Source organism: Pseudophryne corroboree, chromosome 6 (genome assembly GCF_028390025.1).
Source record: "Pseudophryne corroboree isolate aPseCor3 chromosome 6, aPseCor3.hap2, whole genome shotgun sequence".
In the NCBI taxonomy this organism is placed as follows: Eukaryota; Metazoa; Chordata; class Amphibia; order Anura; family Myobatrachidae; genus Pseudophryne; species Pseudophryne corroboree.
In genome coordinates, this window is record NC_086449.1 from 285360438 (window position 1) to 285432526 (window position 72089).

At 47.1% G+C, this 72089-nt stretch overlaps 1 protein-coding gene across 1 annotated transcript; it reads right to left on the reverse strand.

The window, feature by feature from the left end:
• Positions 1-3753: 3753 nt before the first annotated feature.
• ARPP19 (cAMP regulated phosphoprotein 19) lies at positions 3754-41406 on the reverse strand. Its single transcript, XM_063926105.1, has 3 exons — positions 41218-41406; positions 10808-10930; positions 3754-5627 (listed from the first exon to the last, which is right to left on the reverse strand). Exons 1-3 carry the CDS (start codon positions 41275-41277, stop codon positions 5457-5459), a joined length of 354 nt encoding a protein of 117 aa, XP_063782175.1. The 5' UTR covers positions 41278-41406; the 3' UTR covers positions 3754-5456.
• Positions 41407-72089: the final 30683 nt, after the last annotated feature.

The following is a 72089-nucleotide window of genomic DNA, read 5'->3' on the forward strand; positions in this document are numbered from 1 at the left end:
ATGATGTGTCCCAAAACCTGCGCAGAGATACGGGTCCCAAACTTCAGCTCCTCAAACGACTGTCCAGTAGCAAGGAACCGCAGGGTAGCCTCAGCAGGGATAGGCACCCACCATTTGGTATACCGCTTCTGTATGAGGGGGATAACCAGATGCAGCAACTCCTGGAAGGTGTCCTTATCCATGCTCAAGAAGTTGCGGTAGTCATCCGGGTTGTTGTCCCTGATCTCATCCAGGAGGGGCATGTAGGAACGAGTAGGCCGCTTAAGCAGCCACTCCTTGGTCCAGCAAGATCTCTCTCTCCACCTTTGCTGGGCCCTCTCCCCGTCTCCCCTCATCTTCAGCAGAGTAGCACATGAGAGCCTGATAGCGAGCAGAATCCATCTCTACACATACACAGCAGTATAGAAACACTTTGCTAGCTACCGTGCACTGCTTTGTTCTGCTTGCATTACAACGTGGAACGAGCAGCAGGTACAAACCACACTTCTCTAGTCACAAAGCAAACAGAAGTGCACAGAGTTAAAATGGCTGCCTGTTTATATATCCCACAGATAGCCCAGCCCTCTATTTAAATTTTTAAAGACATTACAGATAAATCTGGTGTGCTTTGGTCAGCATGCAATATGCTCGCATTCGATCATCCGATGCCACCCGATTTCTGGTCGTAAGGGGCATGCGATAAATCATGACTGTATGCGCATAAAATGCACACAAAAAAGCACTTTCGATGCGATTTATCTCAAGGTGAGCTTCAAGGGAAATCAGGCCCGATATCACATCGAATGCAATCGCACAAGTGCATGAACACCATAACACCTTAAGATCTGCACTAACTTTCCTTAAGTTTTTGACTATATAGTCAAAATCTTACAGATTTATCTCACCATGTGTACACACCTTTAGAACTTGAGTATTCGGCCCAGTTGGGATTTTGAGTTTGGCATGCCTGCTCTACGCCAATCTCCTTTGTCAATCCAACTTGATATGGTAGTCTTCTGCCACCCAGTCTTATATTCCAATCATATTTATTAGATGCTGACATACCTATTACACTTGGTGTTCTGAGACCCCCACTCAAAACCACATAACACCCAGTCTCAGACCAGGTCTGCCTGTGTACCACTTATCAACCCATTGCGATGACAGCCTTCCCATGCACCATCTCCAAACCTCAACCAGTACTGCTGCAAGACACTTGAGGATATCTTGCTCCAGTGTTGGTTTCCTTCTATATAAATGCATGATTTTATCCTACAATATGCTCTTTTCCAAGCAAACTTCTTAAATACCCAATTTTCTGTACCCCCACTCAATTTTTAACCCTTACCCCCTTCCTAGTGGATACCACTTTCTGTACTCGCATTGCCTCCTTGCCCTTGTATAACCTGTATTCCACATCAAACTTATTTCAGAGAGTAACCTTGTAAAGGTGAGCAATGATTTACTCACATGGTCTAAAGGATCAATTGTGTATTAATCTTCCTAACTTTCCACTCAACTTTGTGTCACCCGATTTGACTTACTACTTATCTACCTACTCTGTACTTTTTTCCATATTCCTTTCTGTTGACCCACTAGCCATTGGGGTTTCCAGAAATCTATGTTCTTAGCTCCCTACTCTCCATTCAATAATCCACTAATTTGACCTACAGTATCAATTCTACACCACTCACCTCCCTTGAAATCTATCCTTACCTTTTTTTCTCTCAAGTGTCTATAACACCCATATATGACTGTACCACGGCTACTTAAAACCTAACACCACAATTCACTCAATTTCCCAAGGCAGGCAACAGAGTGACTTGTCTCTAAAAATCCTGCATTCTCTACCCTTCACACACTGCAACCATGTTTGCCATTGCCTCCATCGATCCGTCACCACTTCAATCCATACTAAATGCTGCTGTTAGAGTCCTCTTCTCTTGCCGCTCCACTTTGAAGATAAATGCACAGGTTCCCAAATTCTCCAGAGAACCAATTTACAATGCCCTTAACTACCATAAATACCCTTACACCCATTGTATCACTCTTGTCTACCACATAGTACCCACAATGCCTTTTATTTCCTATCCACCAGTTTCCTGAAAGCTCATCTAGTTTATAAAGCCTACTCCGCTACCCGATTCGCTCCACTTCCCTTACCGGGCACAGAAACCCTGGTATCCCAAAATCCACCATTAGGCAGTCACTCGCTCAAAAGCAGGGCCCTCTCCATACTCATTACATTTTTTCTTGCCTTGAGTGCTTCTCTTTCTTGAATATTGGTTCCACCCATAAACCAGCTGATTCTATTCTAGACGTTTCAACCAAAATGTAACATTAAGGGATCAAACTACTTATCTTCAGTAGTTGCAAATATTAGGACATTAGTTATACTTTTGTTGTAAAAACTTCCCTGGAAAAAGGATCTGCTTGCAGTTTAGTTTTATCAGTAGCATTCTGTATTAATGCTCTCATCGCCTCAGTACATCCCTACCTCACCCATTAATCGTATGCCTGCAATTGCTCAACATTTAACAACTTCGTGGCATTCTACTGGATCAGTGTAAATATGAAAAGCAACAGGTCTCATACACTTAGATGTGTTATAGCTGTATACATGCGTTGAACAAACTATGTGTAGTGTGCATATTCCCCTGAACCAAACACAAATTGAGCTACATTTGTTTGTTTTTAATGTCCCCTCAGAATTAGTGACATGTATACCACACAGAAATACTGCTTAAGGTTTCATTTATTTAAAGTTGGCTATGGGCCAGAAAAACACCTCCTAGAAATGGCCCTGCCATTTTTTGGCAGCCACATTCGGTATGTATTGTTGCCAAGTATGAGAACTCTTTGGAACAAAAGAGAAGCCAGATATAATTAAAAATTTACGACAGCTTTGTCAAATACACAAAGCAGCAGGTACAAATTACAGGTGGTGGAAAGAGCGTTTTGTCACCTAAGAGTGTTGTATCCACAACAGAGCAAATAAACATTTTTTTACAGCCAAGACTTCTAAATGCAGTTTGCAAAAAGTAGTTTAAAAATAAAGTACACACTGTTGAGCGAGCTCCATAATATGAAGCCATAACCAGTGCGTTTTGTACACAATTTTCCCTGCACAAGTTTTCTGGTAAATTCATCCCCATAGCATAATGAACTAGAACAAATAAAAGTATATAAATCTACAGATCATGGAATTCACATTAATATACCAACTTACTGCAAAAAGTTCCTCTATGGCTTTCTTCAGGATACTGTTGAAGTAGAGCAGTTTAGCTGTAAATATCACAGAGGTGGGGTTGGATGAATTAGCAAAGGAGGTAAACGTGGGCTTTTAGCTTCTGGGAAAGGTCCAGAACTACTCCATTATATCCCACGGTAAGCCCAGTGGATACTCGGGAGCCCTTGATAAGCCACACAATTAATTGAATTCCCCCCATAGTTCATTTTTAACATATGTGAAGGGGTTGTCCACTTAACGCAGACAATGACTGCCTTGTATCATCCAAATAGACATGACAACACTAGGCATATTTCTTGGTTTCAAAATTTTGCCTACTGCTGTCATGGCCGCTGCCAATCAAGGCTACATTAGCCTATTTGAGGTGTGAGAACAAATGTGCACTAAGTCAGCACTTTGGGCATCTGAATGTAATAAGATGTAACATAACGAAATGTGGTAAAAGTGAAGCGCTGTATATACAAACAGAAAATATATTATACCCTAAACAAATCAGTTTTAGCAAACAATTCACAATTTAGACGTTAGAAGTGCAGTTGCAATCTTTATTAACAATAGTCATAAATGTTCAGTATATCCAGCATTATTGGAGGTCTTATGCAACATTAATCTACTTTTAAATGTCGATACCAGTTAACGACTGCAGGACACCAATAAGCACAGTAATATTATACACCTGAAAGGTTTAGCAGAGTTACAAACCATAGATTTTTGCTTTATAAATTACTGTTTTTGTTTTACTTAAATATCATCTGTGTCTCAAATGTGAATTCACATCGAGGATTTTTATGCCAGTCACAACCCTGTAAAACTGTTTACGTGAGGCAGTCTGTATATCATTGGGGCACCTATGCCTAGCATGGGATTGGCAACACTGGGTATTCAAACCGTTACTAAGCAACACCTCCAAAAGAAGCCTGACCATCGGAAAGATGTAGTCTAGCAATACCTGCAATTATAAACGTTGCCCCCAATGACCCAACAAGTGCTGTAGTCTTCCAAAATACCCTTTTTCTGCCACAGATGGATGCATGCTGATCACAACAGTGGCATGCAGGTCCACAGTGAATGGAGTCATGGACAAACGCATGCAAGTCTTGCTATGCTGGCATGCAGACCAACAATCTGTGGCATCTCTACGTCAGCCAGATGTGGGGAGAGGATATCTGCTTCACCATCTTTAAAAATGAACCTACAGCAGCATGGACAGGCATTAGTGCAGTTCTGACTTGCTTAATAAGCATTTCATGGAAGGTTTTCATCTTTACTAAAAGTGAAAAAAAAAGAAAAAACCACGTCACGCATAAATTCACTTTGAAGACATGAATTTAGGATGATTAAAAGAATCTGGGGGGTAAACAAACGCTGCTGGGAATTGAAAGGAGCTAAATGTGCTACAGATTTACATATAGATGTTGTAAACTGTAAAAATTAGTACACGTTTGCAAAAAGGTTGTGCAAAACCATTGTATTTACAAAATGGCACAAAAGTGAATTCAACAGTCTATGCACATGCGCACTTCATCCAAGTCTTCAACAGAAGGTTCTATAATACGGACTAGAAAAAAAAAATATATAATACCAGTTTCACCTGGGGTCACTTCCATTGTGTACTAGGTTCATGAAAGGTCACAGCAGTGTGGGCAAATATTGCCCAAGTCAAATCCTATTGTTAAAGCTGAGAAACATTTAAGGCTATTCAAGTTAAAAAGGGCAGAGTGGAGAAAAACCTTTTAGAACCCAGTTTGATTTGACAGATTTGCTTTACTTCCTCTCAAAACATAATCCGTGGTCTTAACCTTCAAATGAAAAGATCAAAAGAAACAAACAAAAAAAATCTTAAATACAAAACTTACTACAGTATGAAGAGAAATCAGGTGAAGAAAGGAAAAGCAGACATTAAAATGGTAAAACCCACCGAAGTGTCCATTGTTTTGTCCTGTCCTACCAATAGGAAATAGGCATTATGTACATTTGTCTTTTTTGTTTTTCAAGTAAATGACTTTACATTGCCATACCAAAACATGTCTGTTTATCAGTGCATTGGTTTTAACGACTAATCTGATACTACAGAATTTCAATCTACACTCAAGACAGCAGCTTGGCATTACTATTGCCTGCGGAGCCATCAGACTGACTATTAGTGTACAGGGAGGAGCAGAGAAGAACAGAAGGTTAAAAAAGGAAGAGATGGGAATGAGGTGGTTTCATGCAGACAGCCAGCTCATCAACCAGCTAGCTTGCTGGCCACAAGGGAGGGTTTCCTCTGCGGAAGGTCCTGTGGAGTGGGAATATGATCTCCTGTGACTTCCGTCTTGTCTGGAGTAGCAGTTGGAAGTTGCTTGTTCTTGATCTTTGCTTTAGCCATGTTGTAATCCCCAGAGTCAAAATATTTTTGCTACAAAAACACAAAAAGTAGTGTTACTTAGTCATTTCATATTGAACAACTTCAAAATAGTAAATGTAAATAATTTATTGTAATGCTAGCGCCCAACGCCACCTAGAGACGACTCCAGAACTTACTCAATCAGAATCTACTTCATAACTCAATAGGTCTGTCCTGACCAGAGGATGCTCCCTTCAGCTGTCTGTAAGAAGCTCTGCTGTGTATAAGCTGGGAACCCGTTTCCTGGCATTTGCAGCTCACATACACCGCATTATAATCTGCTGTGTTGCTACAATCCAGATAAATGCTTCAGAAACCTAATAAGCAGGGCTTCTCCTTAGCGCTGCTCTGGACATTGTACCAGCACAGCCAGTCACAGTATATGTGAGCTGTAATCACTGGGAACAGACAATGCACTGGGAGAGGTGGCAACATGGAAAATGTAATTATTACCTGTGCCCACATTTAATGATGTATTATACCTGTGGTAATTACAGATCTGTCTATATGGATAGTGTTATCTTAATTTACATCATGCATTACCGTACTCCATATAATCTTTCACTTTGCTCACAAATTATTCTAAATTGCTGGGTCATAACTTCTGGCCTTATATACCAGAGAAAATTCTAGAGGCCTGGTACAATATATAGGACACAGTCATTATTTATAACAAAACAGCGCCTTGTTTTTCCAGAAAGTTATGCTGCTGACTGCACACTGCCATATTTCTATGCAAATACAACTCACACCTCAAAACAAGAATATGGATAAACACTGCAGATGCTTTGTGGACTGATGACATCAGAAGTAACATGCACAAACTCACATCATGACAGCCCCATATCTGCAGAAGCGGGTTTGAGAATTTGCAAAAACCTTTCATAGTGTGTACAGCAACCTTTAGGACATCACTTTGTTTTATAATTTTTTTTTCTTCTGATATGGATTCTAAATATTGATCCCATTTTATAGAACGGTCCTAGTCACTGCCCCCCACACTGCAGCATGACTGAGCGATCACACAGGACTCATTCCGCACAGTCCCCCAATATCGGGTTTACATACAAATCCGAATTAGGCCCTTGGTTAATGAAAGGAGGTCTCAAGATACAGTGCATGGCGCTTCAAGTACAGAATTCATTTATAACCGTGAGAAAACATGTCAAACTGTTGGGAATATTCTTTCCCAAGACTGGTGTACCGCCCCGAGCAAGTCGCAGCTTGAACTGTTATTGATATGCAGTATCTCTGTTACAGTAACATAAGCGCAGCCATCAGGCCCGTAGAGCAGTATAGTGGTGGGCAGTATGTAAAAAAGGTTGTGTGGAACACCTGTTAAATTGATCCTGGGGAGACCACTGTATATGGGAGCAGAAACTGACCTTTTTGGATCACGTCGTCAGGTTATCGAGAAACACCATTGGGGGGAATCAACTGCTTTTCATCGGGTGCCTTCTTGTGGCAGACATGGGAAGCACACTGGCACAAACAGGAGTGGGAATAGGAACCATCCGAGTGCTGGAGCACCATCAATATAGGCCAGGATTAGATAAAAACAGACCCCATACGGACACCGGGCCGAACCAGCTACCTTGGCCACTGTGCAGCGCTCTGCGCATCTTCCTGCACAGTTTGCCGTGCGTCAGCTGTTACATACACAAAAACGGACATAAAGAGGTCCAAAGCGGCAAAAGTTGCTGTAGGGAGCAGTTCAGGAATTCCAAAGTCTCAGCTGCTTTGGCCGTGCTGCTCTCATTCTCTCTGCCCAAGTGCAGCAGCTGTGGGTCAGTAGCGGGCTATATAGCTCCCTGCACCATCTGTGGTGCATCATACACAAGGACACGCACAGAGTGCTCCACAACAGCGCAAGTCGCTGCAGGGAGCCGATCCGGTGTTCCAGAGTCTGGACCGCTCTGGCTTTCACCCAGTCCCATTATCCTGCTGCTGCCACAATCCATCTATGCATGGCATTTCCACTGGTAGCCTCCATTATTTGTAGAATTTGACCCTCATGAGAGTGGGTACAAGGACATTGGCGCCAGTAGGCTTACAGAGACTAAAAAAAAAAAAAAGCTAGTGGTGATAATGGATGCCATCTAGGTGGCTGCCAGGATGTGTGCTCTAGCATTGGTGGGTGACTCCTGGGAGTTGGCCAGCAGGTGACACCTGCAAGCTGTGATGGTGGGTGACATCCGGGAGCTGGCCGGCAGGTGCAACTGTGCGGGTGATTGTAGGTGAAATCAAGGAGCCGGCAAGTAAGACTGTGCGGGTGATGGTGCTCCTCTTCCAGGTGTTAAGTGACTGTGCGAGTGACATCTGGGAGCAGGAAGGCGGATGTGACTATGCTGGTCATGATGCCCCTCTCCCTGCCACAGTGTGACCATGTAGGTGATAGCAGATGACATCCGGGGACCGGCTGGTTGGTGTGACTGTGCTGGTGATGGACAGGAGGATATATATATTTTTTAAGCTCTTTATTTATACCAGGAGAGACAAAGAAAGTATACAAAACAGATTCAATTGTACAATAAAAAGGTGAAAACCAGTCTACATGGAGTAAAAAAAAAAAAAAAAAAAAAAAGTTTACAGATAAACAAAAGTCCCGCAAGAGGGGACCCATTGCGAGGGATAAAGAAACAAGGAAGAGCAAGGGGAAGAGAGAAAGGGGGGGAGCAGGGGGAAGGTAGAAAAGGACAAGCACCGAAGCAAAAAAAAAAAAAAAAAAAAAAAAAAAAAAAAAAAAGACAGGGCCGATCTAGGCCATAAGGAGAAAAGTATACCAAAGATAACAATATATAATGCATAAACATACCAATATAGATATAGGTATACGAGTCAGGCATTGGTCAATAACTATCGAGTATTGAGAAGAGCCGGATGGTGTCCGGAGGGAGGATCCAGGATCAGTATGGCTAGGTATATACAGGTGGCATGAACAAAGGAACATGTCGCACATCAATGTGGGGGAGACATTGTGAGCAACCAGGGGCTCCAGACGAGTTCAAATTTATGGGGACAGTCATGCAGATAATAAGTGATCTTCTCCATATTAGCCACGAACCAAATATAAATTATTCAGGGCAGGGATAGTAGGAGCAGCGGAGGCCTTCCAATTTTTAGCGATTAAAGATTTAGCAGCCACAAAAATATGGGAAAACAGGTTATTTAGGAGAGGGTCAAGATCTGGGAACGGTCGAGCCAATAAAAATAGTGCAAGCCCTAAGCCAGAGAGGGATTTCAGCATATCGAGTACTTTATTCCAGAACCGGGCTATATGTGGACAAGTCCACCAGATATGGAAAAGAATTCCCCGCTGACCACATCCCCGCCAACAAACAGGAGTAGCAGAAGGGAACATCCTAGACAATTTGTCCGGGGTGCAGTACCACCGATAATATAATTTATAGGCTGTCTCCTTGAGTCAGGTAGAGATAGAACTTTTAGCTATGCCCTCCCATACCTCCTCCCAACAGGCATCGTCTGGTGGGGGACCCAGGTCCCTTTCCCACTCCCGCTCATGGTGAGTCTGCGATCCCGAGGAAACTCCAACCAACATAGTATAGATCAGCGAAATTAGCCCTCCACCTATGGGTTTTTTAATACATAGGGATTCAAATGAGGTAAGCTTCGTAATACATCAGCTTGAGGAAGGAGAGAAGAAAAAGTCGGATCTGAAAGTATTCAAAAAAAAAAAAAAAGGAGGGGATAGGGAGGAAAACTTAATTTTGATATCATCTATCGACATCCAGTGGTCTTGGAGAGAGAGATCATATACCAACATGAACCCCAGCGCTAAACCAAGATGTGAAATGAGAGGATGAAACCCCATCGGGGAAGGCAGGGTTGTCCCAGAGGGGGGTGAGGGGGGAGTGGGAGGAGGACAAATTGTATTTCCTGAGATTTATGCCAGATAGAAAGATGAAATTTTAGAGAGGAAAAAGGGGTTTGTTAGAGCGAGCTGATACGGTTTGCCCAGACCCCACAGCGAAGCCAGTGAGCGAAGCCCCAATGAAAGGGCTGCTAGGTCGACCCAGGCAATAGAGCCTCGGGGCACAAAAGAAGCCACCATTTGACTCAGATGGCTAGCCAGATAATAAAGTTTAACATCTGGGAATCCCCGACCCCCCTCAGAACGAGGGAGCCGAAGTACAGGAAAAGCGATCAGTGGGGGTTTATCGTTCCAAACAAACTTCACAAATGAGGACTGGGCGTCCCTAAGAACCCTCTCCGGAACCCTCACAGGTAAAGTTTGAAAAAGGTAGAGAAGTTGTGGCATTACTGTCATTTTAAGGGACAGGAGGATAGTGAGTAAAGTAGGCAGACACTGCCAGATTGTGTCTGCCTACTTATCATTCCTTTTCCCCTACATTAGAACGATTAGTTGGGGAAGGGGTGGGGGTGTTTTGGAGGGAATCAAACTGGTCTGATTTTCCAACTAGTTGGACAGTTATCTGCCATTTTTTCAGTGTGTGGGAGCAAAGGAGTGATTGTTTGCTCCCACACGCTGTCCTATTATCATTCCTACCAGCCAACTAGTTGTCTGGTTGAAATCATATCGTTCTTGTGTATGGCCAGCTTTAGACTAGTTACCCTTCGTTCCAGTGACACAATAATGTAATCCTACAGCAGCCAACATCTTAAAGAAGTATATGCGTCCAACTTGTTGCAACAGTTTGTGAAAGGCCCTTTCCCTCTTCAGCACAATACTTATGTACAAGAAAGGTCTATTAGAAAAAAAAAAAAAAAGTTTGCAAAGTTTGGTGTGTAAGGACACACCTGGCCAGCAGAGTGCACAGAGCACAAAAAGAATCCAACACCTTGGAATGAATTGGAACGCTGATTATAGCCAAGCCTCATCACTCAACTTTAGTAATGCAATTGTTGCTGGATGTGAATGTGAATCCTCACAGCCATGAACTAAAGTGTAGTGGAAATCCTTCCAGAAAGGGAGCAACCAATTTCATTGAAATGCCCATGGTTTTGGAATAAAATGTTGAAATACATAGGGTGACATTCAGGTGTACACAAGCTTTACAGCATGAGTGTACAGTATGTCAAACATTATGCGAAAGTGTTCTTTACACACAAAAAAACGAATAAACCCCCAGCAGGAAAAATAAACCAAAAAAAGTGTAATGCATAGTGTATTCAAGATAGCAACATAAACATATGCAAATTATATTTCTTACTCCTTTCTGAAGTCGTTTCCTCAAGAAGTCTGATCCTCCTGGTTTAGGACCTAGATGGGGATACCTTGCTTTTAACTTGGCCTCTTCTGCCTTTTCTGGGCTGATCACCTTATCGTCCATTTCCTAGAAAAGAAACGCCTGTTATCGTAACTACAGGGTGCAACAATCTCATATGGAGATTTATCCTCTAGAGCCAGCAACAGGTCACTGCTAGCTGAAGCTATACTAGTGCTTATGCTCTGCTACTAATCACTAATTACTGAATACTATGTATGAGCAGCAGCCTATATTGCAAAAGCTTTATAATAATTTTTGCATGCTTACATTTCATATAACTCCGATTTCATCTTCTAAAGCCCCAATTACAAATATGCCATTTTAACAAAATTTACTTACATTTTTGCACTATTCAAATGCCTAAATATATCATCTAGGTGGATAAAATCCCCCAGCTGCGCTGACGCGTTTCAGGCCTTTCTAGGCCCTTTTTCAAGGCTAATTCAAGGCCTGAAATGCGTCGGCGCAGCTGGGGGTGTCTCTTTGCTGGTTGTGGAAGGAGATTTGCCGGAGAATCCAGGACGCTTTTCCCCGGGAGGCTACCTGGTATTAAGACCATGTTCGTTTGAGGATTTTATCATCCTCTAAACATCCGGTAATTTTGCACTTTTACACACAGCTTGGGGATCATCTTTATGCTGCATGTGCTCCATGTAGTTTTATGGAAAATTGATTTTTATCTGGAATCTGTTTTACTTATTTTATTAAGTTTATTGTGAAGGAATTAAACTGTGTTACACGAGATGTTCCATATTTTTCTTTTCATATGATATCGATGATTGAGGTCCTGCTGCGAAAATCCGTTTGCACACGAGGATTTTAAAGAACTTCATATACGCTTGAATTCAAGAATAACTAAGGGACGTATACACCCTATACATATTATATGTTCATTTAACTATCGTTATTCATTGTTATTTTGGTGCCACTCCTAGATGGGCCGACACAAACACCTGGCCCATCTAGGAGTGGCACTGCAGTGTCAGACAGGATGGCACTTCAAAAAAATAGTCCCCAAACAGCACATGATGCAGAGAAAAATGAAAGAAAAAAATAAGATTTTACTCACCGGTAAATCTATTTCTCGTAGTCCGTAGTGGATGCTGGGTACTCCGTAAGGACCATGGGGAATAGACGGGCTCCGCAGGAGACTGGGCACTCTATAAGAAAGATTTAGTACTATCTGGTGTGCACTGGCTCCTCCCTCTATGCCCCTCCTCCAGACCTCAGTTAGGATACTGTGCCCGGAAGAGCTGACACAATAAGGAAGGATTTTGAATCCCGGGTAAGACTCATACCAGCCACACCAATCACACCGTATAACTCGTGATACTATACCCAGTTAACAGTATGAAATATAACTGAGCCTCTCAACAGATGGCTCAACAATAACCCTTTAGTTAGGCAATAACTATATACAAGTATTGCAGACACTCCGCACTTGGGATGGGCGCCCATCATCCACTACGGACTACGAGAAATAGATTTACCGGTGAGTAAAATCTTATTTTCTCTAACGTCCTAGTGGATGCTGGGGACTCCGTAAGGACCATGGGGATTATACCAAAGCTCCCAAACGGGCGGGAGAGTGCGGATGACTCTGCAGCACCGAATGAGAGAACTCCAGGTCCTCCTCAGCCAGGGTATCAAATTTGTAGAATTTTGCAAACGTGTTTGCCCCTGACCAAGTAGCAGCTCGGCAAAGTTGTAAAGCCGAGACCCCTCGGGCAGCCGCCCAAGATGAGCCCACCTTCCGTGTGGAATGGGCTTTTACAGATTTAGGCTGCGGTAAGCCTACCGCAGAATGCGCCAGCTGAATAGTGCTACAAATCCAGCGCGCAATAGACTGCTTAGAAGCAGGAGCACCTATCTTGTTGGGTGCGTACAGGACAAAAAGCGAGTCAGTCTTTCTGACTCCAGCCGTCCTGGAAACAAAGTTTCAGGGCCCTGACTACATCCAGTAACTTGGAATCCTCCAAGTCCCCAGTAGCCGCAGGCACCACAATAGGTTGGTTCAAGTGAAAAGCAGATACCACCTTAGGGAGAAACTGGGGACGAGTCCTCAATTCTGCCCTATCCATATGAAAAATCAGATAAGGGCTTTTACAAGACAAAGCCGCCAATTCTGACACACGCCTGGCCGAAGCAAAGGCCAATAACATGACCACTTTCCACGTGAGATATTTCAGATCCACAGTTTTTAGTGGTTCAAACCAATGTGATTTTAGGAAACTCAACACCACATTGAGATCCCAAGGTGCCACGGGAGGCACAAAAGGGGGCTGAATATGAAGCACTCCCTTTACAAAAGTCTGAACTTCAGGCAGTGAAGCCAGTTCTTTCTGGAAGAAAATCGACAGGGCCGAAATCTGGACTTTAATGGAACCCAATTTCAGGCCCATAGTCACTCCCGACTGTAGGAAGTGTAGAAAGCGACCCAGCTGAAATTCCTCTGTTGGGGCCTTCTGAGCCTCACACCACGCAACATATCTTCGCCAAATACGGTGATAACGGTTCGCGGTTACTTCTTTCCTGGCTTTTATTAGCGTAGGAATGACCCTCCGGAATGCCCTTTTCCTTTAGGATCCGGAATTCAACCGCCATGCCGTCAAACGCAGCCGCGGTAAGTCTTGGAACAGACAGGGCCCCTGCTGCAGCAGATCCTGTCTGAGCGGTAGAGGCCATGGGTCCTCCGATATCATTTCCTGAAGTTCCGGGTACCAAGCCTTTCTTGGCCAATCCGGAACCACAAGTATCGTTCTTACTCCTCGCCTTCTTATTATTCTCAGTACCTTTGGTATGAGAGGCAGAGGAGGGAACACATAAACCGACTGGTACACCCACGGTGTCACTAGAGCGTCCACAGCTATCGCCTGAGGGTCCCTTGACCTGGCGCAATATCTCTTTAGCTTTTTGTTGAGGCGGGACGCCATCATGTCCACCTGTGGCCTTTCCCAACGGTTTACCAACAGTAGGAAGACTTCTGGATGAAGTCCCCACTCTCCCGGGTGTAGGTCGTGTCTGCTGAGGAAGTCTGCTTCCCAGTTGTCCACTCCCGGAATGAACACTGCCGACAGTGCTAGTACGTGATTTTCCGCCCATCGGAGAATCCTTGTGGCTTCTGCCATTGCCATCCTGCTTCTTGTGCCGCCCTGTCGGTTCACATGGGCGACTGCCGTGATGTTGTCTGACTGGATCAGTACCGGCTGGTTTTGAAGCAGGGGTCTTGCCTGACTTAGGGCATTGTAAATGGCCCTTAGTTCCAGAATATTTATATGTAGGGAAGTCTCCTGACTTGACCATAGTCCTTGGAAGTTTCTTCCCTGTGTGACTGCTCCCCAGCCTCGAAGGCTGGCATCCGTGGTCACCAGGACCCAGTCCTGTATGCCGAATCTGCGGCTCTCTAGAAGATGAGCACTCTGCAGCCACCACAGTAGAGACACCCTGGTCCTTGGAGACAGGGTTATCATTTGATGCATCCGAAGATGCGATCCCGACCACTTGTCCAAGAGGTCCCACTGGAAGGTCCTCGCATGGAACCTGCCGAATGGAATTGCTTCGTATGAAGCCACCATTTTTCCCAGGACTCGTGTGCAACGATGCACCGATACCCGTTTTGGTTTCAGGAGGTCTCTGACTAGAGATGACAACTCCTTGGCTTTCTCCTGCGGGAGAAACACTTTTTTCAGTTCTGTGTCCAAAATCATCCCCAGGAACAGTAAGCGAGTGGAAGGAACCAGCTGTGACTTTGGAATGTTCAGAATCCAGCCATGCTGTTGTAGCACCTCCTGAGATAGTGCTACTCCGACCAGTAACTGCTCCCTGGACCTCGCCTTTATAAGGAGATCGTCCAAGTATGGGATAATTAAAACTCCCTTTTTTCGAAGGAGTATCATCATTTCTGCCATTACCTTGGTAAACACCCTCGGTGCCGTGGACAGTCCAAACGGTAGTGTCTGGAATTGGTAATGGCAATCCTGTACCACAAATCTGAGGTACTCCTGGTGAGGAAGGTAAATAGGGACATGCAGGTAAGCATCCTTGATGTCCAGGGATACCATGTAATCCCCCTCGTCCAGGCTTGCAATAACCGCCCTGAGCGATTCCATCTTGAACTTGAATTTCTTTATGTAAGTGTTCAAGGATTTCAAATTTAAAATGGGTCTCACCGAACCGTCTGGTTTCGGCACCACAAAGAGTGGAATAGTAGCCCCGGCCTTGTTGAAGTAGGGGTACCTTGACTATAACCTGCTGGGAATACAGCTTGTGAATGGCCTCTAGCACAGCCTCCCTGCCCGATGGAGTCGTCGGTAAGGCTGATTTGAGGAAACGGCGGGGGGGCGGCGCCTCGAATTCCAGCTTGTACCCCTGAGATACTACTTGAAGTATCCAGGGATCCACCCGTGAGCGAGCCCACTGATCGCTGAAATTTTTGAGGCGGCCCCCCACCGTACCTGGCTCCGCCTGTGGAGCCCCACCGTCATGCGGCTGATTTGGAAGAAGCGGGGGAGGACTTTTGGTCCTGGGAACCGGCTGTGTGTTGCAGCTTTTTCCCCCTTCCTCTGCCTCTAGACAGAAAGGACCCGCCTTTTCCGCGCCTGTTTTTCTGGGGTCGAAAGGACTGTACCTGGTAATACGGTGCTTTCTTAGGCTGTGAGGGGACATGGGGCAAAAATGCAGACTTCCCAGCCGTTGCTGTGGAAACAAGGTCTGAGAGACCGTCCCCGAATAACTCCTCACCCTTATAAGGCAAAACTTCCATGTGCCTTTTAGAATCTGCATCTCCTGTCCACTGCCGAGTCCATAAGCCTCTCCTAGCAGAGATGGACAAAGCACTTATTCTAGATGCCAGCCGGCAGATCTCCCTCTGTGCATCTCTCATGTATAAGACCGAGTCTTTTATATGCTCTATGGTTAGCAATATAGTGTCTGTCTAGGGTGTCAATATTTTCCGACAGGGAATCTGACCAAGCAGCAGCAGCACTGCACATCCAGGCTGAGGCAATAGCTGGTCTCAGTATAACACTAGTGTGTGTGTAAATAGATTTTAGGATAGCCTCCTGCTTTCTATCAGCAGGTTCCTTTAGGGCAGCCGTATCCGGAGACGGTAGTGCCACCTTTTTAGACAAACGTGTGAGCGCTTTATCCACCCTAGGGGGAGTTTCCCAACGTGACCTATCCTCTGGCGAGAAAGGGAACGCTATTAGTAATTTTTTTGAAATCACCAATTTTTTATCGGGGAAAGCCCACGCTTCTTCACACACCTCATTCAATTCCTCAGATGGGGGAAAAACTATAGGTAGTTTTTTCTCTCCAAACATAATACCCTTCTTTGAGGTACCCGGGTTTATATCAGTAAGGTGTAATACCTCTTTCATTGCCTCAATCATGCCACAAATGGCCCTAGTGGACATTAAATTTGACTCATCGTCGTCGACACTTGCATCAGTATCCGTGTCGACATCTGTGTCTGCCATCTGAGGTAGTGGTCGTTTCAGGGCCCCTGACGGCCTTTGAATCGTCTGGGCAGGCACGAGCTGAGAAGCCGGCTGTCCCGCATTTGGCATGTCGTCAAATTTTTTATGTAAGGAGTCGACACTTGCACGTAATTCCTTCCATAAATCCATCCACTCAGGTGTCTGCCCCGCAGGGGGTGACATCACATTAATAGGCATCTGCTCCGCCTCCACATAAGTCTCCTCATCAAACATGTCGACACAGCCGTACCGACACACCGCACACACACAGGGAATGCTCTTACAAGGAGACAGGACCCCACAAAAGCCCTTTGGGGAGACAGAGAGAAAGTATGCCAGCACACACCAGAGCGCTATAATAATACAGGGACTAACTGAATTATGACCCTTTATAGCTGCTTATTATATTAAACTGCGCCCAAATTTAGTGCCCCCCTCTCTTTTTTACCCTTTCCGTAGTGTAGACTGCAGGGGAGAGTCAGGGAGCTTCCTTCCAGCGGAACTGTGAGGGAATAATGGCGCCAGTGTGCTGAGGGAGAAGGCTCCGCCCCTTTTTCGGCGGCCTTTCTCCCACTTTTTTCTGTAATTCTGGCAGGGGTAATTACCACATATATAGCCTCTGGGACTATATATTGTGGTTATTTTTGCCAGCCAAGGTGATATTATTGCTGCTCAAGGCGCCCCCCCCCAGCGCCCTGCACCCTCAGTGACCGGAGTGTGAAGTGTGTATGAGGAGCAATGGCGCACAGCTGCAGTGCTGTGCGCTACCTTGGTGAAGACTGATGTCTTCTGCCGCCGATTTTCCGGACCATCTTCATGCTTCTGGCTCTGTAAGGGGGACGGCGGCGCGGCTCCGGGAACGAACACCAAGGACGAGTCCTGCGGTCGATCCCTCTGGAGCTAATGGTGTCCAGTAGCCTAAGAAGCCCAAGCTAGCTGCAAGCAGGTAGGTTCGCTTCTTCTCCCCTTAGTCCCACGATGCAGTGAGCCTGTTGCCAGCAGGTCTCACTGTAAAATAAAAAACCTAATTTTAAACTTTCTTTCTAGCAGCTCAGGAGAGCTCCTAGTGTGCAACCAGCTCGGGCCGGGCACAGAAATCTAACTGAGGTCTGGAGGAGGGGCATAGAGGGAGGAGCCAGTGCACACCAGATAGTACCAAATCTTTCTTATAGAGTGCCCAGTCTCCTGCGGAGCCCGTCTATTCCCCATGGTCCTTACGGAGTCCCCAGCATCCACTAGGACGTTAGAGAAAAGAGGTGCAAGATGGAATTGTCCTTGGGCCCTCCCACCCTTATGTTGTATAAACAGGACATGCACACTTTAACAAACCCATTTCAGCGACAGGATCTGCCACACAACTGTGACTGAAATGACTAGTTGGTTTGGGACCCACCAAAAAAGCAATCAATCTCTCCTTGCACAAACTGGCTCTACAGAGGCGAGATGTCCACCTCCTCCTCATCGTCCGATTCCTCACCCCTTTCACGGTGTACATCCTCCTCCTCACAGATTATTAATTCGTCCCCACTGGAATCCACCATCTCAGGTCCCTGTGTACTTTCTGGAGGCAATTGCTGGTGAATGTCTCCACGGAGGAATTGATTAGAATTCATTTTGATGAACATCATCTTCTCCACATTTTCTGGAAGTAACCTCGTACGCCGATTGCTGACAACGTGAGCGGCTGCACTAAACACTCTTTCGGAGTACACACTGGAGGGTAGGCAACTTAGGTAAAATAAAGCCAGTTTCTGCAAAAACCTCCAAATTGCCTCTTTTTCCTGCCAGTATACGTACGGACTGTCTGACGTGCCTACTTGGATGCGGTCACTCATATAATCCTCCACCATTCTTTTAATGGTGAGAGAATCATGTGCAGTGACAGTAGACGACATGTCAGTAATCGTTGGCAGGTCCTTCAGTCCGGACCAGATGTCAGCACTCGCTCCAGACTGCCCTGCATCACCGCCAGCGGGTGGGCTCGGAATTCTAACCTTTTCCTCGCACCCCCAGTTGCGGGAGAATGTGAAGGAGGAGATGTTGACGGGTCACGTTCCGCTTGACTTGACAATTTTCTCACCAGCAGGTCACCAGCAGACTTGTGTCTGCCGGAAAGAGAGATACAACGTAGGTTTTAAATCTAGGATCGAGCACGGTGGCCAAAATGTAGTGCCCTGATTTCAACAGATTGACCACCCGTGAATCCTGGGCTCCATCCACAAGTCCCACATGCCTAGCGGAATCGCTCTGTTTTAGCTCCTCCTTCAATGTCTCCAGCTTCTTCTGCAAAAGCCTGATGAGGGGAATAACCTGACTCAGGCTGGCAGTGTCTGAACTGACTTCACGTGTCGCAAGTTCAAAGGGTTGCAGAACCTTGCACAACGTTGAAATCATTCTCCACTGCGCTTGAGTCAGGTGCATTCCCCCCTCCTTTGCCTATATCGTAGGCAGATGTATAGGCTTGAATGGCCTTTTGCTGCTCCTCCATCCTCTGAAGCATATAGAGGGTTGAATTCCACCTCGTTACCACCTCTTGCTTCAGATGATGGCAGGGCAGGTTCAGGACTGTTTGCTGGTGCTCCAGTCTTCGGTACGCGGTGGCTGAATGCCAAAAGTGGCCCGCAATTCTTCGGGCCACCGATAGCATCTCTTGCATGCCCCTGTCGTTTTTTAAATAATTCTGCACCACCAAATTCAATGTATGTGCAAAACATGGGACGTGCTGGAATTTGCCCACATGTAATGCACGCACAATATTGCTGGCGTTGTCCGATGTCACATATCCCCAGGAGAGTCCATTTGGGGTAAAGCCATTCTGCGATGTTCCTCAGTTTCCGTAAAAGGTCGTCAGCTGTGTGCCTCTTTTGGAAAGCGGTGATACAAAGCGTAGCCTGCCTAGGAACGAGCTGGCGTTTGCGAGATGCTGCTACTGGTGCCGCTGCTGCTGTTCTTGCTGCGGGAGGCAATACATCTACCCAGTGGGCTGTCACAGTCAAAGTCCTGAGTCTGCCCTTCTCCACTTGTCCATGGTTAAGTGGACATTGGGTACAACTGCATTTTTTAGGACACTGGTGACTCTTTTTCTGAGGTCTGTGTACATTTTCGGTATCGCCTGCCTAGAGAAATGGAACCTACATGGTATTTGGTACCGGGGACACAGTACCTCAATCAAGTCTGTAGTTGCCTGTGAATTAACGGTGGAGAACGGAAACACGTTTCTCACCGCCCAGGCTGCCAAGGCCTGAGTTATCCGCTTTGCAGCAGGATGACTGCTGTGATATTTCATCTTCTTCGCAAAGGACTGTTGGACAGTCAATTGCTTACTGGAAGTAGTACAAGTGGTCTTCCGACTTCCCCTCTGGGATGCCGATCGACTCCCAGCAGCAACAGCAGCAGCGCCAGCAGCAGTAGGCGTTACACTCAAGGATGCATCGGAGGAATCCCAGGCAGGAGAGGACTCGTCAGACTTGACAGTGACATGGCCTGCAGGACTATTGGCTTTCCTGTGCAAGGAGGAAATTGACACTGAGTGAGTTGGTGGTGTGGTTTGCAGGAGCTTGGTTACAAGAGGAAGGGATTTAGTGGTCAGTGGACTGCTTCCGCTGTCATCCAAAGTTTTTGAACTTGTCACTGACTTATGATGAATGCGCTGCAGGTGACGTATAAGGGAGGATGTTCCGAGGTGGTTAACGTCCTTACCCCTGTGTTAAAATAATTCCACACCGAAGAGGTGATTTTTTTTTGTAATGTGACCAGGCATGTCAATTGCCATATTCGTCCCACGGACAACAGGTGTCTCCCTGTGTGCCTGACTTAAACAAACCACCTCACCATCAGAATCCTCCTCGTCAATTTCCTCCTCAGCGCCAGCAACACCCATATCCTCATCCTGGTGTACTTCAACAGTGACATCTTCAATTTGACTATCAGGAACTGGACTGCGGGTGCTCCTTCCAGCACTTGCAGGGGGCGTGCAAATGGTGGAAGGCGCCACCTCTTCCCGTCCAGTGTTGGGAAGGTCAGGCATCGCAACCGACACAATTGGACTCTCCTTGGGGATTTGTGATTTAGAAGAACGCACAGTTCTTTGCTGTGCTTTTGCTAGCTTGAGTCTTTTCATTTTTCTAGCGAGAGGATGAGTGCTTCCATCCTCATGTGAAGCTGAACCACTAGCCATGAACATAGGCCAGGGCCTCAGCCGTTCCTTGCCACTCCGTGTCGTAAATGGCATATTGGCAAGTTTACGCTTCTCCTCAGACGCTTTTAATTTTGATTTTTGGGTCATTTTACATGCTCTCTACTATGACATTGGGCATCGGCCTTGGCAGACGACGTTGATGGCATTTCATCGTCTCGGCCATGACTAGTGGCAGCAGCTTCAGCACGAGGTGGAAGTGGATCTTGATCTTTCCCTATTTTACCCTCCACATTTTTGTTCTCCATTTTTTAACGTGTGGAATTATATGCCAGTATCAATAGCAATGGCCTACTACTATATATACTGTGCAAAACTGAAATGCACCACAGGTAGGGATGGATAGTATACTTGACGACACAGAGGTAGGTAGAGCAGTGGCCTACTGTACCGTACTGCTATATATTATATACTGGTGGTCAGCAAACTGTGCAAAACTGAAATGCACCACAGGTAGGGATGGATAGTATACTTGACGACACAGAGGTAGGTAGAGCAGTGGCCTTCTGTACCGTACTCCTATATATTATATACTGGTGTTCAGCAAAATTATGCACTGTACTCCTACTATATACTACAATGCAGCACAGATATGGAGCGTTTTTCAGGCAGAGAACGTATAATACTCGTGGTCACTGGTCAGCAAACCTCTGCACTGTACTCCTCCTATATAATACTGCTGGTCCCCAGTCGCCACAATAAAGCAGTGTGAGCACAGATATATGCAGCACACTGAGCACAGATATGGAACGTTTTTCAGGCAGAGAACGTATAATACTGGTGGTCACTGGTCAGCAAAACACTGCACTGTACTCCTCCTATAATACTGCTGGTCCCCAGAATAAAGATATTTGCAGCCCCCTGAAAGTTCTGAAACAAAGTGAGAGGACGCCAGCCACGTCCTCACAATCATTTCCAATGCACGAGTGAAAAATGGCGGTGACGCGCGGCTCCTTATATAGAATCTGAAACTCGCGAGAATCCGACAGCGGGATGACGACGTTCGGGCGCGCCCGGGTTAACCGAGCAATACTGGTGTATCCGAGTATGCCTCGGACCAGTGTAAAATGGGTGAAGTTCGGGGGGGGGGGGGGGGGGGGGGGGGTTCGGATTCCGAGGAACCGAACCCGCTCATCACTAACTTTAATAGAGCCCAACTTTAGGCCCGCCATCCACACCTGCTTGCAAAAAATGGAGCAAACGCCCCAGCTGAAACTCTTCCGTAGGAGCCTTCTTGGATTCACACCAAGACACTTATTTCCTCCAAATACGGTGGTAATGCTTTGCCGTTACTTCTTTTCTAGCCTGAATAAGTGTGGGAATGACTTCACTGGGAATACCCTTTCGGGCTAGGATTTGGCGTTCAACTGCCATGCCGTCAAATACAGCCGCGGTAAGTCTTGATACACGCACAGTCCTTGCTGTAACGGGTCCTCCCGTAGAGGAAGAGGCCAGGGATCTTCTATGAGCAATTCTTTAAGATCTGGATACCAGGCCCTCCTTGGCCAATCTGGAACAATGAGTATCGCCTGAATCCTTGTTCTTCTTATCCTCTATCACTTTTGGAATGAGAGAAGTGGAGGGAACACAAACCAACGGAAACACACACGGTGTCACTAGGGCGTCCACCGCTACCGCTTGAGGGTCTCTCGACCTGGAATAATATCTCTGAAGTTTCTTGTTGCAGCGGGACACCATCATGTCTATTTGGAGAATTCCCCAACGACTTGTCACTTCTGCAAAGACCTCTCGATGAAGACCCCACTCTCCTGGATGGAGATTGTGTCTGCTGAGGAAGTCTGGCGGTTTATGCATGCCACTACTGTTATGTTGTCTGACTGAATCAAGACGGGCAGACCGCGAAGATGTTCTGCTTGCAGAATGCCGTTGTAAATGGCCCTTAATTCCAGAATGTTTATGTGCAGACAAGCTTCCTGGCTTGACCCTTTTCCCTGAAAATTTCTCCCCTGTGTGACTGCTCCCCAGTCTCAGAGACTTGCATCTGTGGTCACCAGGATCCAATCCTGAATCCCGAACCTGCGTCCCTCCAGGTGGTGAGAACTGTGCAGCCACCACAGAAGGGAGATCCGGGTCCTGGAAGATAGGACGGAGAAGAAGAAGTTTCTTCACTCCCCCCGTCACGCGGCTTCAATGAAGTGCAGGCAAATATGGACGAGATCGTCCATATTGGCCTGCATGTACAGCAGACAGGGGGCCAGCGATGAACGAGCGCGGGGCCGTGCATCGTTCATCGCTGGAGCCTCCACACTGAAAGATATGAATGAGTTCTCGTTCATTTATTAACGAGATCGTTCATATCTTTCAAACAAATCGGCCAGTGTGTAGGGCCCATTAGACTCTGATTTATCTAATCTTAGTCAACCAAGCCACATTTGCATTCAAAACACTCAACATATTTACCCACTCAGCAGTCGGCGGTGCCAACAGGGTCACTCCTACCTCCTTTTCTGTCCCTGCTCTGGCTTCCTCCTGGGAAGAGCACTCAGCCTCAGACATGTCGACACACACGTATCGACACCTACAATCACACTGGGCTATAGGGGACAGACCCACAGCAAAGCCTGTTAGAAAGACACAGAGGGAGTTTGCCAGCTCACAACCCAGTGCCCAACCCGGTACTGAGACTTTACATACAATGCCTCAGACCTGCTAGCGCTTTTATAATTAAGATAATAGCACCAAATCTACTGTGACCCCCCCCCCCCCCGTTTTGCACCCTGTTACTTGTACAGCAGTGTGGAGGTCAGGGCCAGCGTCTCTGCAGCTTCTGTGAAGAGAAAATGGCGCTGGTCAGAGCTGTGAAGGCTAAGCCACGCCCCCTCACCGATGCGCTTCAGTCCCGCTCAAATCTACAGAATTTTACTGGCGGGGGTCTATATTTAGTGCCTAGGCACTTATAATATACTTATTTGCCAGCCAAAACTTCAGTATTCATGCTGCCCAGGGCGCACCCCCTGCGCCCTACACCCTGCTAGTGCCACTGTGTGTGTGGGAGCATGGCTGCGCGGTACCTCAACACTGAAGTCTTCTGCAGTCACTGAAGTCTTCTTTTCCTCACCCGGCTTCTTTCTTCTGGCTCTGCAAGGGGGGTGACGGCGCGGCTCCGGGAACGAGCAGCTAGGCGCACCAAGTGATCGGACCCTCTGGAGCTAATGGTGTCCAGTAGCCTAAGAAGCAGAACCTTTGAACTCACAGAAGTAGGTCTGCTTCTGTCCCCTCAGTCCCACGATGCAGGGAGCCTGTTGCCAGCAGGTCTCCCTGAACATAAAAAACATAAGTCTTTTTTCAGAGAAACTCAGTAGAGCGCCCCTGTGTGTGACCAGTCTCCCTGGGCACAGAATCTAACTGGAGTCTGGAGGGGAGGCATAGAGGGAGGAACCAGTTCACACCCATTTAAAGTCTTAAAGTACCCATGTCTCCTGCGGATCCCGTCTATACCCCATGGTTCTTGAACCATCCCCAGCATCCTCTAGGACGTATGAGAAATTATGTGATCATCTCACTTTAACGCTGAAAGGAACAGTTAGTGGATAGGCCTGCAAACATGCTTTGGCAAGCATTCATTGGATTTCAATTTCTCTATCGTCCTAGTGGATGCTGGGGTTCCTGAAAGGACCATGGGGAATAGCGGCTCCGCAGGAGACAGGGCACAAAAAGTAAAGCTTTTCCAGATCAGGTGGTGTGCACTGGCTCCTCCCCCCATGACCCTCCTCCAGACTCCAGTTAGATTTTTGTGCCCGGCCGAGAAGGGTGCAATCTAGGTGGCTCTCCTAAAGAGCTGCTTAGAGAAAGTTTAGCTTAGGTTTTTTATTTTACAGTGAGTCCTGCTGGCAACAGGATCACTGCAACGAGGGACTGAGGGGAGAAGAAGTGAACTCACCTGCGTGCAGGATGGATTGGCTTCTTGGCTACTGGACATTAGCTCCAGAGGGACGATCACAGGTACAGCCTGGATGGTCACCGGAGCCGCGCCGCCGGCCCCCTTGCAGATGCTGAAGTTAGAAGAGGTCCAGAATCGGCGGCTGAAGACTCTGACAGTCTTCTAAAGGTAGCGCACAGCACTGCAGCTGTGCGCCATTTTCCTCTCAGCACACTTCACACGCTGTCACTGAGGGTGCAGGGCGCTGGGGGGGGGCGCCCTGGGAGGCAAATGTAAACCTATATACTGGCTAAAAATACCTCACATATAGCCCCCAGAGGCTATATGGAGATATTTAACCCCTGCCAAACTTCACTAAAGAGCGGGAGACGAGCCCGCCGTAAAAGGGGCGGGGCCTATCTCCTCAGCACACAGCGCCATTTTTTCTCTCACAGAAAGGCTGGAGAGAAGGCTCCCAGGCTCTCCCCTGCACTGCACTACAGAAACAGGGTTTAAACAGAGAGGGGGGGCACAAATTGGCGATATAAATATATATATAAAGATGCTATTAGGGAGAAACACTTATATAAGGTTGTCCCTATGTAATTATAGCGTTTTTTGGTGTGTGCTGGCAAACTCTCCCTCTGTCTCTCCAAAGGGCTAGTGGGGTCCTGTCCTCTGTCAGAGCATTCCAGGTGTGTGTGCTGTGTGTCGGTACGTGTGTGTCGACATGTATGAGGACGATGCTGGAGGAGGCGGAGAAATTGCCTGTAATGGTGATGTCACTCTCTAGGGAGTCGACACCGGAATGGATGGCTTATTTAGGGAATTACGTGAGAATGTCAACACGCTGCAAGGTCGGTTGACGACATGAGACGACCGACAAACAATTAGTAACGGTCCAGGTGTCTCAGGAACACCGTCAGGGTTTTTTTTTATAAAAAACGCCCATTTACCTCAGTCGGTCGACACAGACACGGACACTGAATCCAGTGTCGACGGTGAATAAACAAACGTATTCCTCATTAGGGCCACACGTTAAGGGCAATGAAGGAGCTGTTACATATTTCTGATACTACAAGTACCACAGAAAAGGGTATTATGTGGAAGTGAAAAAACTACCTGTAGTTTTTCCTGAATCAGATAAAATAAAATGAAGTGTGTGATGATGCGTGGGTTTACCCCGATAGCAAATATTGGCGTTATACCTTTTCCCGCCAGAAGTTAGGGCGCGTTGGGAAGCACCCATTAGGGTGGATAAGGCGCTCACACACTTATCAAGTGGCGTTACCGTCTCCAAATACGGCCGCCCTCAAGGAGCCAGCTGATAGGCAGCTGGAAAAATATCCTAAAAAGTATATACACACAGACGGTGGTTATACTGCGACCAGCGATCGCCATCAGCCTGGAGATGCAGTGCTGGGTTGGCTTGGTCGAATTCCCTGACTAAAAATATTTTATTGATATAGAGCATTTAATAGGATGCATTCTATATATATGTATGCGAGATGCACAGAGGGATATTTGCACTCTGGCATCAAGATAAGTGCGTTGTCCATATCTCTCAGAAGATGTCATGGACACGACAGTGGTCAGGTGATACAGATCCCATACGGCACATGGAAGTATTGCCGTATAAAAGGGAAGGAGTTATTTGGGGTCGGTCCGTCGGACCTGGGGGCCACGGCCACAGCTGGGAAATCCAACCTTTTTACCCCAAGTTACATCTCAGCAGAAAAAGACACTGTCTTTTCAGCCTCAATCCTTCCGTTCCCATGTGGGCAAGCGGGCAAAAGGCCAGTCATATCTGCCCAGACATAGAGGAAAGGGAAGTAGACTGCAGCAGGCAGCCCCTTCCCAGGAAAAGAAGCCCTCCACCAGTGGGGGGTAGTCTCAAGAGTCTCAGCGCGCAGTGGGATCACTCGCAAGTTGACCCCTAGATCATACAAGTATTATCCCAGGGGTACAGATTGGAGAGTCGAGACATTTTTTCCTCGCAGGTTCCTGAAGCCTGCTTTACCAACGGCTCCCTCCGACAAGGAGGCAGTATTGGGAAAAAATTCACAAGCTGTATTTCCAGCAGGTGATAATCAAAGTACCCCTCCTACAACAAGGAAAAGGGTATTAGTCCTCCACACTATATTGTGGTACTGAAGCCAGACGGCTTGGTGAGACATAGTCTAAATCTGAAATCTTTGAACACTTACATAAAAAGGTTCAAATCAAGATGGAGTCACTCAGAGCAGTGATAGAGAACCGGAAAAAAGGGGACTATATGGTGTCCCTGGACATCAAGGATTACCTCCATGTCCAAATTTGCCCTTCTCAACAAGGGTACCTCTGGTTCGTGATACAGAACTGTCAATATCAGTTTCAGACGCTGCCGTTGAATTATCCACGGCACCCCGGGCCTTTACCAAGGTAATGGCCGAAAAGATGATTCTTAAAAGAAGAAAGGCATCTAAATTATCCCTTACTTGGACGATATCCTGAAAGGGACAAGTTTCCAGAGAACAGTTGGAGGTCGGAAAAGAACTATCTGAAGTAGTTCTACGACAGCACGAGTGGATTCTAAATATTCCAAAAATCGCAGCTGTTTTCCGATGATACGTCTGCTGTTCCTAGGAATGATTCTGGGCATAGTCCAGAAAGAGGTATTTCTCCTGGAGGGGAAAGCCAGGGAGTTATCCGACCTAGTCAGAAACCTCCTAAATCCAGGCCAAGTATCAGTGCATCAATGCACAGGAGTCCTGGGAAAAATGGTGGCTTGTTACGAAGCGATTCCATTCGGCAAATCTCACGCAAAAACTTTTCAGGGGGATTTGCTGGACGAATGGTCCGGATCGCATCTTCAGATGCATCAGCGGATAACCCTGTCTCCAAGGACAAGGGTGTCTCTTCTGTGGGGGCTGCAGAGTGCTCATCTTCTAGAGGGCAGCACATTCAGCATTCAGGACTGTGTTCTGGTGACCACGGATGCCAGCCTGAGAGGCTGGGGGACAGTCACACAAGGAAGAAATTTCCAAGGAAGTGTGGTCAAGTCTGGAGATTTCTCTCCACATGAATATACTGGAGCTAAGGGCAATTTACGATGCTCTGAGCCTAGGAAGACCTCTGCTTCAAAGTCAACCGGTGCTGATCCAGTAGGACATCATCATGGCAGTCGCCCACGTAAACAGACGGGGCGGCACAAGAAGCAGGAGGGCAATGACAGCAAGGATTCTTCGCTGGGCGAAAGATCATGTGATAACACTGTCAGCAGTGTTCATTCCGGGAGTGGACAACTAGGAAGATTTCCTCAGCATAAATGAATTCCACCCGGAAAAGTGGGAACTTCATCTGGAAGTTTCCACATGTTTGTAAACCGTTGGGAAAGACCAAAGGTGGTTATGATGGTGTCCCACATGAAGCGCCAGGTCTAGAGACCCTCAGGCAATAGCTGGGACGCTCTGGTAACACCGTGGGTGTACCAGTCGGTGTATGTGTTCCCTCCTCTGCCTTTCATACCCAGTGTATGGAGAATGATCGGAAGGAGAGGAGTAAGAACTATACTCGGGGTTCCGGTTTGGGCCAAGAAGAACTTGGTACCCGGAACTTCAAGAGATACTAGAAAGGATCTTGATTCAGCAAGAATCATGTCTATTCCATGACTTACCGCAGCTGCGTTGACGCCAGGGCGGGTGAACGCCGGATCCTAAAGGAAAAAGGCATTCCGGAAGAGGTCATCCCTACCCTGGTCAGAGCCAGGAAGGAGGTGACCGCACAACATTATCACCGCTTAGGTGAAAATATGTTCCATGGTGTGAGGCCAGGAAGGATCCACGGAAGAATTTCAACTAGGTTAATTCCTACATTTCCTGCAAGCAGGAGTGTATATGGGTCTCAAATTGGGGTCCATTAAGGTTCAAATTTCGACCGGTCGATTTTCTTCCAGAAAGAAATTGGCTTCAGTTCCTGAAGTCCAGAAGTTGTTAAGGGAGTACTGCATATACAACCCCTTTTTTATGTCTCCAGTGGCACTGGGCGATCTCAACGTAGTTTGGGATTCCTAAAATCACATTGTTTTAAACAACTCAAATCTGTGGATTTGATATATCTCACATGGAAAGTGACCATGCTGTTGGTCCTGGCCTCGGCCAGGCGAGTGTCAGAATTGGCGGCTTTATCTCACAAAGCCATATCTGATTGTCCATTCGGACAGAGCAAAGCTGTGGACTCGTCCCCAGTTTCTCCCTAAGGTGGTGTCAGCGTTTCACCTGAACCAGCTTATTGTGGTGCCTGCGGCTACTAGGGACTTGGAGGACTCCAAGTTGCTGGATGTTGTCAGGACCCTGAAAATATAGTTTCCAGGTCGGCTGGAGTCAGGAAATCTGACTTGCTGTTTATCCTGTATGCACCCAACAAGCTGGGTGCTCCTGCTTCTAAGCAGACTATTGCTCGTTGGATTTGTAGTACAATTCAGCTTGCACATTCTGTGGCAGGCTTGCCACAGCAAAAAATATGTAAATGCCCATTCCACAAGGAAGGGGGGCTCATCTTGGGCGGCTGCCCGAGGGGTCTCGGCATTACAACTCTGCCGAGCAGCTACGTGGTCGGGGGAGAACACGTTTGTAAAATTTTACAAATTTGATACCCTGGCAAAAGAGGACCTGGAGTTCTCTCATTCGGTGCTGCAGAGTCATCCGCACTCTCCCGCCCGTTTGGGAGCTTTGGTATAATCCCCATGGTCCTTTCAGGAACCCCAGCATCCACTAGGACGATAGAGAAAATAAGAATTTACTTACCGATAATTCTATTTCTCGGAGTCCGTAGTGGATGCTGGGCGCCCATCCCAAGTGCGGATTATTCTGCAATACTTGTACATAGTTATTGTTACAAAAATCGGGTTATTGTTGTAGGAAGCCGTCTTTCAGAGGCTCCTTTTGTTATCATACTGTTAACTGGGTTTAGATCACAAGTTGTACGGTGTGATTGGTGTGGCTGGTATGAGTCTTACCCGGGATTCAAAATCCTCCCTTATTGTGTACGCTCGTCCGGGCACAGTACCTAACTGGAGTCTGGAGGAGGGTCATGGGGGGAGGAGCCAGTGCACACCACCTGATCTGGAAAAGCTTTACTTTTTGTGCCCTGTCTCCTGCGGAGCCGCTATTCCCCATGGTCCTTTCAGGAACCCCAGCATCCACTACGGACTCCGAGAAATAGAATTATCGGTAAGTAAATTCTTATTTTCTCCAGTACATGTAGTGTATATAAGCAACAGTACTTGATACAATTTAATGGAGTTCAATTTGGGAATGCACTGTGTACATAATACACTATGCTGCTAAAAACAAACTTGCTTTTAAAAGTTCCGTAATAGCAAGGACAAAGTACAAAAGTTCGTCTACACAGATCGCATGAAATTCGCATCCAGAAATGTACGAAATCATTGCAGAAACATTTGGCCCTGCAATAAAGGCATGTTTTCATGATTAACGTATATTATTTTCAGATTTAACCAAGAACACAGTAAATAGTTGACCAAATCCCAAATCAGTTGATTTCACAGTATATCAGCAGGATGGATATGAGCAGGTCATAGCAGAATTAGGTCATGTTACATTATGTCTGAATGTTTTTCAGAGCAAGAGATACATCAAGCTCCAGCTAACTGGTCCACAAACATTCAGTAAAGTATGTCTATTCCTTTAACATACAAATAATTTCAGTAAAAGATATATTTGGGGTACTGTAAATTAGGTTAACACTTAGGGTGAGATTCAAATCTTTACACTGTCAGCCACTAGATGGCGCCGAACTGAAATATTCAAATGTAGCTCCATTGGGGCGCGATCGGCTGCCAGAGTCTACATTTCAGCTCGCACATGTTGGGGAGGCATGCTGAAATGTGTGATAAGTGATATGTTGTGCACCAAAACCGCACTTTTACCGATTGCGCCTCTTAGTTTAGTTGGCTTTACGCGGCTAAAACCGGCACTAATGGGAATCAAATGAATATTATCCCCTGCGATTACCCGTCACTTTACACATTTGAATTCCCCCCTTAAAGATAACTGAAAACTGAACTGGTTTAATACTTGGATCTAAACCCCAAGCTTGCCAGTGAGGTATACCAACAAGCTTAAAGGTGGGTACACATTAGCCCTCGACTCCTGGGTGGCCGACAAGGGTGTGGATCATTAGATCGACAGTGTCTATGTCGACAATGTTTAGGTCGACAATGTTTAGGTCGACCACTATAGGTCACTAGGTAGACAGGGGTTCTAGTTCGACATGGGCTAGGCCAACAGGTCAAAATTCGTTTTTTTGGGGGTGTAATATGCTTCGTTTTGTGACCGGGAGCCCCAATTAGTGCACCGTGTCCCCTCGCATGGCTCGCCATGCTTCGGGCAAGGTGCCTCGCTTGGCACAGATTACCATTCCAATCGTAGTACACGTGGATCGTTACGTATGAAAAAGTTCAAAAAAAGAAAAAACAAACAAGACTCACATCGACCGTTTGACCTAGCAACCCTGTCGACCTAAACATTATCGACCTAGACAGTGTCGATCGTCAGACCGGATCACGGCCGACAGTGCATACACACTGAAAGATATCGCTATCGATATAGTTCAGCAACGTCGCCAGCCCAAACCGGCAGTTTCGGACGATATAGTCCAAATTCTACTGCATGCACAGACAGAGGAGGTCGTTAACTTCGCACAGGAGTGCACATAGTTAATAGTGTGTACACACTAGACCTGGCCTGGCCAACCTGTGGCTCTCCAGCTGTTGTGAAACTACAAGTCCCATCATGCCTTGCCACAGTTTTGCTATTCGGGAATGCTAAAACTGTGGCAGGGCATGCTGGGACGTGTAGTTTCACTACATCTGGAGAGCCACAGGTTGGCCAGGCCTGCACTAGACGATATGCAAGAAAATATCATTAACAATATAGTTGTCACGCATATCGTTGAAAAAAATCTTGTCTAATGTGTACCCACCTTAAGATGCACAAAATCAAGCAGGAAGTACTATAAAATGTTAGAATTCCTGTACATTTACAACAGAACATCAGTGGACTACAGCAATGTAGCAAGAACAGTGTTTAAAAAAATATTCAACATGTTTGTGAAGGCTGTGTACAAACTGGCCGATATGTCAGCCATTCAATAGAATGGCCAACATATTGTGGGCGGAATCAGGGCTTTTAAACCCGTTTAATATTCCCAATTCCCCAACCCGGTAGTAGGCGGATCGGGACATTGCAGCAGTTTATTGACCATGCATGGGGCCATAGGTGAACTGTAAAGATAAATCAACTTGAGCTTTCCTAGCTCAAACCAAATTTGTAAGTGAGCAGAACCATTTTTGTTAAACTGGAAAAATGTATTTGATTAGTAAACAAGCTTGTCTTGTAAATGGTGCCCAGGTCCACCCTGCAGTACTCGTATGGGGAGTAAAGCCACTGCAGTACCAGAAGGTGGTGAAAGAATTAAACCCAGCTGTGGTGCACTGGTATGGGTATAAACAGACTTCACAAATGAAGTTTACTATAAATGTAATGTATGGCACGCCAATGCCAGGAGAGTTCATTCTGCTGAAAGGGTGAATTACCGATGCTGAGCGGCAAGTGTAGAAGTGGTCTTTGGGGTCGATTCAATTTGGCAACAGATGAATAGCGCCGGGAATTAGCTCCAGACGCTATTCAATTCAGCTAAAGTTAAGTCGGCGAATGCCCGTTCTTGCTGACTTAACAAGTAGTTTTGTCGGGAGAACGGGCATTCTCCGACTTAACTACTAGAGATGAGCGCCTGAAATTTTTCGGGTTTTGTGTTTTGGTTTTGGGTTCGGTTCCGCGGCCGTGTTTTGGGTTCGAACGCGTTTTGGCAAAACCTCACCGAATTATTTTTGTCGGATTCGGGTGTGTTTTGGATTCGGGTGTTTTTTTCAAAAAACCCTAAAAAACAGCTTAAATCATAGAATTTGGGGATAATTTTGATCCCAAAGTATTATTAACCTCAAAAAACATAATTTACACTCATTTTCAGCCTATTCTGAACACATCACACCTCACAATATTATTTTTAGTCCTAAAATTTGCACCGAGGTCGCTGTGTGAGTAAGATAAGCGACCCTAGTGGCCGACACAAACACCGGGCCCATCTAGGAGTGGCACTGCAGTGTCACGCAGGATGTCCCTTCCAAAAAACCCTCCCCAAACAGCACATGACGCAAAGAAAAAAAGAGGCGCAATGAGGTAGCTGTGTGAGTAAGATTAGCGACCCTAGTGGCCGACACAAACACCGGGCCCATCTAGGAGTGGCACTGCAGTGTCACGCAGGATGGCCCTTCCAAAAAACCCTCCCCAAACAGCACATGACGCAAAGAAAAAAAGAGGCGCAATGAGGTAGCTGACTGTGTGAGTAAGATTAGCGACCCTAGTGGCCGACACAAACACCGGGCACATCTAGGAGTGGCACTGCAGTGTCACGCAGGATGTCCCTTCCAAAAAACCCTCCCCAAACAGCACATGACGCAAAGAAAAAAAGAGGCGCAATGAGGTAGCTGTGTGAGTAAGATTAGCGACCCTAGTGGCCGACACAAACACCGGGCCCATCTAGGAGTGGCACTGCAGTGTCACGCAGGATGTCCCTTCCAAAAAACCCTCCCCAATCAGCACATGATGCAAAGAAAAAGAAAAGAAAAAAGAGGTGCAAGATGGAATTATCCTTGGGCCCTCCCACCCACCCTTATGTTGTATAAACAAAACAGGACATGCACACTTTAACCAACCCATCATTTCAGTGACAGGGTCTGCCACACGACTGTGACTGATATGACGGGTTGGTTTGGACCCCCCCCAAAAAAGAAGCAATTAATCTCTCCTTGCACAAACTGGCTCTACAGAGGCAAGATGTCCACCTCATCTTCACCCTCCGATATATCACCGTGTACATCCCCCTCCTCACAGATTATCAATTCGTCCCCACTGGAATCCACCATCTCAGCTCCCTGTGTACTTTGTGGAGGCAATTGCTGCTGGTCAATGTCTCCGCGGAGGAATTGATTATAATTCATTTTAATGAACATCATCTTCTCCACATTTTCTGGATGTAACCTCGTACGCCGATTGCTGACAAGGTGAGCGGCGGCACTAAACACTCTTTCGGAGTACACACTTGTGGGAGGGCAACTTAGGTAGAATAAAGCCAGTTTGTGCAAGGGCCTCCAAATTGCCTCTTTTTCCTGCCAGTATAAGTACGGACTGTGTGACGTGCCTACTTGGATGCGGTCACTCATATAATCCTCCACCATTCTATCAATGTTGAGAGAATCATATGCAGTGACAGTAGACGACATGTCCGTAATCGTTGTCAGGTCCTTCAGTCCGGACCAGATGTCAGCATCAGCAGTCGCTCCAGACTGCCCTGCATCACCGCCAGCGGGTGGGCTCGGAATTCTGAGCCTTTTCCTCGCACCCCCAGTTGCGGGAGAATGTGAAGGAGATGTTGACAGGTCGCGTTCCGCTTGACTTGACAATTTTGTCACCAGCAGGTCTTTCAACCCCAGCAGACCTGTGTCTGCCGGAAAGAGAGATCCAAGGTAGGCTTTAAATCTAGGATCGAGCACGGTGGCCAAAATGTAGTGCTCTGATTTCAACAGATTGACTACCCGTGAATCCTTGTTAAGCGAATTAAGGGCTGCATCCACAAGTCCCACATGCCTAGCGGAATCGCTCCGTGTTAGCTCCTTCTTCAATGCCTCCAGCTTCTTCTGCAAAAGCCTGATGAGGGGAATGACCTGACTCAGGCTGGCAGTGTCTGAACTGACTTCACGTGTGGCAAGTTCAAAGGGCATCAGAACCTTGCACAACGTTGAAATCATTCTCCACTGCACTTGAGACAGGTGCATTCCATCTCCTATATCGTGCTCAATTGTATAGGCTTGAATGGCCTTTTGCTGCTCCTCCAACCTCTGAAGCATATAGAGGGTTGAATTCCACCTCGTTACCACTTCTTGCTTCAGATGATGGCAGGGCAGGTTCAGTAGTTTTTGGTGGTGCTCCAGTCTTCTGTACGTGGTGCCTGTACGCCGAAAGTGTCCCGCAATTTTTCTGGCCACCGACAGCATCTCTTGCACGCCCCTGTCGTTTTTTAAAAAATTCTGCACCACCAAATTCAAGGTATGTGCAAAACATGGGACGTGCTGGAATTGGCCCATATTTAATGCACACACAATATTGCTGGCGTTGTCCGATGCCACAAATCCACAGGAGAGTCCAATTGGGGTAAGCCATTCCGCGATGATCTTCCTCAGTTGCCGTAAGAGGTTTTCAGCTGTGTGCGTATTCTGGAAAGCGGTGATACAAAGCGTAGCCTGCCTAGGAAAGAGTTGGCGTTTGCGAGATGCTGCTACTGGTGCCGCCGCTGCTGTTCTTGCGGCGGGAGTCCATACATCTACCCAGTGGGCTGTCACAGTCATATAGTCCTGACCCTGCCCTGCTCCACTTGTCCACATGTCCGTGGTTAAGTGGACATTGGGTACAACTGCATTTTTTAGGACACTGGTGAGTCTTTTTCTGACGTCCGTGTACATTCTCGGTATCGCCTGCCTAGAGAAGTGGAACCTAGATGGTATTTGGTAACGGGGGCACACTGCCTCAATAAATTGTCTAGTTCCCTGTGAACTAACGGCGGATACCGGACGCACGTCTAACACCAACATAGTTGTCAAGGACTACGTTATCCGCTTTGCAGTAGGATGACTGCTGTGATATTTCATCTTCCTCGCAAAGGACTGTTGAACAGTCAATTGCTTACTGGAAGTAGTACAAGTGGGCTTACGACTTCCCCTCTGGGATGACCATCGACTCCCAGCGGCAACAACAGCAGCGCCAGCAGCAGTAGGCGTTACACGCAAGGATGCATCGGAGGAATCCCAGGCAGGAAAGGACTCGTCAGACTTGCCAGTGACATGGCCTGCAGGACTATTGGCATTCCTGGGGAAGGAGGAAATTGACACTGAGGGAGTTGGTGGGGTGGTTTGCGTGAGCTTGGTTACAAGAGGAAGGGATTTACTGGTCAGTGGACTGCTTCCGCTGTCACCCAAAGTTTTTGAACTTGTCACTGACTTATTATGAATGCGCTGCAGGTGACGTATAAGGGAGGATGTTCCGAGGTGGTTAACGTCCTTACCCCTACTTATTACAGCTTGACAAAGGGAACACACGGCTTGACACCTGTTGTCCGCATTTCTGGTGAAATACCTCCACACCGAAGAGCTGATTTTTTTGGTATTTTCACCTGGCATGTCAACGGCCATATTCCTCCCACGGACAACAGGTGTCTCCCCGGGTGCCTGACTTAAACAAACCACCTCACCATCAGAATCCTCCTGGGTCAATTTCCTCCCCAGCGCCAGCAACACCCATATCCTCCTCATCCTGGTGTACTTCAACACTGACATCTTCAATCTGACTATCAGGAACTGGACTGCGGGTGCTCCTTCCAGCACTTGCAGGGGGCATGCAAATAGTGGAAGGCGCATGCTCTTCACGTCCAGTGTTGGGAAGGTCAGGCATCGCAAACGACACAATTGGACTCTCCTTGTGGATTTGGGATTTCAAAGAACGCACAGTTCTTTGCGGTGCTTTTGCCAGCTTGAGTCTTTTCAGTTTTCTAGCGAGAGGCTGAGTGCTTCCATCCTCATGTGAAGCTGAACCACTAGCCATGAACATAGGCCAGGGCCTCAGCCGTTCCTTGCCACTCCGTGTGGTAAATGGCATATTGGCAAGTTTACGCTTCTCCTCCGACAATTTTATTTTAGGTTTTGGAGTCCTTTTTTTTCTGATATTTGGTGTTTTGGATTTGACATGCTCTGTACTATGACATTGGGCATCGGCCTTGGCAGACGACGTTGCTGGCATTTCATCGTCTCGGCCATGACTAGTGGCAGCAGCTTCAGCACGAGGTGGAAGTGGATCTTGATCTTTCCCTAATTTTGGAACCTCAACTTTTTTGTTCTCCATATTTTATAGGCAGAACTAAAAGGCACCTCAGGTAAACAATGGAGATGGATGGATTGGATAGTTTACTAGTATACAATTATGGACGGACTGCCACGGTTAGGTGGTATAAAAAAACCACGGTTAGGTGGTATATATTATAATAATAATACAATTATGGATGGACGGACTGCCTGCCGACTGCCGACACAGAGGTAGCCACAGCCGTGAACTACCGCACTGTACACTGGTTGATAAAGAGATAGTAGTATACTCGTAACAACTAGTATGACACTATGACGACGGTATAAAGAATGGAAAAAAAAACACGGTTAGGTGGTATATATTATAATAATAATACAATTATGGATGGACGGACTGCCTGCCGACTGCCGACACAGAGGTAGCCACAGCCGTGAACTACCGCACTGTACACTGGTTGATAAAGAGATAGTAGTATACTCGTAACAACTAGTATGACACTATGACGACGGTATAAAGAATGGAAAAAAAACCACGGTTAGGTGGTATATATTATAATAATAATACAATTATGGATGGACGGACTGCCTGCCGACTGCCGACACAGAGGTAGCCACAGCCGTGAACTACCGCACTGTACACTGGTTGATAAAGAGATAGTAGTATACTCGTAACAACTAGTATGACACTATGACGACGGTATAAAGAATGGAAAAAAAAACACGGTTAGGTGGTATATATTATAATAATACAATTATGGATGGACGGACTGCCTGCCGACTGCCGACACAGAGGTAGCCACAGCCGTGAACTACCGCACTGTACACTGGTTGATAAAGAGATAGTAGTATACTCGTAACAACTAGTATGACACTATGACGACGGTATAAAGAATGGAAAAAAAACCACGGTTAGGTGGTATATATTATAATAATAATACAATTATGGATGGACGGACTGCCTGCCGACTGCCGACACAGAGGTAGCCACAGCCGTGAACTACCGCACTGTACACTGGTTGATAAAGAGATAGTAGTATACTCGTAACAACTAGTATGACACTATGACGACGGTATAAAGAATGGAAAAAAAACCACGGTTAGGTGGTATATATTATAATAATAATACAATTATGGATGGACGGACTGCCTGCCGACTGCCGACACAGAGGTAGCCACAGCCGTGAACTACCGCACTGTACACTGGTTGATAAAGAGATAGTAGTATACTCGTAACAACTAGTATGACACTATGACGACGGTATAAAGAATGGAAAAAAAACCACGGTTAGGTGGTATATATTATAATAATAATACAATTATGGATGGACGGACTGCCTGCCGACTGCCGACACAGAGGTAGCCACAGCCGTGAACTACCGCACTGTACACTGGTTGATAAAGAGATAGTAGTATACTCGTAACAACTAGTATGACACTATGACGACGGTATAAAGAATGGAAAAAAAAACACGGTTAGGTGGTATATATTATAATAATAATACAATTATGGATGGACGGACTGCCTGCCGACTGCCGACACAGAGGTAGCCACAGCCGTGAACTACCGCACTGTACACTGGTTGATAAAGAGATAGTAGTATACTCGTAACAACTAGTATGACACTATGACGGTATAAAGAAAGAAAAAAAAATACCACGGTTAGGTGGTATATATTGTAATACAATTATGGATGGACGGACTGCCTGCCGAGTTCCGACTGCCGACACAGAGGTAGCCACAGCCGTGAACTACCGCACTGTACTGTGTCTGCTGCTAATATAGACTGGTTGATAAAGAGATAGTATACAATACATACAACAATGAATATACTACTATACTGGTGGTCAGGCACTGGTCACCACTAGTCACACTGGCAGTGGCACTCCTGCAGCAAAAGTGTGCACTGTTTAATTTTAAATTAATATAATATTATGTACTCCTGGGGGCTCCTGCTATAACAACCTGCAGTGCTCCCCAGTCTCCCCCACAATTATTATAAGCTTTGCCTTTTATACATTGATGTGCAGCACACTGGGCTGAGCTGAGTGCACACAGACTGAGTCACACTGTGTGACTGGCTGCTGCTGTGTATCGTTTTTTTTCAGGCAGAGAACGGATATAGCAGAGAACGGATATATATTAAAATAAATAAAAGTTAACTAACAACAACTGCACTGGTCACTGTGGTAAACTCTGTCTGACTCTGCACAATCTCTCTCTCTCTTCTAATCTAATTTCTAATGGAGAGGACGCCAGCCACGTCCTCTCCCTATCAATCTCAATGCACGTGTGAAAATGGCGGCGACGCGCGGCTCCTTATATAGAATCCGAGTCTCGCGAGAATCCGACAGCGTCATGATGACGTTCGGGCGCGCTCGGGTTAACCGAGCAAGGCGGGAGGATCCGAGTCTGCTCGGACCCGTGAAAAAAACATGAAGTTCGTGCGGGTTCGGTTTCAGAGAAACCGAACCCGCTCATCTCTATTAACTACCCGCGGCGATGCCGATTCCCGACAATCAACCTCGCGCCGGCCACGCGGCAGCAGTTTTGACGGTTTTCTTCTCTCGCCCCCCGGGGTGAGAGAAGAATTCCCGACAATTGCGGGTAACGAGTAGCTGAATTGAATAGCGTCGGGAGCTAATTCCCGGCACTATTCATCTGTTGCCGAATTGAATCGACCCCAATGTAAGCTTTTAGTTGGATTTAGTGAAATGTATATGTAGGTGCACGGTTGGAAGAGTTAATGTCTTCCTAAAGAGTCTGTATACTAGTGCTGGTTTGACAACAGGGTGGCCAGCATGGTCTTCCAGGGGCCACCACACATCTAGAAGACTGACATTGGACTGGCAGGGTGCAGACTGCAACAAATTGGGCCGTGGAAGGCACAAGGATGAGGAACAAAAAGGTCCAGTCATATGACTGAACATGGGAGCACTGCTGGCAAGATGTGAACTTAGGAGCTTGACAATGTGTACAACACTTTTATGGTGCCGGGGATATTATACTTTTTTAACAATGCCAGTATATCATTTTGCCAATGTTATGGATAGGGTCCTCCTTAAATGACTTGTTCTGGGGTGCACCCAGACTTTAATCCAGCTCTGATGTACACTAACCCTGGCAGTACAGCAGAAAGTCTGGTCCTTGTACACAGGAACAGGAGTGGTGGTCCCTTGATGGGATGTGGTAAACTAGTGACCTTGGCTAAAACAGACTAACCAACATCAGCAGCCATAGTACAGACGCTGAAAGAGGAATCTTTAAATAACGCATTATAGATTGAAATGAGTCCAGAAGGTCTGTGCTAACCACAGGCATTCAGGTTCCACTCAAGACCAGAAAGCTCTGGGAGCAACAGCAGGAAGACTGCAGCACAGGGATTAGCTGTCCACTCACTGGAGATTATGTCTGGTTTGAAGGGTCAGCCAAGCCTAGAAGTAGCCTCCTTGGGTGGGAGATTTGAAGATAAATCTCTACCACCAGAAAGTAGCAGCAGAGTCCTCTTCCGCCTGGCAGTTATGTATACAGGTGTAAAAATCATCCAGTCTATCAGCCTAGATTTGTTAAAGGGCGACAAATATGTTTAAAAGGTTGCAGAGCACCATATAAAGTGTAACATTTGAAAATCTTTGGAACAATTTGTATTTAGTGTGTACTCTCTTGGTACCTTTATCTGAGAGCAGAATCCTTCTCAAGTTACCTTATTGTAACATCAAGTTTCCCGATTTGTACCTTGTGACCACTAGACAAGTACAAATGTGTATCTGCGTTACTGAGATAGCATACTGTGGCTCAGTACTGGGTCTATCAGGGGGAATTAACACATCACAAACAATGAAGTGCTGCAGCAGTTTTACCATACATACACCAAGTAGGAAACAGGTCTATTTGCCTTTGATTAATCTCATGACACAGGAGGAGGAATCAGTAACAGGCAGTACAAACCTAAAAGCCACGGTGCAGCAGAGTAAGCCCATGCAACCATAGTAGCCATATATGAATTGCTGTTCTGTCATCACAGCATCAACTAACTGAAGGCAATAAACAGAATGAAGACTTGTTTGGGTGAAAACTAGGTAGCAATAACTATAAATTAACAAAATAAAAAAATAAAAAAAAGGGACTACCACAATGAACTACTAGATAAGCAGAATGAGTGCATCTAAAACTCCATTAATTATTAAGTGTGCTAAAAGATTCCCATACTCTGATCATGAAATCAAGACAAAAGAACATAAATGAAGAGGGTGAGGTCACAATAATAAACTTGCTGCAGGGAGAAAAGGTAACCTCTGAAAAACTGCGGATTAGGTGGGGCTCCTGGGCAGCAGCAACTGGGATTATCCAGCCTGTTCCAGCAGCCAGGAAGTCAGAGAGCCCACTGGGAGTCAGCCTCTCTCTCCCAGCCGCATCACATGGACACACGAGGACCACACCAGGAGGAGGATCCTGCCACCAGCAGCAACTGGTGAGAACCCAAACCGCCAAGGTTACACACAGGTATATACAACTAATTGTGTCACTCAGCACAGTAGCCAGACAGTGCGTTTGCCATGTGGCTGCACACAGTAGCTCCTATACTAATAATGTGTCAAATTGCCCTAGTGACCGGTACACGGCGGCCGTGGAGAAGTATAGGTAAGAATAGGAGAACACCCACAGACAGCATTATGACTGCTGGGAAGAGAGGTCTGGGGTCTCCAGGGACGTGGGGGTCTCCACTGCTAGACGCCAGCGCCACATTATGACTCATCCTTCCCGCACCCGGGAACATGGCACTACCACACACCAACACCGCAGGTCGCTTTCCTGCCACCCGCCCGCGTTACCTTCTGCTCGTCAGTGGAATTATCCTCCGGTGATTTGGACTCCGGGTTATCAGCGGACATGTCGGAGGAGATGGAAGCGCCGGCCTGAGAGCACAGTCTGCCCTGATGTACCTCCTAACTCCCCCTGCACAAAGATGGCCGCTGCGCCTGCGCTGAACGCGTTAACGTCACGTGTCATCGACGTCACGCACGGACGGGGATTCCTCTTCATGCATGTGCCATCAGTACCGTGCGTGGCGTCACCGGCCACGGAGCATCATGGGGGATGTAGTTCTCGCTCAGAGTAAAGGCTATATTTAGTAAAGCGTGGAAAGTGATAAAGGGCTTAATTCAGACCTGATCGCAGCAGCAAATTTGTTAGCGAATGGGCAAAACCATGTGCACTGAAGGTATAGAAGGTACAGATATAACATTTGCAGAGAGAGTTAGATTTGAGTGGGTTACATTGTTTTTGTGCAGGGTAAATACTGGCTGCTTTATTTTTACACTGCAATTTAGATTGCAGATTGAACACACCCCAGGGGGTGGCACTCTGGCCCGTGCCCCCCCTGTCATTTGTGGCCTCCGTTCCCCCCAGCACCGGCGCCGCACAGAGAGATGACGGGCGCCCGCTGAGATTGTGTTACCAGCGGGCGCCCGTCTCCCCGCTTGTGTCACTGAGACACGCTGCCGCTCAGTCCGGCGGCGGCGTGTCCAGCTGTCAGGAGAGGAGAATGCCCGCCAGCGCAGCGGCGTATAGCGGGCTTCGTTCAAACCAGCCGCCGGTTCGTGAGCCAATCAGAGCTCGCGGACTGGCAGCCAATCAGAAGCCGCCGGTCCGCGAGCTCTGATTGGCTCACGAACCAGCGGCTGGTTTGAACGAAGTCCGCTATACACCGCCGCGCCAGACACAGCCGCGCTGGCGGGCGCTCTCCTCTCCTGACTCACCCGTCCCTCACAGCCAGAGCCCGGAGGAGGAGGAGCAGCAGTGCAGCAGCGGTAAGCAGCTGCAGCACTGGCTGCTGTGGGGGCAATTGTATACCTGGCACTGTGGGGGCAATTGGCTGGCACTGTGGGGCATTTGTATACCTGGCACTGTGGGGGCAATTGTTTACCTGGCACTGTGGGGGCATTTGTATACCTGTCAGGTATACAATTGCCCCCACAGTGTCAGATCCACAATTGCCCCCACAGTGTCAGGTATTACCTGACACTGTGGGGGCAATTGTGGATCTGACACTGTGGGGGCAATTGTGGATCTGGCACTGTGGGGGCATTTGTATACCTGGCACTGTGGGGGCATTTGTGGATCTGGCACTGTGGGGGCATTTGTATACCTGGCACTGTGGGGGCATTTGTAGATCTGGCTTGTTTAATTGAATAAAGCTGGATATATTGTACACCAGCAAAATGCGTTGAGCCTGCACACCACCAGTGCCCTAACAAGACGTTATCCATGATAATATAACAAGCCCAATAGTCATATCTATCTATCGATCTATCTATCTATCTATCTATCTATCTATCTATCTATCTATCTATCTATCTATCTATCTATCTATCTCTGTATGTATGTACACACACACGCACACATTTATGTAAAAAACAGCATAGAGGACACTATAGGGAATGCATACAGTATAATAGTTTATTAGAAGAAAAATACAACATTAAGGGGCCCATTCACTGTTTATTGAGGTTTAGACTCGATAAATACAATTTCTTATTGCAGCTATTCGGGCAATAAGAAATTAATTTCTGCCAAGATGTATTAAAAATCACATCCAGGGACATGCGCTACAATAGAAGCTCATCCCAGCAATGTGTAAACTAAAGTGATCGCATCAGGGATCACTTAATTTTACGCTGCGAACCTACTGCACATGCGTTGTCATCAGACAGTGCAAGCACCAGTGGCTGTTGAAAGGTGTCCTTTAGGACGTCCTCACTGCGCTCTGCCAACTCCAGCGCTGCTGCTGCAGCACTGGCATCTGGATCAGTGATTTCGGTTGGAGCTCTTCAGCACACAGGGGATTTTTTCCCGGAGCCGCAGCCAGACACACACAGAGGGACAGGTAAGGTGGCTCTTTGCTTGCCCCATAGTCGCAGCTGTCACCACCAGGGAGGGAGACCACTGGCAGTACTGGCACTGTGGATACCGGTCATCTCTGTACCCCCACTAGACTACCTTGGCAGCTTCAAGACACTGCTAAAATGGACCCCTTGGTCCACAGCGTTGGCAGCCAATTGCCTCTGGGTCCAGGCCAGATGGGGGGGGGAGACAGGCTCTTCCTTTTAGCCACTCCTCCACCCCTGGACGCACTCCCTCTCAGCAGCCCGCCACAGGGTTATTTCTCCCCTCTCAGCTCCCACAGAGAGATGCCTGTTGGCACAGGTCCCACGGAATCAAACAAGTTTATGATCGCTTGGCGCAGGACTGGGTTTGGAGGGCTTTCTTAAATTGGTGTTTGGCTAGAGGCTTCAACCCCATATCATTGTACCAGATTGCGCTGTTGCCCGATGTAAAGACTTTCCTTCAGAGCGTCCTCCATGTGCAACCTCCGTTTGTACCTCTGGTGGCTCCATGGACCTTATCTTTGGTTCTTGACGCTCTTCAGTCATCTCCCTTTGATTCCTTGGACATTACATGGAAGACTGTCTTCCTTCTTGTCATCGCATCAGGCCGAAGGGTTTCGGACTTGAGCGTGTTGTCTTTTCGCTCCCTGTTTGTGATCTTCCACTTCAGACATGATTGGGTTACGTTCCTAAGGTTGTGTCAAGATCTCACATCAACCAGGAGATTGTGGTCTCTTCTTTCCAAGTACCAGACTCTTCACCGGAGGAGGCCTCTTTGAGGGCCCTCTGGATTTATATTGCCAGAGCTTTTTGTCCTGTATGACTTTTACAAACAAGGCTGGCCGGCTAATAAACAGACTTTCGCTATGTGGCTACATTTGACTATCCACCAGTCTTCCTCTGAGGCGGACCTTCCTGTCCCTGCTTTGGTGACTGCTCATTTCACCAGTTCAGTGGGAACCTCTTGGGCAGCTAGATGTGGCACCTCTGTGGAGCAGCTTTGTAAAGCCATGTGGTTCCCTGCCCATACATTTATTAGGTTCTATTCATTTGACACCTTTGCTCCAGGCTATACCCAGCATTATCCCTGTGTCCCCTATGGATTCAGAGAAAAAGATTTAACAAGTAATTACTTGAATTTAAAAGGAAATTTATGTTATTTTAAAATTAGTATGTGTTAGTTTTCCCTCTTAGGTACTATTGTGGGATGACATGTTCCACACCAACTACAAACTACTGTACCAGGGTATGCTTCTACAATAGAAGTTAATCTATTATGACCGTTGACTTCTACTGGCAACTCCTGCTTAAGGGGTGCCAGGGAGAGCCCCAGTGATATTCAGAATAGAGCTGGTTTCCACTTGTTGGTACTATACATTATTGCAGGGTTGATTTCTCTAAGGTATTCTGCTCTGTAATACTAATAACCAGGCTGGTTTCACATTATGACACAAGGGACCCCACTCTAGATCTCTGATATTACAAGACCAGCCTAACCTAGCATAGCATGTCTCTGCTTTCTACTCTTGCAAATGGTAGCACTGGTACTGGTTTCATATAATGAGACATGGAGACTCCACTCTAGATCTCTATGATAAGAGACTAGACTGTCTCTGCATTCTACTTTTGCAAGTTGTAGCACTGGTTAAAACTGTTCTTTTCAACTATTAAAAAACATGCTGATGCTGTCATCACTATGAGCACATATCTTTACCCCAAAGGCTTAAAGGAGCTGCAATACATAAATGATGTCTCCTAAGGGGCATATCTGGTCATATGGTCAAGCCTAGGCCATATCTATGCTGGATTTACTTGTTCATGTTTTAGGAATGGCCATCGGTGTGGTTAGTGGTCATCAATGGCTGCCACCTAAGCAATGGATGACAATCGGTGATTTCACCAACCGATGGTCATCTTTGTTCTTTCACTGACTGGCCTGTGGGACAATCAGAACCGGGGGGAGCGGCTTTGCAGTTGTCAATTGGCATAGCTATGCTCCGTGTCCCAACACCTTGTAAAAAACAACAAAAAACATTGGGTTATGCTGGTTTTCCCTCATCGATTGCAAAAGTTTTTGTCATCGGACATAAACCATTGATGATTATTAATGCCATATCAGTGTAAGTTACTGAAAACTTAAAACACGGCAGCATTCTGGAGCGCATGCAAAGTGTAGCAAAATAGATTTGTACAGCCCATTGTTTGACTAACGCAAGGCCGAAAGTAGGACCTTTGTCACCCGGGGCAAATAAGTAATTTGGCTCCTCGACCCCATTAAAAAAAAATGTATAAATAGGTCAGAAGTCCTAACTGGGCAATTGCCAGTATATTGTAATAGTAAAACAAGCTAAGAGCTATAACTTTTTTTTTCTTTAACAATGTCAAAATAAAAATGTATGTACACAATGACGGGTGTGGTATGAGTTGCTGGCAGCCGGATTCCCGGCGCCCAGATCCCGACCGCCGGCTTGCCAGCAGCGGGGCGAGGACAAATGAGCACCTTGCGGGCTCGCTGCGCTCGCCACGCTGTGGGCACAGTGGCGCGCTACGCGTGCCACACTCTCTATACTATCTCCAGGGGAGTCATGGACCGCCAAGAGGGAGAAAAGGTGTCGGTATGCCGGGTGTCAGGATTCCAGCGTCGGTATACTGTGCGCCGGGATCCCAACAACCAGTATACTGAATACCACCCCATAATGACATATAGCTCTCTATACACACTGCATATACAGGTAAGGGAGGAATATCCATTTACTGAATAAAGTGGTAGGGGGAACTCTACACATGTACTGTAAATAGTGGTAGGTAGGACTATGCAACTATTGCATAGGGATAGAGGGGACTATGCATGTACTGCATATAGTGGTATAGGGGCTATACCTGTACTACATATATGGGTACTGTGAGCCATCTCCTGGGATAGATGGGTGAACTTTCTTCAGCAGCCCCAAATAGGAATACACCAGTCTACGGTACAAGGTACAAAGATTTTTATGTGCAGCAAATGTAAAACAAAACATAAATTCTAGCCTGGCTGGGCACTAAATATACATAAAATTTCCCTCTCTATGGGCGAAAAGGACTTACCATCCAACTCACCAAAATAGCAGTTCAACACAGCACTCACTTCAGGCAGTAATGGTGTCTCTCTCTTCAAGCCAGCAGTTTGTTCCCCAGGCAATGAGAGACTTCCTGTCCGAGATGACAGGCTTTTATCACACCCATGCAGATGTTAGCACTGTTTACCTTTCTCTGAGCATACAGGCGTTCAAGACCAATACTGGGCCTAGTGCAGTGGTTCTCAAACTGTGTGCCTAGGTGCCTCAGGTCACTTGCAGGGGTTCCTTGGACTGGTGGGACAGGACCAATTAAAATTATTTATGATCAATGTAATAGGCAAAACCAGTGCTGGTGGCTGTCTATCATATAATGAGTGGACAAACAAAAGCAAATCTTGTCCTTCACCACACAAGTGAATCTAGGAAACTGTGCCCGAGGAGGTGGACATATTTTGAGAGAAGGATAGATAATAAAAGTGGTGAGATTACAAACCAGCACACACCGAACCATAGGAAAGCCATGCTAACCAAACTTGAAACATGAACAGCAATGGCTGAACAAACCAGAATACTTAACCAAATAACAGTGCAGGAAAAACGACGCACCGGGCGGGCGCCCAGTATCCTCTATGGACTACGAGAAAAGGATTTACCGGTAGGTAATTAAAATCCTATTTTCTCTTACGTTCTAGAGGATACTGGGAATCCCTTTAGTACCATGGGGAAGTACCAAAGCTCCCAAACCGGATGGGAGAGAGCTGAGGTTCCTGCAAAACTGATTGACCAAACTGAAGGTCCTCAGAGGCCAAAGTATCGAACTTGTAGAACTTTGCAAACGTGTTTGAACCTGACCAAGTAGCTTGCCGGCAGAGCTGTAAAGCCGAGACACCCCGGGCAGCCGCCCAAGAGGAACCCACTGACCTAGTAGAGTGGGCCTGTACAGATTTTGGAACCGGCAATCCTGCTGTGGAATAAGCATGCTGCATCGTGACCTTGATCCAGCATGCAATAGACTGCTTTGAAGCAGGACATCCAATTTTATTGGGATCATAGACAATGAACAGCAAGTTGGATTTTCTGTGATGAGCTGTTCTCTTTACATACACTTTCAAAGCCCTCACAACATCCAAAGACTTTGAAGTAGCAGAGGTGTCCGTCACACCCGGAACCACAATAGGTTGGTTGATGTGAAAAGCGGACACCACCTTAGGAAGAAATTGCTGACGAGTTCTGAGTTCCACTCTGCCCTCATGGAAAATTAAGTAGGGACTCTTGTGAGACAACTGCCCTAGTTCCGACACACGTCTTGCTGAGGCCAAGGCCAATAGTGTGACGGTCTTCCACGTAAGGAACTTTACGTCAACCTCCTGTAACGGTTCAAACCAGTCCAATTGGAGGAACTGCAGCACCAAATTGAGGTCCTAAAGTGCCGTAGGAGGCACAAAGGGAGGCTGGATGTGCAGAACACCTTTCAAGAACGTTTGGACCTCAGGGAGAGAAGCCAATTGTTTCTGAAAGAAAATAGACAAGGCCAAAATCTGGACTTTAATGGAAACTAGGTGTAGGCCCACATCCACTCCCGACTGCAGAAAAAGCAGGAGACGTCCCAGATGAAATTCCACCACAGAATATTGTCTGTTCTCACACCAAGAAACATACTTCTTCCATATACGGTGGTAATGTTTAAACATTACCCCTTTCCTGGCTTGGATCATAGGCCCTCATTCCGAGTTGTTCGCTCGCTAGCTGCTTTTAGCAGCATTGCACACGCTAAGCCGCCGCCCTCTGGGAGTGTATCTTAGCTTAGCAGAATTGCGAACGAAAGATTAGCAGAATTGCGAATAGAAATTTCTTAGCAGTTTCTGAGTAGCTCCAGACTTACTCAGCCATTGCGATCAGTTCAGTCAGTTTCGTTCCTGGTTTGACGTCACAAACACACCCAGCGTTCGCCCAGACACTCCCCCGTTTCTTCAGACACTCCCGCGTTTTTCCCAGAAACGCCAGCGTTTTTCCGCACACGCCCAGAAACCGGCAAGTTTCCGCCCAAAAACACCCACTTCCTGTCAATCACAGTATGATCACCAGAACGATGAAAAATCCTCGTTATGCTGTGAGTAAAATACCTAACTTTTGTGTAAAATAACTAAACGCATTCGCTCTGCGAACCTTGCGCATGCGCAGTACGCGACTAATCGCAATATAGCGAAACTCGGCAACGAGCGAACAACTCGGAATGACCCCCATAGTCGGGATGATCTTATCAGGAATCCCTCTCCTGGCTAGAATCAGCCGTTCAACCTCCATGCTGTTAAACGTAGTCGCGTTATGTCTCGATAGAAGAATGGGCCCTATTGCAGAAGATCCTCGCGAAGAGGCAGAGGCCACAGATCTTCAAGGAGAATTTCCAGAAGGTCCACGTACTTGGCCCTTCTTGGCCAGTCCGGAGCAATGATTATTGCTTGAACCTTTTCACTACTTATTCTTTTTAGAATTCTTGGGATCAGAGGAAGTGGAGGAGACACGTACACCATCTGGTAGACCCACGGAGTTGTCAGAGCGTCTACCGCCACTGCTTGTGGGTCTTGCGACCTGGAACAATACCGCCTGAGCTTCTTGGTGACACGAGAGGCCATCATGTTGATCTGTGGATATCCCCACCAACGTGTTAAGCACCTGAACATTTCCGGGTGAAGGCTCCACTCCCCCGGGTACAGGTCGTGTGTGCTGAGGAAGTCTGCTACCCAGTTGTCTACTCCTGGAATGAAGACCGCTGACAACGCCACGGCTTGTTTTTCCCCCCAGAGGAGAATTTTTGACACCTCTGACATTGCTGCTCTGCTTTTTTTCCCACCCTGTCGGTTTATGTACATTACCGCCGTTACATTGTCCGACTGGACTTGAATGGCCTGATTCCGAAGTAGGGATGAGGCCTGCAGAAGGGCGTTGTAGATAGCCGTGAGTTCCAGGATGTTTATTGGAAGGATTACTTCCTGACTTGACCATTTTCCTTGAAACTGCACCCCTTGGGTGACTGCTCCCCAACCTTTGAGGCTTGTGTCCATGGTTAGCAGAATCCAATTCTGAATCCCGAACCTCCGACCCTCGACGAGGTGAGAAATCTGTTGTCACCACAGAAGGGAGATCCTGGCTCTTTTGGCAACAGACGGATCCTCTGGTGCATGTAAAGATGTGATCCGGACCATTTGTCCAATAGATCTAGCTGGAAGGGCCTCGCATGAAACCTTCCGTAAGAGGCCACCATTTTCCCCAGAAGGCGAATGCACAGATGCACTGAAATCCGGGTTGGCTTCAGAACAGCCCGAACCATCAACTGGATTTCTATAGCCTTCTCCACAGAAAGGAACACTCTCTGAGTTTCCGTGTCCAGTATCATTCCCAGAAAGAAAAGTCTCTGCGTCGGTTCCAGGTGAGATTTTGGTAACTTCAGAATACACCCGTGATCCAGGAGTAGTGTGGTTGAGAGGCGAATACTGTCCATCAATCACTCCCTGGATAGTGCCTTTATCAGAAGATCGTCCAGGTATTGAATTATGTTCACTCCCTGTTTGCGGAGTAGAAACATCATCTCTGCCATCCCCTTGGTGAACACTCTCGGTGCCGTGGAGAGACCAAATGGCAGGGCCTGGAACTGGTAGTGACAGTCCTCCAGTGCAAACTGTAGATAATCCTGATGATGCGGCCAGTTCGGAATGTGAAGGTATGCATCATTGATATCCAGAGACACTAGGAATTCCCTCTCCTCCAGACCTGAGATTACTGCTCTCAGAGACTCCATCTTGAATTTGAACACTCTTAAGTACGGGTTCAACGACTTGAGGTTCAAAATCGGCCCTACCAAACCGCCTGTTTTCGGTACTACAAACAGGTTGGAATAATATCTCCTGTTTTGCAGGTGAGGTGGAACTGGAACAATGACCTGAGTCTGTACCAGTTTTCGAATGGCGCCCTGTAAGGTTATACTTGCTTCCTGTGAAACTGGTAAGCCTGATTTGAAGAATATGTGAGATGGGAGCTCCTGAAACTCCAGTCTGTAGCCCTGGGAAATAAGATCTATGACCCAGGGATCCTTGCATGATGCTGTCCAGATGTGACTGAAAAATTTTAGTCAGGCTGCCACCTGCCGGTCTTCCAGGCATCGCGGTACACCGTCATCCTGAAGGCTTTGAGGAAGCAGAACTTGAGCTCTGTTCCTGTGAACCAGCAGTTGCTGGTTTGTCTCTAGCGCCTCTGGTGGCTGTAGAAGAACCTCTGGTTTTGCCCTTGAACTTGGCAGTCCAAAAGGACTATAGATTAGGTCCGGAGTAAGCCTTCCTGGCTTGGGGAGCTGCAGAAGGAAGATACGTGGACTTACCCGCAGTAGCTTTGGAGATCCATTTGTCTAGTTCATCTCCAAATAAGGCCTCTCCTGTGAAGGGTAGGTCTTCCATGCCTTTCCTGGAGTCCGCGTCGGCAGTCCACTGGCATAGCCATAAGCCTCTGCGTGCCGACGCTGCCATAGCAGTGGTGCGTGCATTAAGTAAGCCTATTTCTTTTATAGCTTCCACCATAAAATTTGCAGAGTACTGTATATGTTGCAGGAGTAAAATAATCTCCCCATTTGGCAAGGTACCTAACCCCTCAATTAGGTTACCCGACCATTTTGCGATGGCCTTAGTAATCCACCCAAATGGTATAGTGGGTCTCTGCGCCACCCCGGCAGCTGTATACAAAGATTTGAGTGTATTCTTAATTCTACGATCAGCCGTGTCCTTTAGGGAGGCTGCACCAAGGACAGGAGATACAATTTTCCGTGACAGCCTGGATACAGATAATAATAATAATAATAATAATAATAATAATTTTATTTATATAGCGCTCTTTCTCCAATAGGACTCAAGGCGCTTAACAGATACATAGCATAATATAGTACAGAAAATAATGAAGTACATTTTCATAAAATACAGAAGCATGAAGATACTAAAAGGGACATTATGGAAATGCTTGAGTAAACAGAAAAGTCTTGAGTCTACTTTTGAAGGATTCTATAGTTGGGGCCTCTCGCACTGTGCGGGGAAGTGAGTTCCATAGAGTCGGAGCTGCATGACTAAAAGCTCGACCCCCAGATGAATTACGGTAGATTCTAGGTACTGCTAAAAGTCCTTCATCTACAGATCGCAGTAATCGAGTGGGGCAGTATGGGGTCAGAAGCTGTTTCAGGTACCTTGGGCCTTGGTCATGTAATGCTTTGAAACTCAGTAAGCCAATCTTTTTTGTATAATCTGTTTTTATTTAGGACAGTATAACAGTATAAGGATTGCTTCACATTTTAACAAAAGAAGAAGAAAATCATCAGGACACAAATGAAGGTCTAATACATCATAGCCTTAAAGAGTAGGGTAGCGTATCATCCCCATCGCTGGGGGTTAGTAAAGGCACTAGCGTTAGTAGGTGTTTCTGTGACAACCATCTGATATCCTTTCGCCATCTATCCATACTATAATGTATTTGCAATCTTAGATGGCATTGTAGAGAAGCTGTAGAAAAGAGAGAGGAAAGAAATGAGAGGGATAGTAGAGAGAAAACTTGGTGTGACCAAACTGGGGGGAGTTATCGAATTGGGGAGGAGGTGTAGTGCAGTCTATCTATTCGATAGACTGTGCGTTGAAATCATTTGACGGCATAAACATAATCCTTATAGTCTTCGGAGGACATATACTCTATCCAGGGCATCCATATGATCATAAACTCTGAGAGTTTATCTCTGGAAACCAGGAGGATGTTTTCCATATTCATATAGTGATTAATTCTGTTAAACCATAGTTTCCTAGTGGGTGGGAGTTGAGATCTCCACAGTGTGGGGATGACTGCCCTCGCTGCATTAGACAGGTGTCGAAGTAGCGATGTGTTATGCTGAGCTAGTGAGATTGAGGAGTGGGAAAGTAGCCAGAAGGATGGGTCTGTGGGAACGGGAGTGTGAAGTATGTCTTGAGAGGTGGATATAACATCCTTCCAGAATGGTTTTAGAAGGGGACAGTTCCACCAGATATGCATTAGGGAACCTGTGGCGCTGAGACATCTCCAACATCTGTCCGTCACTCCAGGATACATGAAGTGGAGGAGAGAGGGATGCCTGTACCATCTCATTAAAAGCTTATATTGGGTTTCCCTAACTTGTATGCAGACTGAGCTTTTGTGGGATTTGAGGAATATCATCTGCCAGTCTTTATCTGTCAGGGAGATCCCGAGATCTCTTTCCCAGGCCAGCTTAAAGGGCATGGGCATCTGGGCGTTTGGGGTCTGTAGTAGTCTATAAAGTGAGGAGATGGTGTGCTGAGGGGGGCATGTGGTGACACACATCCTCTCGAACTGTGTTAACTCACGTGAGGCCCGGAGATACCTACGCTCAGAGTGCAAAAAGTGTCTAAGCTGTAGGTACTTCCAAAAGTCACGCTGCGGGACTTCCCATTTTGACCGTATTTCTGAAAATTGTTTAACTCCTGAGGAGATTGCCACCTGGCCCACTCTAAAGAGGCCTTCGAGGGCCCAGTCACGAAAGTGGGATGGTGTTAAACCGGGCTGGAAGTCGGGGTTAGCTAGAAAAGAGGTCAGTGGGCCGAAATCGGAAGAGAGGAAGGGCCAGCGGCGCGCCTTTTTCCAAAAGGATAGGGTCGCTGTAATAGTTGGGTGGGGTGAGGGGGGTTTGGGCAAGGAGGGGAGCCAGGGAAAGATCTCTGGGAATTGCTGCATGTATAGTCCCTCTATAGCCACCCATTGCTTTGTTTCTCGACTCCTCGTCCAATCCAGAACCCTATTGAGCATTATTGCCCGATAGTAGCCTCTGATGTCCGGCAATTGGAAACCACCACATCGGGTAGAGCGGATCATAATGGATCGGCTTATTCTTGGCCGTCTCCGAGACCAGATGAATTGTTGTATTAACAGTTGGATGGATCTGAACCAGGAGTCTGGGATCTGTATGGGGAGGGTCTGTAGTTTGTAGAGCAGTTTGGGGAGAGTATTCATCTTTACAACATTCACCCTCCCCAGCCATGAGAGTGGTTTGAGGTACCATCTGCTATAATCAGCCCTGAGTGTTCGAAAGAGGGGGGGAAAGTTTAAAGTGTATAAGAGAGATAGGTCATTTGGCAGCTGTATTCCTAGGTAGGACAAATGAGAGGCATTCCAATTAAAGGGGAAGGATCGTTTAAGTTTAGCTACGGTGTCGGGGGGGGGGGGAGGAGATGTTCAAGGCGCATGATTTGGACATATTGATTTTAAAGTTGGAGAGTGAACCGAAGTGGGATAGCTCTCGCATAAAGTGGGGGAGGGAGGAGATTGGGTGCGTTATTGTGGCTAGTAGGTCATCCGCAAATAGGGAAAGTTTGTGCTCCGTATCACCAATCGTCAAGCCCGTGATGCCATCATTGGCCCTAATAGCTCTAGCGAAAGCTTCGATACAGAGGACAAAGAGTAGAGGAGATAGTGGGCAACCTTGTCGTGTCCCATTACCTATAGGGAAGGAATCGGATAAAGATCTGTTCACTCGGACCCGAGCTGTGGGGGATCTATAAAGGCCCATTATCCTGTCAAGCATCTGAGGACCCAATCCAATATGCTCCAGCACGGACCTCATAAAGCCCCAACCGACCCTATCAAAGGCCTTTTCAGCATCAGTGGATAGCAACACTGTCGGTGGGCCGCCCCGGGACGCAATATGAATCAGGCTCAGTACCTTAGTGGTATTATCCTTGGCCTCGCGGCCCGGGACAAACCCCACCTGGTCGCTGTGGATTAGGGAAGGCAGGAATGCGTTCAATCTGTTTGCCATTAATTTTGCGAAGAGCTTGACATCGACGTTTAGGAGAGATATGGGTCTATAGCTGGAGCACACCGAGGGGTCCTTGCCGGGCTTGGGCAAAACGGAGATATGTGTCTCTAAGGATTTGCTAGAAAAATGGGTGTTTGCGGATATTGCATTAAAGGCCTGGAGAAGATAAGGGGATGTGAGGTCCTTGAATTGTTTATAATAGGTGAGAGTGAAGCCATCTGGTCCTGGGCTCTTACCGGATGGGGTCATAGTCAGGGCATTCTCCAGTTCTTGTTGGGTAAAGGGTAGTTCCAATGCTTCCCTGTCTAGAGGCGATAGGACGGGGTAGGACACTTTTTCTAGGTACGCCTTCGCCTGTAAAAAATCGTATGGAGGGGCGGTATCATCCGGTCGGTTTTCTAGATTATATATAAGGGAGTAGTACTGTTTGAAGCTTGCCGCAATTTCTGGGGTTTTGAATCGGAGGGTATTCCCGAGATCTTTTACATTGTTAATATACAAGGAGGAGCGTTGGGCTTTGAGGGCCTGGGCCAGGAGGCGACCAGGTTTATAACCCCACTGGTAATATTTAGAATTACATTTTCGGACAGAGAGTTGGATACTATCAGTAAGGGTTTTCTTTAGTTGGGCCCGTGTATTTAGTAGAACTAAGTAATCAGTCTCCGACAGGGTCGATTTGTGCTGGGACTCGAGATGGTATAGTTGGTCTAATAATTTAGTGATTAGTGCTGACTTCTGCTTCTTCACAAATGTCCCCAACTGTATGAGTTTACCTCGTATGGTGCATTTATGTGCTTCCCATAGGGTAATCTTTGAGACGTCTTCGGTGTCATTTATGGAGAAGAACTCAGCCAGAGCTTTTTCTATTTCACCCCTGCAATACTGGTCTTGCAGCAATGACTCGTTGAGACGCCAGGTCCATTGACCTGGGGTAGTCTGCGGGGTCGAGAGTGTCATGTGTACAGGAGCATGATCAGACCAGGTTATCGGGCCGATGGAGGAGTCTATTAATAAGGGGAGATGCCTGTGACTCAGAAATAAATAATCGAGGCGGGAATATGCATTGTGCGGAGGGGAGTAGAAGGAATAGTCTCTAGTTGAGGGGTGATGAACCCGCCAGGAGTCAGCCAGTTGGAGGTCGTGAAACAGTCGTCTAACCTGTCGGTACTGACGTTGAGAGGTCCGGGGAGCGTTAGAAGATGAATCTAATGATGGATCCATTATCCAGTTCAGGTCACCTCCAAGAACAATCACTCCTGATAGGAGTGGTTCTATTTGGGAGAGTGCAGTGCGGAAGAATGGGACCTGATCCTTGTTTGGGGCGTAAAGTGCAATAAATGTGTATGGGCAGGTGCATATTTTACAACGCACCATCAGAAGACGGCCCGGGACCAATTTATGGACTGATATGTCTGACAGCTGGAGGGTCTTGGAGAACACTATCGCTACGCCCTTCGATTTAGAGTCTGGGTTGTTATTGTAAAAAGCCTGGGGGTAGCGGTAGTTGGTCAGGGGAGGGTTCTTAGCTGAGATTTTAAAATGCGTCTCCTGGACCATTGCAACATCCACTCTATCAGCCCAAAGGGACCTCAAAAGGGATGATCTTTTCTCCGGTACATTGAGACCCTTCGCGTTAATCGAAGCGACTTTAATTTTGCCGGTGGACGTCATAGGAGATATGTGTTATGATGGAATGCGTTGAGTCCAGAATGGTCAGTGAAAGGGGAGAAAGGGGAGCAGGGAGGAAAAAGAGAGGGACAGAGCATGGAGAAAAAAACTATAATAACATTAAAAAAACATAAAAAAAAAACGGCATTGGGGTAACCTATCCGTCTAAGGATTGGGTACCCAAGAGGCCAAACAGCCAGGGGCGGGTATGGGGCGGATAAGGGAGCCACCGCCAAAGGCATAATGATAATGAGAGAAAACATTGTATTAAACAATATACATATATAAGCTGAACTGAGTGTTGCAATAAGCTGTAAACCTGAAACCTCATCAACAAGAGGAAATCTTCGAATAGTGAAAAATGTAAGAAATCTCGTAGTAATAGAACAAGAAATAGTAATAACAATCAACGGCCCAAAACGTATGGGGGAGGTGAGGCAGGAACCTCTGTAACAGCGGAAGTTCACATGGTGGTTCTTCAGTAGCATGAAGTGATATCACGCTGTAATCTAAGAACAGTGTCACATTGTAACCTGTAGAAATATCTAAAATAAAACCTGGACAATCAAAGGGTCCTAGATAATCAGTCAGGTAACAGGTGGATCCTTGTTGGGGGGAGAACCGTTAGTGCCTCTCCCTCCACCTTTCCGTACCACCTGCCAAGGTGGTCCTATGTTCAGGGGCTGGAAAGACGGTATCTCTGGAATAGGGAAGTCCCAATCGCGTAGATCAGGTTTTGGTATGCCAAGTCCCGTGCAGAACTCTGGAAGATCCGAGTAGGAGTTGAGGGTGTGGGTTTTTCCAGATGAGGAGACCTGGAGGCTGAAGGGGAAGCCCCACCGGTATTTGAACTGACGTTTGTGGAATTCTTCCGTCAGGGGCTTGAGGGCTTTTCGTTGTTGTAATGTGTGCCAGGACAAATCTTGGTAAATTTGTATCACGGAACCATTGAAGTCTATTCCATCAAGTTGGCGGACTTTGCGCATGATATCCTCTTTTTGGGAGAAATAATACAACCTACATATGACATCACGTGGTCTATCCGCGGATAGGCCTCTTGGTTTCAAGGCGCGATGAGCCCTATCGAAGGTGATGGTATCATTGGGATCGTTACCCATGATCTCGTTGAAGATCTTCGTAAGGGCATCGATCAGGCCTGTTGGAGGTACTTCTTCCGGTAGGCCTCGCACGCGGATATTGTTTCTTCTCCCTCTGTTGTCCAAATCTGTCAGCCGCAGTTGTAGGGAGCGGATCTCCGATGATTGAGTTTCGATGACGGTCGTCAATGATTTTAGAATTGTATCGGAGGAAGTTTGGTGATCTTCTAGGCTCGATACTCGGTCAGAGATGTGTGAAATATCCTGTCTCATGGCAGCCAGCTCACGTCTCACTGTGTCTCGTAGATCTTGTTTAGTGGGTAGGGTCTTCATATAAGCTAATATGTCTTGCAGATCCTTGCCACCCGAGGAGAGAGCATGCGATGTATCTGCACTCGGGGGAGACGGGTGAGGGGCTGGCGGGAGAGTGAGGGAGGTTGCTACGGGGGGGTTGTCAGTTGGAGCGGGTGAAGTAGGATGTAGGAAGGGCCTCATTGCAGATTGCGACATGTTCCCCCGAGGAGTCGGTTTGCCTGTCTTCTGAGAAGATTTCTTGTTCTTGGACATCACTCAGTCAGCAGCAATAAGCTTAATTTCCCTGAATCAAGTTGACGAGGTGAGATATGATTACATGTTTAGCATGAGAGTGCCTTCAGCTGTATGGCTCCCCGTGGGTTGGCTTCAGCAGCACATTACGGCATCAATGGCCACGGCGGCCGGTGTAGGAGCATTTCTTATAGCATTATAGGCTCTGAGAGATTGAGATGTGTTCATTTAATAATTTGTGTGTAAGCAGAGATATATTTCTTCTGTAAATTACCCCAGATTAGCCACTAGGGGGAGCCTTTGGCATGAGCTATACTGTGGAGCCTGTGGCTTGGTGAGTCCCGATGTCTGCCGGGTAGTGTGTAAAAATGGAGTCCCCGGGTTCTGGAGGGGAACTAGGCCGTGGCCCGCAGGAAGGTGTTGGGGGTCTCCTCCAGCTCTGTAATTTTCAGCCCCAGAAGCAGAGGGATAGTTAAATCCCTGTAATATCTATATGGGAGTATGGTATTGGGAGGGGAGTATGCTCCCATGCGGGAGGCACCGCGTCAGACGGGTCAGCGATCCCCGGCCGGAACCCTCCAAGGTCGGGCATCTGGGAGTGTAGCGAGCCCTGAGGTCTACGCGGCGTGCAAGGTGGGAGGTCAGCGTGTCCCTCCTCTGTGGTGGCCAAGCAGCCGGGCGGTCCGGGCGGGGGAAGCCGCCACGTCCTGGAGCCGCGGGCGGAAGGCAGCCAACCCGCGAGTGTCTCAGCGGCTTAGTAAGGGCGGCCGGCGCAGCGGTCGCAGGGCGGGCTCCTGCTATGGAGCAAACTCACCGCTACGAAGGGGTCCGTCTCCTCGTCCCGCCGGCAGGTCCCGATGAGTGCAGGGAAGGCAGCCAGGTCTTGGCGGGAGGCCCGTATGCAGCGGGTGGGCGCCGTCCGATGTCCGCTCCACTCCAGGCCCCGGCTTCCGTCTGGGGAGGTAGGCCGCAATCCGCAGGAGCGCTTAAAAGTGCTCCCCGACTCCGCGGGCTCCCCAGATGTCGGCAGCAGGGTAGGGGAGACCTCTAGGGCTTCTTTTGGCTGGTTAGGGATGTGGGAATAGGGGGTTAGGAGGCCTTATGTGCGCCGTTTGGGGAGAGCTGGAACACTGCACGTCTCCTCCAGTTGCCTGCCAAGACACGCCCCAGTAAGCCAATCTTGAAGATGATTCGCCATCGTACAGGCAGCCAGTGAAGGGAGTAGAGGATGGGTGTTATGTGGCTAGAACGGGGCTGGTTGGTTAATAGCCTGGCAGCTGTGTTTTGCACCAGCTGTAAGCGCTGCAATTCTTTTGCTGGTAGACCAAGGTAGAGGGCATTACAGTAGTCTAAACGAGATGATACAAATGTATGTATGACTTTTGGCATATCATCTGAGGGAATTAAGTGCTTGATTCTGGCTATGTTCCTCAGGTGAAAGAATGAGGATTTGATTGTGGCTGATATCTGATGTTTAAGTGTCAAGCCACCATCCAGGACAACGCCAAGATTACGCACACGATCACTGGTCTGTAATTCTGAATCCCCGAGTGTAAATCCAGTTGGTTGGCTATGCTGCAGTCTTGTCCTTTGATGTTGCGGTCGTATCATAAGGACCTCTGTTTTATCCGGGTTCAGTCGCAGCCAACTGGCGCTCATCCACTCCTGTAGTTCAGCTAGACAGCCATTTAGGGTTGCTATTGGGTTATCAGTGCCCGGAGCAAAGGACAAGTACAGTTGTGTATCATCTGCATAGCAGTGGTAGACCAGGCCATGGCGCCTGATTATTTCGCCCAATGGGAGCATGTATACTGCAAAAAGCATGGGGGATAGTATAGAACCTTGTGGGACACCACATGGCAATGGCACTGGTGGTGATGAGTATAATCCAGATGATACTCTCTGTGACCTGCCTGTGAGAAATGATTTGAATCAGCTTAGGACTGTGCCATCCAGACCACAGAAATGTACCAGTCGCTCAATCAGAAGCCAATGGTCCACGGTATCAAATGCTGCCGAGAGATCCAGAAGGATTAATATTGAACAGTCACCTCTGTCTTTTGCCATCAGAAGATCATTTAACACACACACCAGGGCTGTTTCAGTGCAACAGGGTACTTCGTTCCTTTGACACAGGAAAAGTGGCTGAGGATTTCTTTTTTACATTCAAATAAGATTCCTCAGTTTCCTCTGTTACCTTATCAGGGATATGCAAAACCTCTCTAATAGCTTCTATGAGAGCCTCTATTCCCTGTGCCAGAGTAGCCTCCCCCACCTCTGCATCCACCTCCCCCTCCTCCATGTCTGACCCCTCATCATCAGAGTCAGACTGCAGGATATGGGCCAAAGGACGCTTTTGCGGACAAATGGCAGGGGACTGAGACGCTGGTTTGGGTACTGAGTCTCTGTTCATAAACTCAGTCATCGATTGTCTTAAGTATTGCATCTCTTTCTCATTGCGGGACAATTTAGTGGAAATTTTGGAGATCATTCCCCTAATGGAATCCAGTCAAGCTGGTTCTGCCCCGCTAGCCTGGGAGGGTACACTTCACTGAGCACACTGGAGTGAACCCCCTGGAAAAGAGGAACACTGTGCCTTACAAGAAACACACTCTTTGTCTGACATACTGTGATAGTGACAGCACACGCACACACAGGAACAGGTTAAAAGCAAAATTAACCCACAAAGAGGCCTTCAAGAGCGCCACAGAAAGAGCCAGCTCACAGTGCCCTTACTGCTAATGCCAAGCTTAGCCAGGTCACAGACTAAGTACCCAGATTGTGGACTTAGTACACTAGTAAGCGCTCCCCCCCCCCCCCTGCTATGACCCCCTTGTACCGCTGAGGTAATCTGGAGCCTCTCCGGAGGAGCTGCATGTCCCTGTCAGTCTGCATCTGTGTCCACTGCAGAGGAAAATGGCGCTGGTGAGTTGCTGGATCCGCTCATAGTGAAGCCCTGCCCCTACAATGGCGCGCGGTCTTCCCGCTTTTTTATATTGGCCGAGGTAATTTTTATACTTAAAATGGAATCAGTCGCCTTTTAAGTGTGTAATGCCAGTCTGGGTACTGTGTACACTCGTAGGGTACTTAGACTCAGTTCGCTCCATCAGAAGCGGTGTGTCCGCACTGTGTAAACAGAGAAAATAAATGCAGAAAACTCTTAAGGAGCTTCCATTCGACAAAACCGGCTCCTCCTGTCACATTTTCTACCATGGTACTAAATGGAATCCCAATATCCACTAGGACGTAAGAGAAAAATTCTGATACTCTAGGACTCCATGATTCACATGAGTTTGGGAACCACTTGCCTAGTGGATGGAGCCGTCCCTCTCTCTCTCGCCATAACCCCAGGACACCTTAACTGGCTTTTACCAAAAGCCCAAACTCGGGGCCTATTTACTAAGCCTTGGAGAGAAAAAAAGTGGAGATATAATGTACCAGCCAATCAGCGTCTAACAGTCATGTTACAGGTTGTGTTTGAAAAATAATAGGAGTTGATTGGCTGGTACTTTATCGCTCTCCACTTTATCTCTCTCCAACGCTTTATACATTGACCCCTAAGTCTGTTTTGCAGAAACAGACATTTTCCTGGGTGTTTTAAACTCATAGGGGGTCATTCCGAGTTGTTCGCTCGTTGACAATTTTCGCAACGGAGCGATTAAGGCAAAAATGCGCATGCGCATGGTACGCAGTGCGCATGTGCTAAGTATTTTAGCACAAAATTTAGTAGATTTACTCACGTCCGAACAAAGAATTTTCATTGTTGAAGTGATCGGAGTGTGGTTGACAGGAAGTGGGTGTTTCTGGGCGGAAACTGACCGTTTTCTGGGAGTGTGCGGAAAAACGCATGCGTGCCAGGATAAAACGCGGGAGTGTCTAGAGAAACGGGTTGGCCGAACGCAGGGCGTGTTTGTGACGTCAAACCAGGGCCCTCATTCCGAGTTGTTCGCTCGCAAGCGGATTGTAGCAGATTTGCTCATGCTAAGCCGCCGCCTACTGGGAGTGAATCTTAGCATCTTAAAATTGCGAACGATGTATTCGCAATATTGCGATTACACACCTCGTAGCAGTTTCTGAGTAGCTTCAGACTTACTCGGCATCTGCGATCAGTTCAGTGCTTGTCGTTCCTGGTTTGACGTCACAAACACACCCAGCGTTCGCCCAGACACTCCTCCGTTTCTCCGGCCCCTCCTGCGTTTTTTCCGGAAACGGTAGCGTTTTTTCCCACACGCCCATAAAACGGCCTGTTTCTGCCCAGTAACACCCATTTCCTGTCAATCACATTACGATCTCCAGAACGATGAAAAAGCCGTGAGTAAAATTCCTAACTGCATAGCAAATTTACTTGGCGCAGTCGCAGTGCGAACATTGCGCATGCGCATTAAGCGGAAATTCGCTGCGATGCGAAGAATTTTTCCGAGCGAACAACTCGGAATGAGGGCCCAGGAACGAAACGGGCTGAGCTGATCGCAGTGTAGGAGTAAGTCTCGAGCTACTCAGAAACTGCTAAGAAATTTCTATTCGCAATTCGGCTAATCTTTTGTTTGCAATTCTGCTAAGCTAAGATACACTCCTAGAGGGCGGCGGCCTAGCGTGTGCAATGCTGCTAAAATCGGCTAGCGAGCGAACAACTCGGAATGAGGGCCTTAGTACAGAGACATTGGACAAATATACATGCCCTCAAACATAATTCCACTGCTTTTATCACAGTACATTTGCACTATTTGTACATGGATAAGTTATTGGCTGGATAACAGAGTGCAATGAGTAGTGGTCAATGGGGGTAATTCCAAGTTGATCGCAGCAGGAAATTTTTTAGCAGTTGGGCAAAACCATGTGCACTGCAGGGGGGGCAGATATAACATGTGCAGAGAGAGAGAGATTTGGGTGTGGTGAGTTCAATCTGCAATCTAAATTGCAGTGTAAAAATAAAGCAGCCAGTATTTACCCTGCACAGAAACAAAATAACCCACCCAAATCTAACTCTCTCTGCAAATGTTATATCTGCCCCCCCTGCAGTGCACATGGTTTTGCCCAACTGCTAAAAAATTTCCTGCTGCGATCAACTTGGAATTACCCCCAATGGGATGTTCTCCAGTTGGGCACCAGTAGTCAGCGGAATACCACAAGGGTCCGTTCTTGGGAGGTCATTCCGAGTTGATCGCTAGCTGCATTTGTTCGCAGCGCAGCGATCAGGCTAAAAAACGTCAGTTCTGCGCATGCATATGCGGCGCAATGCGCACCCGCAACGTACGGGCACAATGAACGATGCAGTTTTGAATAGGATCTAGCGATGCATTTCAGTCGCACTGGTTGCCGCAGAGTGATTGACATGAAGTGGGCGTTTCTGGGTGGCAACTGACCGTTTTCAGGGAGTGTTCGGAAAAACGCAGGCGTGGCTGGGCGAACGCTGGGCAGGTGCGTGACGTCTAAAATACACTCCCAGTGGGCGGCGGCATAGCGTTTGCACGGCTGCTAAAAACTGCTAGCGAGCAATCAACTCGGAATGACCCCCTTGGCCCACGGCTGTTCACTATATTTATCAATGATCTAGGAATAGGCCTGGAAAGCACAGTGTCAATCTTTGCAGATGATTCTAAACTGTGTAAGGTAATTAATTCAGAAGGCGATGTGGAGTCCTCACAGAGTGACTTATTTAAACTTCAAACCTGGGCATCTAAATGCAGAATGAGGTTTCATATAGAAAAATGCAAAGTTATGCATTTTGGGGGAAAAAACACACATGCATCCTACACTCTAAATGGGGAAAATATAGGGGTAACTATTGTGGAAAAAGATTTGGGGGTGCTCAAAGATAATAGGCTTAATAACAGTACACAAAGTCAAAGTGCAGCAAATAAGGCAAGTAAAGTGCTTTGCGTGCATTAAACGGGGCATTGAGACAAGGGACAAGGATGTGATCCTGCCACTGTACAAATCGTTGGTACGTCCGCACCTGGAATATTGTGATCAGTTCTGGGCACCGTATTATAAAAAGATATCGGGGAACTAGAAAGAGTTCAAAGAAGAGCTATTAAACTGATTAAAGGGTTAGAGTCTTTGGAGTACGAGAAAAGGCTTGCTAGGTTAAATATGTATACACTAGAAAAGAGGCATCTAAGAGGAGACATGATTAATATCTTCAAATATGTAAAGGGTCATTACAAGGAGTTAGCAGCGGATTTGTTTATTAAAAGAACTCTGTATAGGACGCGTGGGCTTAGGCTAGAGGAGAGAAAAATAAGAATTTACTTACCGATAATTCTATTTCTCGGAGTCCGTAGTGGATGCTGGGGTCCCTGAAAGGACCATGGGGGATAGCGGCTCCGCAGGAGACAGGGCACAAAAAGTAAAGCTTTAGGATCAGGTGGTGTGCACTGGCTCCTCCCCCTATGACCCTCCTCCAAGCCTCAGTTAGGATACTGTGCCCGGACGAGCGTACACAATAAGGAAGGATTTTGAATCCCGGGTAAGACTCATACCAGCCACACCAATCACACTGTACAACCTGTGATCTGAACCCAGTTAACAGTATGATAACAGCGGAGCCTCTGAAAAGATGGCTCACAACAATAATAACCCGATTTTTGTAACTATGTACAAGTATTGCAGATAATCCGCACTTGGGATGGGCGCCCAGCATCCACTACGGACTCCGAGAAATAGAATTATCGGTAAGTAAATTCTTATTTTCTCTATCGTCCTAGTGGATGCTGGGGTTCCTGAAAGGACCATGGGGATAATACCAAAGCTCCCAAACGGGCGGGAGAGTGCGGATGACTCTGCAGCACCGAATGAGAGAACTCCAGGTCCTCCTTAGCCAGGGTATCAAATTTGTAGGATTTTACCAACGTGTTTGCCCCTGACTAAATAGCCGCTCGGCAAAGTTGTAAAGCCGCCCAAGATAAGCCCACCTTCCTTGTGGAATGGGCATTTACATATTTTGGCTGTGGCAGGCCTGCCACAGAATGTGCAAGCTGAATTGTATTACACATCCAACTAGCAATAGTCTGCTTAGAAGCAAGAGCACCCAGTTTGTTGGGTGCATACAGGATAACAGCAAGTCAGTTTTCCTGACTCCAGCCATCCTGGAACCTATATTTACAGGGCCCTGACAACATCTAGCAACCTGGAGTCCTCCAAGTCCCTAGTAGGCGCAAGGCACCAAAATAAGCTGGTTCAGGTGAAACACTGACACCACCTTAGGGAGAGAACTGGGGACGAGTCCGCAGCTCTGCCCTGTCCAAATGGACAACCAGATATGGGCTTTTTTGAGAAAAAAACCACCAATTTGACACTCGCCTGGTCCAGGCCAGGGCCAAGAGCATGGTCACTTTTCATGTGAGATGCTTCAAATCCACAGATTTGACTGGTTTTAAACCAATGTGATTTGAGGAATCCCAGAACTACGTTGAGATCCCACAGTGCCACTGGAGGCACAAAAGGGGGTTGTATATGCAATACTCCCTTGACAAACTTCTGGACTTCAGGAACTGAAGCCACTTCTTTCTGGAAGAAAATCGACAGGGCCAAAATTTGAACCTTAATGGACCCCAATTTGAGGCCCATAGACACTCCCGTTTGCAGGAAATGCAGGAATCGACCGAGTTGAAATTTCTTCGTGGGGCCTTTCTGGCCTCACACCACGCAACATATTTTTGCCACATGTGGTGATAATGTTGTGCGGTCACCTCCTTTCTGGCTTTGACCAGGGTAGGAATGACCTCTTCCGGAATGCCTTTTTCCCTTAGGATCCGGCGTTCCACCGCCATGCCGTCAAACGCAGCTGCGGTAAGTCTTGGAACAGACATGGTACTTGCTGAAACAAGTCCCTTCTTAGCGGCAGAGGCCACAAGTCCTCTGTGAGCATCTCTTGAAGTTCCGGGTACCAAATCCTTCTTGGCCAATCCGGAGCCATGAGTATAGTTCTTACTCCTCTACGTCTTATAAGTCTCAGTACCTTAGGTATGAGAAGCAGAGGATGGAACACATACACCGACTGGTACATCCATGGTGTTACCAGAACGTCCACAGCTATTGCCTGAGGGTCTCTTAACCTGGCGCAATACCTGTCCCGTTTTTTGTTCAGACGGGACGCCATCATGTCCACCTTTGGTATTTCCCAACGGTTTACAATCATGTGGAAAAACTTCCCGATGAAGTTTCCATTCTGCCGGGTGGAGGTCGTGCCTGCTGAGGAAGTCTGCTTCCCAGTTTCCATTCCCGGAATGAAACACTGCTGACAGTGCTATCACATGATTTTCCGCCCAGCGAAAAGTCCTTGCAGTTTTTGCCATTGCCCTCCTGCTTCTTGTGCCGCCCTGTCTATTTACGTGGGCGACTGCCGTGATGTTTTTCCCACTGGATCAATACCAGCTGACCTTGAAGCAGAGGTCTTGCTAAGCTTAGAGTATTATAAATTTACCCTTAGCTCCAGTATATTTATGTGGTGAAAAGTCTCCAGACTTGATCACACTCCCTGGAAATTTTTTCCTTGTGTGACTGCTCCCCAGCCTCTCGGGCTGGCCTCCGTGGTCACCAGCATCCAATCCTGAATGCCGAATCTGCGGCCCTCTAGAAGATGAGCACTCTGTAACCACCACAGGAGAGACACCCTTGTCCTTGGATATAGGGTTATCCGCTGATGCATCTGAAGATGCGATCCGGACCATTTGTCCAGCAGATCCCACTGAAAAATTCTTGCGTGAAATCTGCCGAATGGAATTGCTTCGTAGGAAGTCACCATCTTTACCAGGACCCTTGTGCAATGATGCACTGATTTTAGGAGGTTCCTGACTAGCTCGGATAACTCCCTGGCTTTCTCTTCCGGGAGAAACACCTTTTTCTGGACTGTGTCCAGAATCATCCCTAGGCACAGCAGACTTGTCGTCGGGATCAGCTGTGATTTTGGAATATTTAGAATCCACCCGTGCTGTTGTAGCAGTATCCGAGATAGTGCTACTCCGACCTCCAACTGTTCCCTGGACTTTGCCCTTATCAGGAGATCGTCCAAGTAAGGGATAATTAAGACGCCTTTTCTTCGAAGAAGAATCATCATTTCGGCCATTACCTTGGTAAAGACCCGGGGTGCCGTGGACAATCCAAACGGCAGCGTCTGAAACTGTTAGTGACAGTTCTGTACCACGAACCTGAGGTACCCTTAGTGAGAAGGGCAAATTTTGGACATGGAGGTAAGCATCCCTGATGTCTCGGGACACTATATAGTCCCCTTCTTCCTGGTTCGTTATCACTGCTCTGAGTGACTCCATCTTGATTTGAACCTTTGTAAGTGTTCAAATTTTTTAGATTTAGAATAGGTCTCACCTAGCCTTCTGGCTTCAGTACCACAATATAATGTGGAATAATACCCCTTTTCTTGTTGTAGGAGGGGTAATTTGATTATCACCTGCTGGGAATACAGCTTGTGAATTGTTTCCCATACTGCCTCCTTGTCGGAGGGAGACCTTGGTAAACCAGACTTCAGGAGCCTGCGAAGGGGAAACGTCTCGACATTCCAATCTGTACCCCTGGGATACTACATGTAGGATCCAGGGGTCCTGTACGGTCCCAGCGTCATGCTGAGAGCTTGGCAGAAGCGGTGGAACGCTTCTGTTCCTGGGAATGGGCTGCCTGCTGCAGTCTTCTTCCCTTTCCTCTATCCCTGGGCAGATATGACTCTTATAGGGACGAAAGGACTGAGGCTGAAAAGACGGTGTCTTTTTCTGCAGAGATGTGACTTAGGGTAAAAACGGTGGATTTTCCAGCAGTTGCCGTGGCCACCAGGTCCGATGGACCGACCCCAAATAACTCCTCTTCCTTTATACGGCAATACACCTTTGTGCCGTTTGGAATCTGCATCACCTGACCACTGTCGTGTCCATAAACATCTTCTGGCAGATATGGACATCGCACTTACTCTTGATGCCAGAGTGCAAATATCCCTCTGTGCATCTCGCATATATAGAAAATGCATCCTTTAAATGCTCTATAGTCAATAAAATACTGTCCCTGTCAAGGGTATCAATATTTTTAGTCAGGGAATCCGACCAAGCCACCCCAGCTCTGCACATCCAGGCTGAGGCGATCGCTGGTCGCAGTATAACACCAGTATGTGTGTATATACTTTTTATGATATTTTCCAGCCTTCTGTCAGCTGGCTCCTTTAGGACGGCCCTATCTATAGACGGTACCGCCACTTGTTTTGATAAGCGTGTGAGCGCCTTATCCACCCTAAGGGGTGTTTCCCAACGCGCCCTAACTTCTGGCGGGAAAGGGTATACCGCCCATAATTTTCTATCGGGGGGAACCCACGCATCATCACACACTTCATTTAATTTATCTGATTCAGGAAAAACTACGGTAGTTTTTTCACATCCCACATAATACCCTCTTTTGTGGTACTTGTAGTATCAGAAATATGTAACACCTCCTTCATTGCCCTTAACGTGTGGCCCTAATAAGGAATACGTTTGTTTATTCACCGTCGACCCTGGATTCAGTGTCCGTGTCTGTGTCTGTGTCGACCGACTAAAGTAAACGGGCGTTTTAAAACCCCTGACGGTGTTTCTGAGACGTCTGGACCGGTACTAATTGTTTGTCGGCCGTCTCATGTCGTCAACCGACCTTGCAGCGTGTTGACATTATCACGTAATTCCCTAAATAAGCCATCCATTCCGGTGTCGACTCCCTAGAGAGTGACATCACCATTACAGGCAATTGCTCCGCCTCCTCACCAACATCGTCCTCATACATGTCGACACACACGTACCGACACACAGCACACACACAGGGAATGCTCTGATAGAGGACAGGACCCACTAGCCCTTTGGAGAGACAGAGGGAGAGTTTGCCAGCACACACCAAAAACGCTATAATTATATAGGGACAACCTTATATAAGTGTTTTCCCTTATAGCATCTTTTATATATTTCTAACGCCAAATTAGTGCCCCCCCTCTCTGTTTTAACCCTGTTTCTGTAGTGCAGTGCAGGGGAGAGCCTGGGAGCCTTCCCTCCAGCCTTTCTGTGAGGGAAAATGGCGCTGTGTGCTGAGGAGATAGGCCCCGCCCCTTTTTCGGCGGGCTCGTCTCCCGCTCTTTAATGGATTCTGGCAGGGGTTAAATATCTCCATATAGCCCCCGGAGGCTATATGTGAGGTATTTTTAGCCAAAAAAGGTTTTCATTTGCCTCCCAGGGCGCCCCCCTCCCAGCGCCCTGCACCCTCAGTGACTGCCGTGTGAAGTGTGCTGAGAGGAAATGGCGCACAGCTGCAGTGCTGTGCGCTACCTTAAGAAGACTGAGGAGTCTTCTGCCGCCGATTCTGGACCTCTTCTCGTTTCAGCATCTGCAAGGGGGCCGGCGGCGAGGCTCCGGTGACCATCCAGGCTGTACCTGTGATCGTCCCTCTGGAGCTAATGTCCAGTAGCCAAAGAAGCCAATCCATCCTGCACGCAGGTGAGTTCACTTCTTCTCCCCTAAGTCCCTCGTTGCAGTGATCCTGTTGCCAGCAGGACTCACTGTAAAATAAAAAACCTAAGCTAAACTTTTCTAAGCAGCTCTTTAGGAGAGCCACCAAGATTGCACCCTTCTCGGCCGGGCACAAAAATCTAACTGAGGCTTGGAGGAGGGTCATAGGGGGAGGAGCCAGTGCACACCACCTGATCCTAAAGCTTTACTTTTTGTGCCCTGTCTCCTGCGGAGCCGCTATCCCCCATGGTCCTTTCAGGAACCCCAGCATCCACTAGGACGATAGAGAAATTCTGTACACAACGTAGGAAATGGTTCTTCACGGTAAGGGCAATAAAGATTTGGAACTCCCTGCCAGAGAAGGTAATAAGGCAGACTCTGTAAATATATTTAAAAGCTGATTGGACAAATTCCTAACTGGAAAATGTATCCAGGGCTATAGCATTTAACATATTGACATTAAATTATCTGGGAGTGGTAAGAATCATAGCTGTCAATCGGTACTAAGCCATTACTTCAGCAGACACATTATAATATGAACAGAGTAACACAGAATAAAGGTTGGACCCGATGGGCATTTTGCCTCTTTTCAACCTCACTGACTATGTAACTATGTAATGATCCACAAATACTGAAAGTGCAATACCAAGGTAAAAAATCCATATACCCGAGGAGAAAGTCTGTGTTCTTTTTGGGATTTGTGCTTTCTCTGACATTTATTACTATTATTATTATTATTATCCTTTATTTATATGGCACAAGGGTTCCGCAGCGCCCAATTACAGAGTACATATGCACATAACAGGAAAACAGTGACTTACAGTTGAAGACAATATACTTAGGACAAGATCAGGGTAACTAAGCATAACTACACTAGTAAACGACATAGAGATAAGTTTCAAGGTGGCCAAAAAACGGCAGGATTTGTGCAGTTGAGGATTATTAACGTAAGAAAAGGATAAGCACATGAGGGAAGAGGGCCCTACTCGTGTGTTAGGGTCTCCTGCCCTGTGCTGCCACGTCATCATGGCAACCGGGAGACAAGTGCTAGCGGAGTAACTTGAGCGCAGCTGATACTCCGGTTCGGGTCTTTTGCTGTGCAGTGGTTACAGGCTCTGTGCACGGCAGGGGATCCGGTGCTGGTTTTTGTGCTCACAGTCTGTGAGGTCTGAGTGGGGCGTGGACAGCACCTGCTTTATAAGGCCTCTTCTCAGGTTAAGCAGATGCTGCTGAATCTTTGTTGGTTAGTCAGTTCCTGAAAGTTAGCCAGTACTGTGTAGCTTTGTATTTGTTGTTGCTTACTGCAAATAGGCCTGGGGATTTGGTACTGGAGTCAGTCGTTTAACTTGCTGGGGTTCTTTTACTACTCTGTGAACTTAGCAAGTTTGCGGCTGTATTCTAAGACTTGCCTGCCTAAATCCTGTCTCACTGTGCAAGGTGTCAGGTGTCAGTTTAGTGGCAGTAAGCTGAACCTGTGCACTGCAAGTGAGAATTAGGATTGTGGAGACTCTCCTTGTGTCTATCATTCCATCTCTGACCAAGGAGTTTACTGCCACACCCGTTGGTAACCCTTTAGGGTTTTGCTGTTGCCCTTAGCAACAGCATTTCTGGTTCTCTACGTATTAAAACACAACATCTTGCTTTTCCCATCTGAGCATTACTAATACTAGGGAGACACCCAGTTCCTTAGCCTCTGGGCTTCTCTGTTCACTTTGTGTGTATTTTGTTACCCTATCACCTTCTGTGTACGTAATGTCATATTCCCCAGTCTGTCTGTGAGTTCATTTGTTTTGCATACCTATCCGTTCAGACACCAGTACATTCCTGCAGGCACTGGTGTGCATAACAGTTCAAACACCAGTACATTCCTGCAGGCACTGGAGTGCATAACAGTTCTGACACCAGTACATTCCTGCATGCACTGGTGTGCATAACATATTCAGCAGCCTAATACTCCTGTTGAAATTTTGTGGGAATATGGAGCATACCCCTCAAAATACGTTGCAACAGGTGGTCGATCAGGTGCAGGTCCTGACTCGACAATTTAATGATTTGTCCATTAAAATGCACACCTCCCAGGCCGCTGGCGGAGCTCCCGCAGCAGCAGCACCTTCAGGGGTTAAGGAGCCGAAAGTAAATCTCCCGGATCGTTTTTCTGGAGATCGCTCGCAGTTCTTTTGTTTCAAGGAGAGCTGCAAGCTATACTTCCGGCTTAGGCCTCAGTCTTCTGGGTCGGAGATTCAGCGGGTGGGCATAGTGATTTCCTTGCTACAAGGAGACCCACAGGTCTGGGCATATGGGTTGCAGCCTGACTGTCCGTCGCTTAAAAGTGTTGATGCTTTTTTTACGGCACTGGGCATGTTGTATGATGACCCTGACAAGACGGCCTCAGCCGAGGCTCAGATTTCGATCCTTAAGCAAGGGTGAAGGCCAGTTGAGGTTTACTGTACGGAGTTTCGGAGGTTGGCCCATGATACCCAGTGGAATGACCCAGCCCTGAGACACCAGTACCGAAGAGGTCTTTCTAACCAGATAAAGGACCAACTGGTACAATATCCCTTGCCTGATAGCTTGGATCAGCTCATGCAGTTATCCATCCGGGTGGATAGACGGCTGAGAGAGCGTAGGCTTGAAAGGGAGACTGAGGTTTCCTTCTTTCCCAAGGGAACCTCAGACTCTGAGGAATTTTCCGAGGAGCCTATTCAGATTGGGGCTACCCGCCTCTCCTCGCGTGAGAAGACGCGGAGGAGACAGCAGGGGTTGTGTTTGTACTGTGGGAATAAAGGTCATGTGGTAGTATCATGCCCAGAAAAGCTGGAAAACTTCAGGGCCTGAGGGTGATGGGAAATATCCTGTCAGGCCAGAAGTCAGAATTTCCCAAGAAGACTTTTATCATTCCGGTGACCTTGAAGATCCTCGGTCAAACTGTCAAGACTGAGGCCTTTGTGGACAGTGGGGCCGACGGGGTTTTTATGGACCGCCAATTCGCCCTGAAACACTCTGTTCCCTTAGTACCCTTGGCATCGGAAATTGAGATTTGTGGGTTAAACGGGGGACCATTATCCCAAGGTAAAATTACCTCTTGCACTAGCCAGATTTCTTTGTTTATTGGAGCCACACACTCTGAAAAATTGTCCTTTTATGTGACTGTCTG

Coding starts and splice junctions, on each gene's coding strand:
- ARPP19 (XM_063926105.1), bottom strand. CDS start 41,277: ATGTCCGCTGATAACCCGGAGTCCAAATCACCGGAGGATAATTCCACT. Junction 10,931..41,217: donor ATTCCACTGACGAGCAGAAG/GTAACGCGGGCG, acceptor TTTCTTTTCTAG/GAAATGGACGATAAGGTGAT. Junction 5,628..10,807: donor GGAAACGACTTCAGAAAGGA/GTAAGAAATATA, acceptor GTGTTTTTGTAG/CAAAAATATTTTGACTCTGG.